At 41.5% G+C, this 72,089-nt stretch overlaps 4 protein-coding genes across 9 annotated transcripts in view; all 4 read right to left on the bottom strand.

Annotated features, from left to right (window-relative positions):
* Window positions 1-3,145, bottom strand: part of pla1a (phospholipase A1 member A) — a 16,706-nt gene extending 13,561 nt beyond the window's left edge. For 2 of the 4 annotated variants that reach the window (XM_084084963.1, XM_084084965.1), the window contains exons 1-3: window positions 2,797-3,145; window positions 1,128-1,350; window positions 133-310 (exon numbers count right to left, since the gene is read on the bottom strand). In XM_084084963.1, the coding sequence (XP_083941089.1) occupies window positions 133-310; window positions 1,128-1,350; window positions 2,797-2,860 (465 nt within the window). In that variant the 5' untranslated portion in view covers window positions 2,861-3,145. The remainder of the gene's footprint in view (window positions 1-132; window positions 311-1,127; window positions 1,351-2,796) is intronic. The other 2 variants (XM_084084964.1, XM_084084966.1) reach the window with 2 other exon arrangements.
* Window positions 3,146-8,773: 5,628 nt separating this feature from the next.
* Window positions 8,774-16,267, bottom strand: hsd3b1 (hydroxy-delta-5-steroid dehydrogenase, 3 beta- and steroid delta-isomerase 1; the record flags this gene model as incomplete). The annotated part of the gene is made up of 3 exons (XM_084084022.1): window positions 16,106-16,267; window positions 15,513-15,677; window positions 8,774-9,585 (listed from the first exon to the last, which is right to left on the bottom strand). Exons 1-3 carry the CDS (start codon window positions 16,254-16,256, stop codon window positions 8,774-8,776), a joined length of 1,128 nt encoding a protein of 375 aa, XP_083940148.1. The 5' UTR covers window positions 16,257-16,267.
* Window positions 16,268-24,051: 7,784 nt separating this feature from the next.
* On the bottom strand, window positions 24,052-42,238 carry LOC311065260 (kelch-like protein 9). 3 transcript variants are annotated; one of them, XM_084085507.1, is made up of 12 exons: window positions 41,778-42,238; window positions 38,343-38,399; window positions 37,550-37,701; window positions 35,773-35,954; window positions 34,438-34,580; window positions 30,928-31,010; window positions 29,618-29,814; window positions 28,927-29,002; window positions 28,221-28,778; window positions 27,720-27,899; window positions 27,490-27,603; window positions 24,052-25,162 (listed from the first exon to the last, which is right to left on the bottom strand). In XM_084085507.1, exons 1-12 carry the CDS (start codon window positions 41,795-41,797, stop codon window positions 24,666-24,668), a joined length of 2,259 nt encoding a protein of 752 aa, XP_083941633.1. In that variant the 5' UTR covers window positions 41,798-42,238; the 3' UTR covers window positions 24,052-24,665. The 3 variants fall into 3 exon arrangements, with proteins under 3 accessions (XP_083941633.1, XP_083941634.1, XP_083941635.1); XM_084085508.1 differs by lacking the exon at window positions 38,343-38,399 and having other exon boundaries at window positions 41,778-42,233; XM_084085509.1 differs by lacking the exon at window positions 30,928-31,010 and having other exon boundaries at window positions 34,448-34,580; window positions 41,778-42,231.
* A 1,241-nt stretch (window positions 42,239-43,479) lies between these two features.
* Window positions 43,480-50,933, bottom strand: hao2 (hydroxyacid oxidase 2 (long chain); the record flags this gene model as incomplete). The annotated part of the gene is made up of 7 exons (XM_084083845.1): window positions 43,480-44,053; window positions 44,727-44,796; window positions 46,381-46,539; window positions 47,586-47,807; window positions 48,279-48,562; window positions 49,296-49,447; window positions 50,803-50,933. 7 exons carry the CDS (start codon window positions 50,931-50,933, stop codon window positions 43,998-44,000), a joined length of 1,074 nt encoding a protein of 357 aa, XP_083939971.1. The 3' UTR covers window positions 43,480-43,997.
* Window positions 50,934-72,089: the final 21,156 nt, after the last annotated feature.

The following is a 72,089-nucleotide window of genomic DNA, read 5'->3' as shown; positions in this document are numbered from 1 at the left end:
GTCCTTCCTTTTTAAGTTTGTGCAAATCCACTCATAACTGCTCGAGATATCCTGCTAACCACAGACTGGCAGGCAGACAGGGTTGACAAAATGACCTCCTTGTCCGGAGGTCATGATGAGTGTGAGTCTTACCTGGAGCTGGTTTATGAGGACGGAGATTTGGAGGGCCACCTCCTTGTAGTTCTCCACCACCAGGTTGTAGGCGAACGAGGCACCGTAGATCCAGTCCACCACCACCACGTTCACATCTGTGGCCCTGAGCAGGGCTTGAGCCAGCTCCTTCACCCAGGACGGCTTACTGCCCAAGGCCCTAACACACAGGGAGAGATGGGTGAGGGAGGCACTCGATGGATGGATGGATGAAATGGAGAGGGTCACGTAGAGGGAGAAAGCAAGGGATGAAGGGGGAATTTAGGAGTGGAATGGGAGATATTGAAATGACGGATGGATTAATGGAGGAAAGGAGGAAGAGAGAAAGCGATGGTCAGATGGACAGGTAAAGATACATAGGTATGGAGGAAGGTAGGATGGTATATACTGTAGATCAGTGGTTCTCAAACCTTTTCATGTCAAGGACCCCCAAATGGACACTTATTAGCCCGCAGACCCCCATTTGAAAAGATATGCCAGGGACCCCCATAAGAGAAGATTGCTACGGCTCTAGCAGTGATTCTCAACCATTTTAATTTCATATAAATCCTTCAAGGATTTATATCTCTGGGACCCCAATTCATATGGTAAAATCAATGTTAATTTAACTCTGAGAGTGTACAAATGGAACCAAATGGACCCGTTAGGGTCCATTTGGTTCCATTTGTACACTCTCAGAGTTGCAGACCCATAAGGGTCCACTTGGTTCCTATCTATCATTTAGCTGGGGGACCCCCTGGAACCCCCTCAAGTACCCCCACTTTGAGAACCAATGCTGTAGATATATTGAAGATGTTGATATGTAGATGTAATGTATTTTATGTATTTATGTAAAAATCTCCCTCCCTGTTCTCCTTATACCTAATCTATGCTCCGTCATATGACGCTGACAATAGCAGAAGTACAAGCTCAACGCGTCGCGGAAGCGACGCGTTGTGAGCTTATACGTCTGCTATTGTAAGTATTGAAAGTTTTACCTGTATCCATGGATGATGATCTTGGTGGGGAGGGAGGAGTTGAACAGCGAGGGCTCCTGGGTGTTGTTGAGACTCTCCTGGCTGAACACGCTGGCACAGTCCATGTTCTTGCGCGTCAGGAGAAGGTACTGGATCTGCAGCTTGGCCCCCTGATTGCGGTACTCCTGCCAAACAGTGTTGTTGAAGTCGCCGCAGTCGTCCGCAGGCTGGTCCCCTTCTCCTGCTGAGGGTACGGTATGCCTTCATACATGCAGGTTTCTTTGTGGTTTGTACCAGTGTAGTTTGGAAATATTCATTAGATTTAGTTTTTGATCTAATGTGAGCGTTTGATTTAGGTTTGCTTGTCTTTGCCAGGCCTACAGGCTGGGGGGCAAAGACTGTGTGTGTGTGTGTGTGTGTGTGTGTGTGTGTGTGTGTGTGTGTGTGTGTGTGTGTGTGTGTGTGTGTGTGTGTGTGTGTGTGTGTGTGTGTGTGTGTGTGTGTGTGTGTGTGTGTGTGTGTGTGTGTGTGTGTGTGTGTGTGTGTGTGTGTGTGTGTGTGTGTGTGTGTGTGTGTGAGAGAGAGAGAAACTGTGCTGCTCATATCGGACACTGCTGGACCGATTGATGTCAAACTTTGCATGCACAATCCTAATAAGCAAAGGAAGGACACTCCACACACTTTTTTATAATCGGCCTCATGATGGTGCTATACAAGGCCGCTTTACGATTTGGCTCCCTGTAGCTTACTTTTCCTGTATGGTATACACACAGTATTGTGATTTATTTGTGTGTCTTCATTCACAAACTGCACATGTGGAAACTAAAGAGTGAATAAGGGAGGCTATACTTTCTTCTAACATCTACATATATGTATAAATATGTGCTTATCCTCAAAAGCTCAGTAGATAGTTACACATCCTAGGCATTGGTAGTTGTGAGGAAAATGGAAATTTAAAGCCATCTATCTGGTGATGACAGATAAGGGACAACTTCAGATATTTACATACTAATTATCTTGACAAGAATTTCAGTTACTTCTTCCACTCCTGACAGAACATTATTCACTGGATGTTTTCTGAATGTTGGCACAGGAGGATTTAGCTGGTCAAACAAACACTGATTTCCAAAATGTATATAACGTGTTGTTTATGAGAATTATAACGTATAGGTACTCTTTTTCACATTATTTGAATTTCCAGCATTTAAAATGATGTCTTTAAGAGGTTAAATAGATATTATACTATTCTTCTTCACTGGCATGAGTGTTTTATTTGTCATGTCTGCCACAAGGTTATTAGAGTTCATTAAAACTAAACTAAATCTAAAACTAAGAGTGAAAGTGAAGTGTAGTTAGTGTTTAGCTAATAAAAACGAAACTGAAACGAAACATTTTGAAACACAGAAAAGTAAACCAAAACTAGCAAACCCATTCTGAATCAAAGTGAAACTAAACTGATTCAAAAACAAACATTTAAATACAAATAAAAACAACAGGAAAAAAAGAACAACCTATAACCTAGGTCTGCCCATTTCATTTGCCACAAATGCTATTACTCTGTGTCACTGAGACTTCTCCCTTTACATTAATTTACTTAAAGGCTCTCAATGGACAGTAATCATAAACCGAAGCAAGAAAGCAAAATACCTGCTTTTAAGTCTTTACCAGGGTGAGGATTAAGGCTACTTACCCACCACTGATGTGATGTAGATGGTCAGAAGGCTAAGGAGAATCATTCTCAGTTCCCAGGACATGGTCTTAGACGGGCAGAATGCTGAATGGAGGAGAGCCGCTGGCTGAGTGAGGTTTCAGCAGTGCTTAGCGGTGCTTAGCTGCTCAGTGTTAACTGCTTAGTACTGGACTGGTGAACGGACCTCTTGGCTGGGGCAAATCCCAGCTCTATGTAACATTGTGGTACTTCTGAGAAAGATTATTCAGTCCTATTACCCTGGCCAACAGTTGGCACTAGCAGGTTAGGAATCCTTGTAAAGCCATTAAGTAAATAACAGCGGGAAGTTATTTTCACACGCAGCTTTGTGGCAGCTCCTGTTTGTAATGACTAGAAGCTCGCCCCCGCTACGCGGGGGCTCGCGTCTAGCCCGCGGCCACGCCCACGTAGCGCCCGCGGCCACTTGGCAACTCATATAAGTGGCGTAGCGTCATGAGGGCCAGTGGGGCCGTGGCTCGGTCAGTGAAGACCCTGTAGTGCGGATGATATGTGGCATAGAGGGGCAGATTGTAAATCCCCAGAGGAAACATCCGTGGGCTCCCATTGGTTCAGCGATGTGTGCGGTCGCCCTGCGGCCCCTCCTCCTCCACCAATGTGCAGTATTGAGAGCCCTGACGTCACAACAATTGGAGCGATGGGCACTGCACTGTGGTTGGTTAGGGTACACCTAGGGCCCAGGTAGAACCCAGTTAAAGCCTGCATGGGCAAACCCAGGTAGGACCCGCCTTGGTCCCACATAAACATGGGTAGTTGGGGCCCACCTAAGGGCCAGGTAGAAGCTACTTATAGCCTGCATGGGCATCGCAGTTGGGACTGAAGTGGATGCCGCTGACATTGCTGACATGGGGTCCATATGGTTTAGCCCACCTTGAAACCATATGGGAACTACGCTGGCATGCTGGCTGTAATGCAAACGCTGCATCATACCTGCAGTGTGTAGTTTGATGTTGTGTGTGTAGCAGATATACCTGCAGTGTGTAGATCAATGTCCATATGAAAGTCAATGCCCAGCAGTGTTTTTTTCCCCCAGCAGAGTTTCTAGTGTCTCTGTCTCTCTCTGGAAGAGGTTGCACATGAACAGCCGCTTTGTGTTGGCGCTCCAACACAAACACTCTGACATTAAGCTGCTTCACACAACAAACATCAGCACGACGCTGCTGTTTGTCCAAAAGACACAATATCTCCTCTCCCACCGACGTCATGTGTTCATTTATCGACAGCCGTACAGACTCCTTTTGACACATTTTACCTCGTTTATCCAGCTCTCACTGACTCATCGGGCTGTTATTTTGCTGCGATCAAGTCAACGATGTGAGAGATTAGCTATCACAGACGGACGGACAGGGGGTGAAACATAGTCTTGCGCCATGCCTTTCGGCCTGGCGGAGACAATAAAAAAAGGAAAGTAAAGGAAATGAGCATTTCTGCAACAAAAGTAGTCAACAAACTATACTATGAAAACATGGGCCACATTGTCAAAGAATGTAAGAAAGAGGCAGTCATGTAGAAAATAGCCGATCTACAAGCTTACAAAGCCTCTCAACGTGAGGCGTTTTGAGCTTGTAGATCGGCTATTTTCACAATATGTACTTGTGGAACGGAGTCAAACAGAATGGGGGGGTCCCCAGATCAAGTACGTTTATTTGGGGGAGGGGGGGGGCGGCGTGAAAGGGTTGATAAGCACTGCTGTAATCGGAGCGAAATTATCTGAAATTACTACATGACCATAATGCAGCCTAACATGCGTTGCACGGGGCGGTCCTGCCATTACGTTAGTTACTGTAGTTGCTGTGGAGCTACATAGTTCTCCAGAAGACACACACAAACATACACCATCTACAATGGACTAACTGAGCAGCAATATTGACATTCACCACACGAACGTGCATTGTTGACAAAGTGATTGCACAGCCGCTGCAGGCATGACAACCACGTTAGCGTTAGCGACATGGCAGCTATCACAGCGCCCTGTCCGTCGTCGCTGGGACTAACTGTGATGGCTACAGCAGTAACAGCAAGCTGTCTGCGATGCCATTGTCTGGAGACTGCTCTTAGCGTGACACGACCAATGAGAGTGAGCGCTGTAGTTGTTGCTAAGATACGGTGGCGTCTCTGCCCCATAGCTTGTAGATCTCTCACGCATGATTGGCGTAGGCTGCGTTGCCAGGTCTGACTGTTTGTATAAGCGATTTTGGGCTTATTTGGGTGCACTTTTGGGCTCGTTTCCATAGACCACGGCAGCGCTTATTTCTTTCCCGTGACCGATGTGGCAAAAAAAGTGCAAAACGAACCATCCGGAAGTAAATTGCGAGATGAAATATATAGCACTTTTTGATTATTAGAGAAGGAGACACATGTGAAGGTTGAAAATGAAAGGTAGGAGATTATATAGTTTTTCATGAGGGATTTTTGTAGCAAGTTGTGAGAGAATTGGGCCACTCCTGTGGGCGGGGGGCTGATTAGAACCATTGGGGTTTGAAAGGAGACGCTCTCTGTTTGAGTGGAAAGATGTTGGCTGGGTTGGGTGCATTTACTTTCCTGTAAAGCCACACAACAGCACAGCATTCCTTTTCAAGCTTCAGCCTGTCCTTTGCTATTTAGCCAGTCTGGGGTTTAGTTGGTGTCTGTATGGCCACGCACAATTCGTCTGGAGCTCTTCAACTGGTATGACCTCACTGGTGTTCAATGGCTGTTTGTCTGCTGGACTCTGGACTTACTGTCAACTGGCCCCTTTCTTTCTGTTTTTGTGTATACAGTACAGTGTGTGTGTGTGTGTGTGTGTGTGTGTGTGTGTGTGTGTGTGTGTGTGTGTGTGTGTGTGTGTGTGTGTGTGTGTGTGTGTGTGTGTGTGTGTGTGTGTGTGTGTGTGTGTGTGTGTGTGTGTGTGTGTGTGTGTGTGTGTGTGTGTGTGTGTTGTTTAGGAGCTCACCATGTTGTGTCTGATGAAGATTAATCATGAACTTAAGTATGTATTTATTAGTGGTCTAAAATCTTAACTCCAATGGCTAATCATGTTAATTGAAGGCAAATACAGTATGTTTCAGTTGTATTGGAGGGTGCTGAATTCAAATTTGCTGTATATACCCAGCTCAAAAATGGTCGATAATACATCAAAATTAAGATATCAAGAGGCCCACCACTACCGCCTGCCCAAGATATGTGACATTTTTGCAATACATATTTCAAGTTTCTTGACCTAATATTTAAAAATCACACCCTGTGTGAAGTAAGCGGCGCCTTTGATGAGTCCCGTAGGACATCATGTCTTATGGCACAAGATTGATGTCTTAGACTGCCCTATGCCTCAAACATACATACTGTTTGTCATCAATATGTGTCACGTGAAGCTTGACCAATCACTTTGTTGCCGTACGCACACGGATAAAGTCAGATATAGAGCAAAGTTTGTCATCAATATGTGTCACGTGAAGCTTGACCAATCACTATGTTGACGGACCTGACCAATCACAACGTCGACGGTGAACACGGACAAAGTCAGGTATAGCGCCGCTAAAAACTGAACACGTCATTGTATTCCCCATATAAGGGGTTACCGATTAACCCTAAAGGCAAATGGTGTTAGTTGATGGCATACAATTTTGTAGGGGTATTGAACACAACTCTGCTTTATGCAAATACATATTTGAACAACAAAGTAGGGAAATTATGCACAAGGATGTGTGTGTGTGTGTGTGTGTGTGTGTGTGTGTGTGTGTGTGTGTGTGTGTGTGTGTGTGTGTGTGTGTGTGTGTGTGTGTGTGTGTGTGTGTGTGTGTGTGTGTGTGTGTGTGTGTGTGTGTGTGTGTGTGTGTGTGTGTGTGTGACCAGAAATGTAAGTGTTTCATGTTCTTTGTTGTATCTCTTTGTTGTATCTCTGTACGAGCCGTTTCTCTGTGTGTTTGGGAGGGGTGTTGGCACCAGCTTCCTTGATTGGCTAACCCGATCTGACAGCTTCACGGATTGGCCAGGTGATGCAGCACAAAGTGACTCGAAGCTCCTGGTGTCTTAGGGAAGCCGGTGTGGGCATCGGCTTCCCAGATTGGCTAACCCGACCCGTCGGCTTCACTTTTGTACCGCTTTGCCCATATTATTGGTGGCTTTTCAAAATGTGAGATAAGCTTGAGCCTCCAACATGTCAGAGAACATCAGGTAAAGGTACTTCAGGTAAAGGTGTATTGCTCAAACGGTTGGGCCTGTATTCCCAACTTGAATTGTGCCCGAGCAGGCCGGCGGCCGCGCCCTTCTAGTTTCCTATCTAGTGACTTAGATTTGTTTGTTTGTCAATAATGTTTCTGTAAAATGTTTTGGTTCACTGTACACTTGCGCCAGGTGGATTTACAATTGAATTGAAATGTATTCATTTTCTAAAGAGAAAGAAATACAATTTTGTTCTCCACACAGTTTAATATATTTTATTCTTGAATATGTGTTTTCATCAATGTTTGGATGAATCATCAATCATTTTACACAAAGGAACATTCAACAGAGCAAAATACATCAGTTGTTATAACCCTAGAGTCTAGTATAATTAAAATTAAAATCACTACAGCACAACATTTCCCCTACGCCTCCTCAACCACTCCTTACATACGTTAGAAAAAGATTACAACAACTATTCCCTCAAGAGATAATCTTTGGCCAATCTGTTAATCATGGTCTGCATAAACATTAATTAATAAGAAAGCCCTGCACTCTGCTCTTACATCCACTGGACCAAAATCAGGCTAGCCTACTGATTAAAAATGGTCCCATTACAGAAAGGTTCATCCCAACTACAGCTATAAATCCAGACACTAAAACCTCTTGCTGTTTTTAGGGCTGTCACGATTACAAATTTAAGTTAACGATTAATTGTCACATAAATAATTGCGATTGACAATTTAATTGTGTGTTTGGCATTGAATATTTGGAACATATGAATAACAATTTTATTTGCCTTTGTTTGCCTTTTAGGCTTCGTAATCAAAAATTGCACAGGGCAGATGACAAATAACTTAAATATATAAAAATAAATGATTGACATTTAATCATTTTATACATGTAAAAATAACAGAAATAGCTGATCTACAAGCTTTTAAGCGTTTTAAGCGTTTTAAGCGTTGTAAGCGATGTAAGCGTTTTTTTAACATGGAAACGATTATGCAAAAATAATTGTGATTATCTCAAATAATTGCGATTAGACGATTATGTGATAATTGTGACAAGCCTAGCTGTTTGCTGTCTTTTCATTAGGGAATCAGCTAAAAGACCAGAGATATAGATGAGAATCTTGCATCTTGTGGATTTGTAATTGCTAAAGCTTAAAGGGATAGTTCAGCCAAAAAATGACTTTTTTTTATCGATTAGTCACCCCATGGAGACTTGAATTCATGGATATTGTTTTTTTCTCTCGCATTCCTAAGCCAATAATTTGATGACCAGCGAACCAGGCAGCGCTTCCGGTAGGAGACACAAAGGAGACTCCTGTGTCACCACTGCTGGTCATCAAATTATTAGCCTCGATCTCCGGGCTTTTATTGTTTAGTTTTGCTAAAAAATAAAAGCCTGTACCAGCGCGTCGGTTTACCCGGTATAGGAAGTGTTTCATTTCCCCAACCAACCAGAGTGCAGTGAGCGTCGCTCGTAATGTTGTGTTGACGGGGCGGGGCTGACGGACAGATCGGTGAACCAATGGGATCAGGCGCATTCTCTCCGCGCTGATTTTAAACCCGCCCCTCTATACACGAAAGCAGGAAGGCTAGTGCAGCCTATCAAATTATTGGCTTAGGAATGCGACAAAAACTAAAAAAAATATTCAAGTCTCCATGGGGTGACTTATCGATTTTTTAAATGAAATACCCCATAGCATGACAGTGTTGCTTGCCCCAAAGAGCAGATCTACAAGCTTGTAGATCTGCTCTTTGAGGCAGGGGACACTGCTGCTACTACGGAACATAAATCAGGCTTTAGCCCATATTTTTTCCCTCTCCTTGGGTAACTCGGAGGCGAGCCAATCCATGGTGCGCCTGTGGGCCTCCTCCCAGGTGAATTTGGGGGCGTAGCCCAGGTCCCTCCGAGCCTTCTGATAGGAGAAGCTGAAGGGGGTGTTCAGCATGACGAGGAGTTGACGATTCAGGGGCGGGGCGAAGCGCACAACGGGGCTGAGCAGCACGCGCAGCGCCTCCATAAGGAAGCAGATCAGGTAGAGGAGTGGGAGGGGCAGCATGTGCTTGTCTTGGATGCGGAATCCCAGCGGCGCCATCATGACGTGATTGAAGTCGCAGTAGCTGACCGGCGGCGTGTCGTCGGCGACGTAGTAAAAATTACCCCCTATCCTGGATCTCTTCTGGGCGTCTCTGAGCCCACGGGCCGCCTGGAGGTGCGCCGACGCCACGTTGCCCACGTACACCGGATTGACGCGGGCCTCGGGGGCCGACGTCCTGTACAGGACGTGTTGGTTTCGGATGCCCTTATTCATGTGGCCGAGGAGGAAGCGGCAGCCCTCTCCGTAGATGTACATGGGCCTGAGGGCGCAGGTGGCCAGCCGGCCTCCGTTCTGGAGAACCTCGCCGTGGGCCTGCAGGGTGAGCTGCTCCGCCTCCTTCTTGGTCTTGCTGTAGGGGAACTTCAGGGAGCACGTGTAGGCCGTGTCCTCGTCGCCGCCGATGACGGGGTCGCCGTTGGGGTTGGGCCCCGCCACCTCGATGCTGCTGGTGTAGATGAAGGAGACGACGTTCTCCTGGATGCAGGCCTCCAGCAGGAGCTGTGTCCCTGGAGGAACATGAGGGACATGAAAAATACTCTCTGTTGTCTTTGGAACACACACTTTACCCAATGTTCATACACACTCACACGTACTGTAGGTAGGGAGGCAAAATGCTCATGGGGTAATCTGGCCTTATGTTGAAGACAGTCTTACACACTGTGTGTGTGTGTGTGTGTGTGTGCGTGTGCGTGTGTGTGTGCGCGCGCGTGTGTGAGAACAGTTCATTTGGTATAGCCCTATTAACGGGCCATGAATAAGATATTACTGTAGATCCCCCTTTCTTTTTGTTTTAAGATTTCTTTTTTGGCTTTATTGATAGGATAGGATAGTAGGCTGACATGAAATGGGGAGAGAGATTGGGGGTGACAAAGAGTTGCAGCAAAGAACACCGGGATTGGGACTCGAACCCGCGACCCGCCGTCAGGCTACTCTAGAACCTAGGTGCCTGGACCGCTACACCATATAATACTGATATGAAAGCTTTCGAAACATGTAATTCAATAAAATGAATATCCTGAAGATGAAAATGGAACTTTAATAATTATATTCACCATTTAACTTTTTCATGTGGATTTCTATTATTTATTTATTGAGCTGTGCTCATTTGATGTTATTGTAATGAACCAGTGGGTAACATGTGTAAGTAGTGAGTATATATATGCTTGCTCATAACAACATTCTAGTACTTCATATATGCATCAGAACGGTGGTAAAGCCTCAATTTGCATGAAAATATTTGGAAGCCTCTGCTTTTCCAAGATAGTAGAATGTAATGCTCTCACGCGTACAATGCTTTTCACAGCTATTCATACTAGAGAGACATCCTTTATATCACCATGGCCAGCTGCTTTTACTGAACTGGCAAGAGTGGAACACATTGATATCAGTGGAGGAAGAAGCACTCCGATGTTAGTAAAAGTAGCAATACCACAATGTAGAAATACTGCATCGCAGTAATGAATGTCCGGCATTGCTTTTAGACCTTGCTTCAAGGAATCCTTCTGTTTTTTAACCCTGATTTCATTCTACTGTAGCTGGAGAGATCTAACTTGGGAGTCCAAATACAGTATACTGTATGTCCTGGTATTTAAAAAAAATGTTGAGCAAAAGTACAAAAGTATTGGCATCAAAATGTATTTACAGTACAAAATAAAACATTTTTTTCTAAATCTGTCAAACTTTTTGAAAATAGCCGATCTAACAGCTTCTAACTCTTTGCTTAATCGGTTAATTAGTCTTTGGCTTAATCGGTTAATTAGTTAATGTGGAGTAAAAAGGACATGTCATGCAGTTTGATAAACGTATCAAGTATTAAAAAAATGGCTCAGGTAAAGTAAAAGTACCAGAACATTTTACTTAAGTAGAGTACTTGAGTAAATGTACTTAGCTTGTTATTGACATCAGCCAACAACAACACACCAATAATCTCCTTGAACGTCTGATCCCTTGCTGCTCTCATAAAAGCTCATTATAATATAATAACTCATGTCTGCACAGCTCCTTCTGTTAACCCATTGAGACCTGAGGCCGATTATACAAATGTCTTCTAAATCCTAACAGTTTTATGAAAAATGTACAGTATGTCAAGGACCCCCAAAATTATATGAATTTTGACGCGGACCCCCATCGGACAAACCTTCCACACACTGTAACACACACTGTGTGTGTGTGTGTGTGTGTGTGTGTGTGTGTGTGTGTGCGTGTGCGTGTGCGTGCAAAAAAATGGGTCATTCATTAGTACCGTACTAGCATTGGGACAGTATGCATTAGTAGATCATTTTTTCCCTTAATCTCCCTCTCTCTGCCCCCCTCCTATTTCTATTTTTCCTGGAAAACAAAAACAAATTTCACCCACTGATTTACACCTGTAAACCTGTGGTGTGACAATAAAACTCATTCTGATCCGGATTTTGGGTCTAGACGCCCTTCACTGCCAAGGTGAAAAGGTCTGACATGTTATTATCGCGTGCAAGCACGCACGCACACACAGTTGTGTCCGATTTCCTCACATAAATAGAACACTGTGCACTGTGGATCATTACTCTACATATTTTATTAGTAATAAAATATGTAGATAGACAGTGATGGCAAGTACAGGAAAGATACTGTTTCAAATGCTGATGCTGACAGGGACAAGATTCATGTACTGAGGGGTCTAATTCAGGAGTTTGAAAGCAGATATGAATCCCCACATTTTTTATCCCACAGGATATGAAAGACCTCCACAGTTTTGGCAACACAACACTTAGTAGCGTCCGTCCTTCAGAATTATGCATGTCTGTTGACAGAGACCAGTAAATGTATTTACTTAAGTAAATGTATTAATACTGCAATGTAGAAATACTCTGTTACAAGAAAAAGTAAAAGTAAAAGTAAAAGTGCAAGTATTGGTATCAATGTTTTTTTTTTTCAAATACCCAAACTATAAAGTACTTATGATAAATAATGTCCAATTTCTATGTATAAATGTATGTATTTCAAATGTATAAATTGTATACAAATCTTTTGAAAATATCAGATCTACTTTGAGCTTGTAGATCGACTATTTTCAAATGGCCAAAATATATATAGGGTTGGTTAATGTATGTTTTGTAATAATAATCAAAATCAACAAAGTAACTAGTAGCTAAAGTTTTCAAATAATTGTAGAGGAGTAAAAATTACAATATTTGCCTCTGAGATGTAGTGGAGTAGAAGTAAAAGTACTGAAAACTGGAAATACTCCAGTAAAGTAAAAAAAAAAAAAAAGTACAGTACTTGAGTAAATGTATTTAGTTACTTTACACCTCTGACAGAGACTCCACTCTAAGAGGATGGGTGTGTTTAGCAAAACGTTCATCAGCCTCCTCCTCTGTGTATGACTTGGTCAACATAGTGAAGACAAGCAATCCAGAGACTTACTCCAACATTCAGAAAGACCTTCTGTTGTCCCTTACACACTGCCCTTGAGCAGTGCTGCATGTGAGAGAAGATTTTCACACCTCAATATAATAGAAAACAAGTACAGATCCTGTCTGTCAGACTCTCGCCTCTCTCGACACTCTACAGCAGTGGTTCTCAACCAGTGGTCCGGGGACCACCAGTGGTCCTTGAGGGGGGTTCCATGTGGTCCCCAGCTAAATGATGGAGAGTTGGTAACCAAATGGACCCTTTATAGAACTCTTGAGAGTGTAAAATGAAACCAAATGGACCCTTACGGGTCCATTTGGTTTCATTTTACGCTCACAAGAGTTAAATTATTGTTAAACATCTGCATTACTTAATTTTAAGAATTGTTATTTTGATCAACGTTTGCCTGTCCTCTCTCCTATGGTACCAACATCAATACAACATGGAATTGTGGACCAAATCTTATCCAACGATAACAAAATATTCTAAGTCTTGGATCTGAGAGGCTAAATCTCATCAAACGGTGGTCCGTGGCTCAAATGCCAAATAAATGATGGACCTTGATATGAAAAGGGTTGAAAACCACTGCTCTACAGTAACTGTATTAGGATTTACAGTATCTGCGCAACAGTGGTTCTCAGCATTTTTAATGTCAAGGACCCCCAAATTGATATGTATTTGGCCCCCAGCTGATTTTTTTTTGAACCAGGGACCTCCATACGAGATTAATGTCGTTAAATAAAAAACATAACTACATATTTCACATTTTCTTGCGACGCGTTTTGAGCTTGTAGATCGCCTACAAGCTGGACATCGTCATCACTGCTCTCTTGACTGCTCTCATCACTGTTCTCAATTTCCACCATGATAGATGATGATAATGTAGGCCTACTCTTACTCTCCCCCCTGGTTGAGCCTATATGATCAGTTGTTTGCATCCACAAGTCAACAGCTGCAGGCTTTGGGTCAAAAGTCTCTTCTGTCATCTTAGACAGCTAGGTGGATGTGCATCAGGGATGAGAGGCGAGAGTCTGACAGACAGGATCTGTACTTGTTTATTTATTATATTGAGGTGTGAAAATCCTCTCTCAAATGCAGCACTGCTCAAGGGCAGTGTGTAAGGGACAACAGAAGGACGTTCTGAATGTTGGAGTGAGTCTCTGGATTGTAAGTCTCTGTATTACTGTATTACAGGGGTAATGAACTGTGAACTTACAGTTCATTACCCCTAAACACCACAAGAGGGCCTGGGACTCATGACCTCAATATTCTATACTCTGTTTACTCCCTCCGAGCTATCATTCACAACAACTGTTTACTCCCTCAGAGCTATCATTCACAACCAATCACAACAAAGGCAAAGGGAACCATTGAGCAGAAATGTAATATGCCTGGAAAAGCAGTTCCTTTTAAAGTGCTGCATTTTAAACTAGAATTTGATCATGAAGAGGTCTCTTGATGCCAGTGTGCGTTTAGGAAATGTTGTCTACATTTTGCAGGTCATTTCTGTAATGTTTGAATAAATGGTAAATGGTGCATTCATATAGCAACTTCAGCCAAAGCGCTTTACAATTACAGTGCATTCACCCATTCACACACACATTCACACACCGACGGCGGAGGAAACCATGCAAGGCACCAACCTGCTCAATTGGGGGTTCAGTGGGGACTATGTGGGAGCAATTGGGGGTTCAGTGTCTTACTCAAGGACACTTCGATACTAACTCAAGGGGAGCCCAGGATCGAACTGCGACCTTCCGCTGAATCCCCATGAATACGGAGCAAATGTAAACAAACGAGAGATAAAAAAAAAAGAGTAAAAAAAGAAAGCAATCTAGGGAAAAACCCAAAGTGTCTCACTCCCCTTCAACCCATTAAAACTGGGAAAGCATCTGTCATTTTAGATTTTTGAGTTGGCCATTCAAAAATAGAAGATACAAGCTCACAACATGTCTCAAAATCAAAGCAACAGGACTGTCACCATCATGGCATTTTAGTTGATGATTAATTGTCATTCAAATAACTGTGATTAATTATTTAATTGTGTTTTTGGCATTGGACATTGGAGGATATAAATAAAATGAATATGCTTCTGTTTGCCTTTTAGGCTTTGTAAACAACAATTGCACAGGGCGGATATGACAAAGAACACAATACAAAAATATGCAAAGAAAAACATGACAGTATCCGGTACCAAAAATCGAAATAAATAAAAAAGGATGATGAAAATTATCTATTTTCATTATCTCTGAAAATGTTTGACATTTTTAACATGTTTTGCACTAAATTCCCAAATTAGTAACGCCAGGTTGAAAGTGGTTGTAATGTGGGAATAAAGATGGAGATAATGACATTTCTGTTAATTTCATACAGCTGTGTTAATACAGATGAATGGAAACGACTGTTAACGGTTATGTAACATTTTCAGACAGGCCTAAAGCAGTGGTTCTCAAACTTTTTCATGTCAAGGACCCCCAAATGTGTTTAGCCGTGGACCCCCATCTCAAAAATAGTTTGCGAGGGACCCCCAGAAGCAAAGACTTGAGTTAAAAATGTTCGCTTTAAAATATGTATATATTCAAACATTTGCACACATTTTCACAATTTATCAAAAATTGTAGATCTGCTATTTTTTAATAGCCAAAGTATAAAATATGGTTAAAGTGGTTAAAATGATTGTGATGCTATATTAGCTCATTTTGTTGGGGACCCCAGGTACTGACGTACCAGGGGGCTACAGGAAAACAATAATTCATTTGATGTTCTTCTCCTGAGCTTGTTGGTGCTAAAACATATCTCATCTGCACGGCCATAAAACAAAGGGGCCACTGACTTACTGGCAGCTGTGACCTGCCGACCTGAACTCCCTATTCCGGCCTTATTTTATCAGCAAAGAGGTTCTGGTTCTCAGCTCTCAAACTCAAACTTTAGCAACACAAACTAATCAATCAAACCATCACCCCCCCCCCCCCTCTCCAAGGACCCCTGGGGGTCCGGACCCCACTTAGAACCCCACTTAGAACTAATGGCCTAAAAGTATTACCTTTTACGTTGACCCCGTAGAGCTCGCTGTAGTCCACAGCCCCGGTGACGTCGATGAGAGACGCGATGTGGAAGACGATGGACGCTCCCCGACATGCTCTCCTCAGTACATCACTGTCTCTGATGTCTCCTTCAAACACGTTCACCTTGGTCTCCATCATACAGTCTGACAAACACATCAAATCACCACTATTAGTACTCCAGTGGTTTCAAGGATCCCCATAACTCTTAGAGTGACCAAATGGACCTGAGGTTAAGGCTAGTTAAGTTAACCCATTAAGACCTGAGGCCGATTCTACAAAACAGTTTTCTGTAAATCATATGTTGCTATATCAGTGGTACTCAAACTTTTTCATGTCAAGAACCCTCAAAATGATGTATTTGGCCGCCGATCCCCAGCTCAGCATATTTTGTTCCAGGGACCCCCAGAAGCAATGATTTGAGATAAAAAAAAGTTTACTTTAAAAAAATTACATATTCAAATATTTCGAAAATGACACTGATGCTTTCCCGGTCTTATAATGGTAAGTTAGTTCTACGGTTGGTGAATGATGATTGTTTTATGAAATATCATTATTTATGACATTTATTTACCTTCCAGAGTCTTGACATGTTCAGGTGTCACTTGTCTGTCCAGTAGACGGATCTCTGCCAGTCTCTCCTCCTCCAGCAGGAGCTTGACAAGCCTCTGTCCCAGGAATCCACAGGCCCCCGTCACCAGGCACACTTCGCCACTCAGAGACATGGCTGGCTAAACAGTTTAATATGGCTCACAACCTCCCTCAGTTTCTTCAGTGTTCTTGTCCTTCTCTGTCTCTGCCTGCTCCTTTTTTCCCACTGTCGCTTTAGCTATGAAAGTCTGCGTCTGAAAAAAGAAATACAAAAATCACCTTGAGCTTGAAATGTTCAATGTACGACCCGTAATGGAACACCTGGCGATAACGTGTAAGTGCACCCAAATGCAGCTTTTTCCCGAATAGCAAAGAAACTGCTTTTGAAGCAGTCGATGGCTAAGCTTCAGTGCGTCTGTGGGACTGCGATTGGCACCTTAAACCCTCTTCATTCTCTTCAAGTCACAGATTACTTTGGAAAGAAAACAAAACAACCCTTACAGCTCTGAGGGAAAGTGTGAATGACAGGACGGCCTCTGCCACGCCAAGATGGAATGTGATGCATTTAGGAGTCAGACACCACAGGGGAGGGGAGGGGAAACATTTAAATTCTGCTATCTCCCAAGGACAGCCAGCATTGGAATACGTACACAGAGCCTTTGCCCTTTACCCATGAAATACAGTGAGATAACAGCATGCTTGTAAATGGAACAGCAGCACAATGATACACTTGAGCTGGATCTACTTTTGCACAATACTTTAGCTGATGACACAAAATGAAAAGCACTTATGGTAATGTTTGATTTTCAAAACCCTGAAGAAGACCCTGTCGAAACGTTGGTTTCATTTTAAAACTAGAAATATATTTGTATAGACTGAATCTTCTAAAATGATGGGGAAAAAATGAATCATGAATGGTGACTTCATACTTAAGCGATCTCTTGGCCTTGAACGAAATATTGAAAATATAGAATTTAACTACCCTGATTTATAGGTTTAACGAAAGACACCAACAGTTTTGGCTTCCTGTCTATTGCTTATTATGAACAGATTGTATGCTTCAACCCTTTTTCTTCAAAGTGGCTCGTAACTGCCAATAGAAGATAAAAGTACTGAAGGATAAAAAGAGGATAGTGGCTTTGAAATGTAGCATAGTGTCTTTACAAGGATGGAGATATTTTACAACTTTGTTTTGAAATCTGGTGGAGGCGTTTTATAGTGTGAGTAACTCAAAACTGTACTTGATTACAGATCGATTATAAATCATAAATTAATCAATTAACCACAGGAACCCTAGTGTCCCTATATTTTGGGGCAAACATTTGGCTAAACTAGTAGTTCTACAAGCTCTAAACGAGTGAGCTTGTAGATTGGCTATTTTCGAGTTTTGGTTATGGAGGGAAAAAAGATTCCGGTGAAGGAAGTATACAGGGTTGATAGATTTTTGGGGAAAATTTGTTATGAGCTTGTAGATCGACTATTATAGCAATAATTGAAGTTTAAAAGTTGGCTTAAGTGGTTAATCAGATCAATATAATCTAAAAAAATCTGGCCCGTACGGCTGGAGTAGCAGTCCGGGCACCAGCGTGTCGCTGGTTTGAATCCCGTTCCCGATGACCTGTGCTGGGTGTCACTCCCCATCTCTCTCTCCCCGTTTCCTGTCAGTCTACTGTATTCTATCAAATAAAGGCAGAAAAAGCCCCAAAAATATATTTAAAAATATATCTATTTTTCGCATTAATTCGTTCATACTTTGATTCAAGATTATTTGATTGATCGGAAAAGTAAACAATACAGTAACCGCAAAGACAAATAATGGATTGCAGCCCTACGCTCCTGAGGATCGCACAAGGCTGGTGACGCCAGAGCAGCCAACAAAAAAATAACTATCCGCCAAAGATGTGACGTGTCAAGGTTAAGTGTGTTTCCCCTCCCCTTAGTGATGATGAAACACAGTTGGTCATGGTCATTGTCCCGATGATCAAAATTAATGACTGACATGTTTATCCCAAACACAAATTAAACCTGGACCTGGACCTAAATGTTAGCATAGAGTTGTGCTGACCTAGTTCCTGCTTCACCAGATCAGCAGCCCTAGTCTGAAATGCTTGATACAATTAAATCAATGGGATATAAAAATAATAAAGTAATTCATTGAGACATACGGTAAACCTAATGAACCACAGGTTTATTTTAGTCAAATGTTTTTGAACATCACACCGAGAGGAGAGGAAAGAAACCACACAGTCTGTGCGCGCGCGCACGCAAGCAAAACAACCACCCAAAGGCCCTGAATGACTGCAGTTCGAGCAAGCTCTCTTTTTCAAGGACGCCCTGATAACAGCATATAAAACACATACATAATGAAAAACAATAACAAACATTTGAATCACATTACAATGTCACAGATGCAAATAAATATAGTGTTACATGAAACAGGTGCAGTCACTATGTAGTGTGGCCTCAAGAAGCACCCTAAATGTCTTTATTGAGAACAATAGCATCCGTTTCATAGAGTCCTGACGTTTGTTCCATTTGTGTGGAGCATAATAAATGAAAGTCTTTTCCTTGTTCAGTAACCTTTGGTTCTAAAAGCGAGGATAGCTACAAAGGAAGTTTACCACACAAGGCCTTATAAATAAATACAATACAATGTTGCTCTCTATGAACTGCGAGAGATGGCCAACCCACTTTATCATATAAAATACAGTGATGGGTGAGATAATCATCGCCAGTAATAAAACGTAGGGCACTGTAATAGTTCAGTTGCCCTATCCCTCATCATGAAGTCCTTTGAGAAACTGATAAAACAGTGCCTGGACAAAACCCAACATATTGGTGATCCGTTTCAGTTTGCATATAGGCCTACAGTAGTGCTTGGCACAGGATGATATATTGCATCCTTGCTTGACTTTTTATCCAAACATCTTGAGGGCAGTAAAACTTTAATATTTTTCATCAGCTTTCACCATTCAACCACACCTGCTTGTGCATAAATTACTTTGGTGTTGACTCTACTTTGGCCGGTTAGATACTTGACTTCCTCTCCAACAGAACTGTTACCCAGGGTGTAGGTTAATGAGTGCATGTCAGGTGATCTCACAATTTGCTTTGTATTTACTGTGAACTATTATTATCTAATCAAATATAGCAGACACTTTATCACACTATAAACACTGGCAAATGAAAGCGCTAGTAGAGACTTCATGTTATGATCTGGTATCAGTTAATGAAGTGCTCATCAGATATTGTGGGTCCAAGGACATCGTTGCATCACTTGCTGCTGCAGCTGTCTGCAGTACATGTCTGTGTTTGTGCACCTTGGTTTTCAGCACATTCTTTTGTCTTATCTGGAAGGATGGCAGCCCAAGGCTTCATTCTGCATTAGCTTATTTTTATGTCTTTTCAGACTACATTCTGCACACTTTCCCCCTCTCCAAAATAAGATTTGGGGGCCGTGTCCACCGAGATCTTTTTTTCCTGAGCGCAGTGCATGTTTTTAATTATTTAACCCCAGCAGCGTGGTGTGGCGCTGGGGATTTATCTTGGACGCGTGCATCGTTTTTCTCCGCTAGCTGAGAGCTAAAATATTTTCAACTCGGGCGTCTGGAAGCGCTTTTAGGCGAGCGCCCTAGCTTTCATTGAGATGGGACGCACACACACACACACACGGTTTCATTCTAGATTCACTACACATAGTGAAATATTTCAATACTTTTTAGTTTTAATCTTGATGAATACAGCATACAGCTCATACAAATTTAAAAAATCCAGTATATATTCTTTTGAATATTACATAAAACCAGACAAAAAAAAATATATAATACAGAAATGTGAACCTTCTGAAAATGATGTTCATTTACTATGTACTCCGTACTTGGTCGGGGTTCCTTTTGAACGAAGCCCAGGTGGCTTTGATTGCAGCCTTCAGCTCATTTGTATTGTTGGGTCTGGCGTCTGTCATCTTCCTCTCGACAATACCCTATTCTCTACCCAATACATTCTCTATGGGGTTCAGGTCAGGCCAGTTCAAGCCAATGAAGCACCGTAATACCATGGTCAGCAAACCAGTTACCAGTAGTTTTGTCACTGTAGGCACAGCCAAGTCCTGCTGGAAAAGGAAATCAGCATCTCCATCAGCTTGTCAGCAGATGCCTGCAGTGAAGTTTCCACAGTCTGTGATGATGTGGGGTGCCATGTCATCTGCTGTTGTTGGGCCACTGTGTTTTATCAAGACCAGACTCAATGCAGCCGCCTACCCGCAGATTTTAGAGCACTTCATGCTTCCGTCTGCCGACAAGTCTCATTGAACCGTATGCATTGAGGGAGAGAGTTTGTATGTATTATACAGTCTGACGGCAGTTGGCATAAAAGAGTCTGTACCCCTCTGTATGCATATTCGGGGGGAAAGTGAGCCTCTGGCTGAAGGTGCTCACCCTATCCTGCATCTCGCCATTGAGTGGATGGGAGGGGTTAACCAGGATGGAGTTTAGTTTGTCCCTAATCCTCCTCTCTGCGACTGACTGCAGCCCTTCCATTTGGAGGCCAGAGCTTCTTTATGATTTTATTGAGCTTGTTCAGCTCCCAGGCCTTGATGCCACCTTCTCAGTATACCACTGCATAAAACAGAATGCTGGCTACAACAGACTGGTAAAACATTTTCAATATCCTGCAATAGCCTTGATATGATACTGACCATGATACTGACCATGATACTGACCATGATATTGATATGATACTGACCATGACTAACCACGATGATAATGGCTCATAATGTCATAACAATTCATAATGTAATAAACTAAATGTAATCAAAGCTCATAATGTAATAATTTGCTCATAATGTAATAAAATCATGAGCACATTAAAGGCACCTATTTAAAGGCATCTATTTTGAACATAGCCTAAGAGGTCAATAAATAATAGTGTAAAGAAAACAATTGAATGCTACAAAGTACAGTAATAGGACACAAGATAAACATCAAACCTAGCATCAAAGCAAAATAACAAACTTAGCATAAATAGATCAGCAAACAGCATACATCTATCTAAACCAATACATGACTGTGAATATCTGCTGATTAGAGGTAGGTATATACAGTGCATTTATTGTAATTAATAACCAGATCCTTCTATTTTGGATCATGGGCCTCCAACTGAATCCCCCCCCAGCTATTTATAAGGTAATGAGCCAGCACTTATAGTCAACAACATGAGGACCCGAAGGGTGTGTACTGTCTGTCATATCATATAATATGATAGATAGAGTATTATTCTATCTGTTAGCATGCTGAAATGGATATATGAAATACAATTTCTTCTTGGAACTTTTAGTGTGTGTGTGTGTGTGTGTGTGTGTGTGTGTGTGTGTGTGTGTGTGTGTGTGTGTGTGTGTGTGTCAGTCAGACTCTCCAGTCCAAACACAAATCCTTTCCCAAATATATGAACCATTTCACCGTATGTTTTGTAATGGACTCACGCCGCCACAAGAAATGTCAGTCCGGTGCGTATACAGAAGATGAACAAAATGGAATTAAGACAAACAAGCAAATGTATTTCACAACAGAAAATTACTGTTAAAGTACATAGTGGTACTTTGGCGACTTGGCAGCCAAATCTTAACAAAACAAAAATCCATAATTATTTAGATGAAAATGTTTTGTTGTTTTACCCGTCCTCCAAATAATATATATATATATATACTGATATCCAGTTTATTTGAACGCAGTGGATCGTCACCTCAACTGACTCACCTGTTTAGACCTGTTGGAAGAATAACTCAAGTTGACCGCAGATCCTCTGGGCATTGTTTGACTCTACTGGGAAAATAAAGACGTTTACCATTTGCCAATTTTAATGAATAATTAAATTATTTGGCACAATGTGTGAGTACACATGCCCTGGGTGTTTTCTACGAAAACACACTAACTTTACACACACACACACACACGCACGCGCGCGCGCACGTGCGCGCACACACAGGGAAAATGATATTCCGATGAATCATCTATACTTACAGTATTTCATTTTCCACAGAACATATAATCCTCATAAATTCATTCAAATTTCAGATTTTGATGAATATTATTGAGAAAATGTATATACTAATATGATATGGATTACGATCGCAGCGAAACTCTCCCACTCCCTGGATGCCAGAGCAGAATCTCTGCCCCAAACTTTTCAGATCGGCCTGTTATAGCGCCACCAGGAGGCCGATTTTTGCTAAAACATTTTTTTAAATATTATTCCTACAGATTTTGTCTGTAGGAATAACACTAAATACATTTAGTTCATTACATTATGAACCGATATTACTGTTATTATATTATGAGTTGCTACACACGCTCATGATTTTATTCCATTATGAGCTGATTATAACATTATGAGTTTCGATTACGTTTAGTTTTTTTACATTATGAACCGTTATTACATTATGAGCCATTATTACATTATGAGTTGCTACAGGCAGCTAAGTGAGCTGTGAAAATGGACGATCTACAAGCTCACAACGTGCCATGATGCGACCTTTTGTGAGCTTGTAGTTCTGATATTTTCAAAAGAAAATATTTTTTTGAATAACACAAATCTGGTATGGGGGTCTCTGGCAAAAAAATATTTTCAGATGGGGGCTCGTGGACAACTACATATTCATTTGGGTCCTTGATTTGAAAATATTTGAGAACCACTGGTTTAAACAACATTAGGAAACAAGCCCAAATAAGCAACTACACTTTAGAAACGAGGCAGGCACAGCGACAGAAGTGGGCTTGAGCCCCATGGGCCACGGCCGAGCAAGGCGGCAGCTAAGTGAGCACCCTTGCTGAGCAGGGCGATGTTTTTTTGGGGGTCCGAGCCCCAAAAAAACGTAACCCGCAACTATCGATATTTACAGGTGACTATACAGAAAACCAAGCCCAAAGACGCTTATAATAAGCAGACATGGCAACACTGCGTTCAAGTTGCATACAGATATCAAATCAAACTTTATTTATAAAGCACATTTAAAACAACAGAAGCTGACCAAAGTGCTGTACAAGGTGGAGACAAACAAAGCACCAATAAGCGCCCATTGGCGCACAGACAAATACAGTGCATTATTGGGACACAATAGCAGCAGATCAAGGACAATTAAAAGCCAAAGAGAATAGGTAGGTTTTTAGGAGGGATCTGAATCCCCCAATGGACTGGGCAGAACGGATGGGGAGAGGGAGGTCGTTCCAAAGCGTGGGGGCGGCAGCAGCAAAAGCGCGGCCAACCCCGGTCCTTTTATTGGTCTTTGGGACGATCAGTAGGGACTGATCAGCAGACCTTAGGGCCCTGGCTGGAGTGTATGGATCTATGAGCTCAGCGAGGTATAGTGGAGCAAGCCCGTTTAGAGATAAAAGGACCTTAAAATGAATTCTAAAATTGACAGGGAGCCAGTGAAGTGAGGCCAGGACAGGACTGATGTGCTCACGTCTTTTTGTGCCAGTGAGAAGGCGAGCCGCAGCATTTTGGACCAGCTGTAGGCGCCTGACAGATGACTGCTCTAAGCTGGTGTAGAGGGAATTTGTAGAGGGAACAGATATGATCTATTACAAAAATGGACATACGTACTCCAAAATGAAAGTAAAAGAGACTACAGCCAGCTCCAGATTCTGGATATAAAAGCGAGGCGGAAGTGGAAAAAGAACAGAGCATTTCTCACAAGCTTTAGAATTTCCCTGAAAACGTGTCAACACGCCTTCTTGTGTCGATACGCACACTGGCGTTGACAGACACGACCGTGTTCCTGCTCCATGTTTGTCTGCAGCTACCCATTACTTGGGAACAAAGAGATGAGGGAAGAAAAGCACCAGAAGAAGAAGAAAGGACAACATTAGGAAATGTATTAATGCTTTTTGCCAGAAAAGCAAGTGTGGTCCATTTCACAGCTGTGAGCAAAAGTGGGACTTTTTTGCTGATTTTATTGTAGCCTGTTCATTTATTTCATATTCATCTTGTCATACAGTATGTCAGTACATTTTCAAGGTGTCAGCAAGAAGACTAATATTCTTTTTTTATAAAAAATAAAATACAAATAAAAAGACTATTCCAATATTATTTACAGCGTTACATTGTGACATGTTGTGAATTTGTAGATCTGCTATTTTCGCTATTTTTGAAGCTTTTATCTATAATGAATGACCAAAATAGGGACGCCAGTTTGAAAATGGTTAAATCTGTTTGTGGGTTTTATAAATATCTGAAAACAATCTAAACAATGAAAAGTACAGTATTAAAGAGAGAAAACTCACGGGCCCCTCACGCATTAGAAGGACATTCTAATGCATGAGGGGCCGTGATTTCTCCATAACTTTTTTCATTTATTTTTTATATATTATTTTAATGTTTATTTTATTTGAAAGTGAAATATCCCTTTAACAAGAACTTGCGACGAAATAATAACTACCATGGATCCATTGAAACATGTTATTTGTTTTTACATTTCCTGAATAGTAAAATTGTTTTGGACGGTATATGAAATTTGCGTCGGGCGTTGTCTCTCCCTCCATGTTCTCTCAGTCCTTGGACGAGGGCAGCGGGCACTCCGGTATCTGGGCGTCGTCCACCGAGCCCTCGGGCACGTGCACGGTCATCGTGCACGCTCGGATCCCTCCCAGGGGCTCCAGGACGTTAAAGACCCTGTCCCACGTGTCCTCCTCGGGGTCGTACCTCTGCACGCAGTCCACCATGCACCTGCTGTTCCACGAGTAGCCCCCCACCACGTAGACCATGCCCTCGAACACGGTGATGCCCACGTCGCTCTGGCCCCGCGGCATGGGGGCCACCACCGTCCACTGGTCCGTCTCGGGGCTGTAGTACTCGCAGCCCAGGACGTCGTCGTAGTCGGTGCTGCCGCGGAAGTGGTTGCCGCCCATGACGTAGAGGCGGTCGCCCACCGTGCACATGCAGTGGAGGCCGCGGAGCTCCACCATGTCCGCCAGCTGGCTCCACGCGTCGTCCACGGGGTCGTAGCACCACAGCTCCTTCTGGAAGGTGTCCCTGGTGATGCCACCTATGGGAGGCAGACACATCGTTACATGTTTTGTACAGTGTTAAGGGTCAGTAAGCTCATGTTTGCGATGTATAATAGTCGGGGTTAGAATTGTGAAAATAAAGCAGAGGGGCCGACATTTTCTTAACCACCTAAGCATCGCAACACATGCTATTTTTGCTACGTTTGAAAGAATTAATCCAAAATATCTGTGTCATGTAAAACATATCGGACAGTCTACCAAATGTAGAGAAGCTGTAGAAATGGGGTGGGGGGGATATTAAAAGCAGAGACATGGAATTGTGACTGTGAACAGTCTGCCGTCCTCAGCTTGGGAGGAGTAAAACACAGTTCTGTTGGAACTGTGTTTTCACAAACATCTGTACTGTACTTTACTGTATACTGTACTGTACATAATTATTTATTTTTCCGAGTCAAAAGTACAATATTTGTCTTTAAAATGTATTATAGTCAAAGTCATACATATCCAAAGATACAAATGCTCATGTAAAGGACGACACTGAAGAAATGACAGTGCTCATCAAGTAAATGTACTTAGTTACTGTCCACCACTGACCGAATTGGAACTTTGCTGTGACAGTAAAAATACACAAGCAAACAAAACAAAAGAAATGTAGAAATGGAAGTGAATAGAGGAAAAAGTGAGTGTATGTCTGTCTGTCTGTGGGAGGCTCTCACTCTGAGACAGTGACCCAGAAACAGTTCTTACTCTCTGCGACTCTCTGACAAAAAACACAGAGGGTGGGTTTGGTTTTAAAGAGGAAGGAAGTGGTCAGGTGTTGCAAGCTGCAAGCTGAACACAGCTTTGCTTTGGCTATTGTAACATCCATCTCCATGATCTGCTCTTTTGTTTTATTTGTGCTCTTCTCAACCGATCAGCTCCTGTTTATCAAACTGAAGCCCACTACCGCAACAAATGCAAATGATTTGGGGTTTTGGTTCATTATATACTAACTAGTTGGTATTTGTTCAGAATCAGTTTATTTGTCTCAACAATTTGACAGGTTCACTCACTAATAACTAAATAACAAATCATATCATTACGAGGTTGTCACTGTCAACCTCGTACTGTATGTCCAAAACCATTACTTTTCAAGAAATAGAAGAAAGAACCTGTGTTCCAATGGATCCAATGTAGTTATTATTTAGTCACAAGCTCTTGTTTCATTGGTTAAATATTTATAGAACCCACAGACACACTTAGAGTAACCACTTACATTTTTACTTTATTATTATTATTATTATTATTATTATTATTATTATTATTATTATTATTATTATTATTCAGAAATAGCTAAAATAGTCAGGATCTGAGGTGTTGTGAGGTTGTAGATCTTCTATTTTCACTACTTTTGGTGACAATCTTGTGTTAAGAAAGGGCATTAATATACAAAAAAAGTTGAAATAATGGAGATACAAGGTTTCTGACAGACAGCAACGATATGTATGAAAGCTATTCTTTCTACGCAGACTCAATTTAAACAGTGGCTAAGGGAATGAATATTTGATCATGTAATAATGTTCTCATGGCATACCATGCAAGCGAAACGAAACCTATAACCACACTTCTGAGAGCTGTGGTTTTGCATTGTTTGAAAGGTCTCTGTCTCTGACCCACTTTGACCGCAGATCTTTGCGTTTCCTGGGTCTTGGTCTTCGCACGGCAAAGAAACCCTTGTGACGAGCTAGTTTCTCATCCATGGTTGCTAAGAAACAACTCGAGATTAGAATTTGAACAAGCTAAAAGAGACAACGTGCGAGAGCCTGCAGCTGAACAGGAAGTGGGTTTGAAGTAGGTCAACAACAGGCTCTATGTGGTGTAAGTCACTACCTTAAGGCCTGAACGTTATCACGATCTGCCCATGCTGCTCTCTAAACTGTCAGCTGGGAATAGCTTACGTATCGACAAAACATTTACGGGACTTTCCTTAGACCAGTGGTTCTCAAACTTTTTTCATGTCAAGGACCCCCAAATTAATATGTATTTTTATTTGGCTGTGGACCCCCATCTTAAAATGGGAGGGACCCGAACACAGTCTTTTGTGTCTTTGAAATTTTGATTTCAGATCTACAAGCTTGCGAGTCACGCCATGTGAGCTTGTAGATCAGCTATTTTCAAATATCCTACGTATATAGGTTTAAAGTGGTTAAACTGATTTTGATGCTATATTAAATCATTTTCCTTGGAACCCAATTTGGAGAACCACTGGTGTGAGTCATTACATTTTTACATATTTACAGGACTTTCCTTAGACCATTTTGTGGAATTCCTTTAAAATAAAGAAGGCGGTTTCAGTGTTATCCCCCAAAAAAAGGTCTTACAGTACCTGAGACATACATAAGCTCCCCGTGGACTGTCCCCGCATGGCCGTAATGCGGCTCCACCATGTTCGTCACAAATGTCCACTCATTCCTCCTCAGGTTGTAGCACTCTACCGTGTCTGAAAGCATTGAGAAAGACACAACGTAATGTATTTAATTGTATAGTACACTGCAAAGAAATGCTGGATGAACAAAACATCCTAGCTTATTTATAGAGGCAGTAAATCATCCTCACCGATCTCTCCCGAGGCGTTCCTCCCCCCGACTGCGTAGAGCTTCCCTTTCAGAGCACTGAGGTGGAAGAAGGTCCTCTTCTCGTTGAGGGGGGCAATCTGAAGCCACTTGTCAAAGCGAGGGTCATAGCGGTAGGCGGTGTCCACTGCTGTCTTACCTTTGGTGTCATAGGTGATCTGGCCTATGAAGGGATAAACACACAAACAAATCTGTTATAAAAACACTAATTTCTCCTCTCGTCGCTATTAGCTCTTTTCTCATAGCACGCCATTCGTGCAGCTTATGAGCTTGTAGATCTGCTATTTTTTAAAGATTGTGAAAATGTGTACAAATCTTTTTAAGCAAACATTTTTAAATCAGGTCCTCCCGGTGGGGGCTCCTCATTGGCGGGTGAGCCAGGGTACAACAGCAGTGGCAAGTAGAGGAATTAATTGGCATTATAACAATTAAATTGGCAAGAAAAATTGGTAAAAAATATATAATAATAAAAAGATTCACTGACCTCCAACAATGTAGAGGAATCCGCCCAGCAGAGCCACACCGTGCTGATATCGTGGCAGATCCATGGTCTTCAGGGCCCTCCAGTGACCCCCGTCCTCATCGTACAGCCTCAGCTCCCGACTGACCACCAGCTGCTGCCTCATCACCCCTCCCAGCGCCAGCAGGTGGGTGGAGTCCGAGCGGATTCGCGTGCGCTCCGTCTGCAGCGCCGGCTGGAGGAATGGCATCATCTGGTAGTTGCTGGCCTCCAGCAGCAGGTTCACGCAGGCCGTGTCCGATCGCATCACGGATTTGCTTCCCTCCTCGTCCTCCTGGGAGATCTGGATGAGCTCCGTGGGGCTCATGAGGGGGAACCGGACGTGGCGCATCAGGGCGTAGACGCTCGAGCGCCGCTTGGGAGCGTCTTGGTCCAGCCAGACTCTGGCGATGCGGTACAGTTCCATCTCGGAGAAGCCCCTCAGAGAGTTGCTGGACAACGCGCTCGCCAAAGAGGTCTCAGACAGCTGCAAGTAGCGCCCGTTCTGCACCAATCCGGCAAGATTCTGGCTCACAAACTCACCTGGACATAGAGTTCAAATGAGGACAACGATGGTTGAAGTCAGACTTTAATAAATGCATGAAACAACATTTTCCCGGTTTGTTCAATAATCAGTATCAAATGTGTTTTTCTTGCCAGGAATGAATTTGGGTGGTCAAATTTTTCTCACCTATATTCTCCTTGAGATCGTCCAGTTGCAAATCAGCAGCCATGCGCTCCACCTCCACACAGTTCTCAATCGTGATCTTCACCATAAAACAACAATGGGGGACATTTAGTACATCAAGCACAAATTTGGGTCCAAGGTTGCAACTATTGATTATTTTCTTAGCGATTATTCTATTGATTAGCATATTTGTATTTTTTTTATTTGTTTTATTCTTTATATAAGAACAATGTGTATAGATTTTAAAAACATTTATTGACTAAATTGAGTTTGATTAACCACTTAAAGCGGCACTATGTAACTTTTTTTTAAATGAATATTTTTTTATTTTGTCCAATCTGTAGGGTAGAGTATGTTAATACAATATACCTTATACAGTTGGGGTGGTTGTATTTTGTCTCCCTGCTCTTCTATTGAGACATTTAGATCCTGTGTCTAGGTGAGACATGACCTTTGACACGATCCTGTTTCTAGTTTGACATGACTTTTGACCTGAAGGTCAAGATTCAATTCATCCCCTGAGCAAGCAAGGAACCCTGACGGTCCCTGGACCCCACTTTGAGAACCACTGTCCTAGATCTTTCTTTAAATTACACACTGGTATCAGTGCTCGTTATCGACCGATACGCAAGTTATGGGTCGGAATCGGTATATCGGGAAGGAAAATATGGTGTCGGTACATCTGTAGTCTCACCTCACTGCTGAGCAGTTGGTTGCAGAAGGCCAGGACGGGCAGAACCTGCAGGAAGTTGGCCGCTTCCAGGGTGTCCTGGAGGTTGGCCATGTTCAGGTTTACCCTGGATGTGTAGATGAAGTCTATGATGTTCTTCAGACCTGTCTTAGTGACCCCATGCAGCTTGATCTCTCTCATCTCCTGCTCTCTCATGCCACCTAGTAGTTGGAAGGAAACGAGACAAAAGCATAACTAGTAAGGTGCGCTCAGCACGCCCTTTCCCTCCACCCTTTTCTGTGTGTGCTGCTTGCATGTGTTGACATGATAAAGGATGCTGATTGATAATGCCTTGTGTCACTTATGTGTTGCAGGGGCGGATCGAGAACACGGACTTGCAGTTTTGAACTCTACGGCTGGAATTGGTCCGGAGGACAAAACGATTACAAAGAATATGTAAGTGACTGTAACAGACATATTTTATGATCAACTTCATGGTCAAATGATTATTCAAAGTAATAGTGCATAGCAATTAAGTAAATTGAGGATTTGTAATTAAAGTGCACAATGCAAGGAAAACCCCTAAAATGCTGACATAGGCTAATTCACAATGTTCTGCTTGTGCAGAGATAACAGGGACCACTTTAGTCACATAATTCCATAGGGCACCAATTCTGGTGTAACTGGCGATCAACACAAAAGTAGACAAATTACACTTATTACTCATAGGCTGCGATGTGAAATGCAATGTGTCAGGTTGTTGCTGGGCCTCACCCCTTGGTGAATATCTAACAAGAGGAAGTAAGTTGGCACCAGTCACCACGCCCTAAATTAACACATTTGCAACACCACTGGTCTCTGTCTTCTTCACACTTCAACCTGTCACCATAATTTTCTCTGACTTTAGACCGGTTGGGCCGAGTTTAATGTCTGTGGACATTAAGTCGTGAGTAATTTGGGGGGTTTAGGGGTATGTTAATATGTGTTGGTGTTAATCAAATGCAAGGCTTGCACCAGACTGCATGTCTGTCTCTCTCATTCCCTCTGTCTTCCTCTCTCCCTTACTCTCTCCCTCGCTTTCTCTCTCTGTATATGTGTGCACGTCAGCAGGCATGGAAGAGAGGCAACTCAAGCCCTTGCACACTATGCTTGTGTCTACAGTACACATCCATAGCAACGTTTAGAAATGTCACCAATAAGAACAAAACTACTTTACAAGATCAATGTTGGCGTAACTAAGAGATTCGCTGAAAGTATATTATAAAATATATTTTTAGAGTTGTCCGCCAGCAGCCGACAGGAGTGAACTGTAGTGTGTAGTGCAGATCCCATACCGGACGGATAGCTTGCAGCTGACTGGCTAGTTCCACTCATAGCCTCGTGGACACATGCCCCGTCATCTGGAGGGACGGTGGGTCTGAGATTATGAATTCACAAAAATAACATAGTGGTCGTTGGCCGATTTAAAAAATATTCAGGAATCGAGCATGGACACGAAATATGGCTATAATTGATTGATCAAGTAGTTTGGGAGGGTTAGCCGTGGAGAGAGAGAGAGAGAGAGAGACACACACACACACCTGCGGCCTGGAGATAAAGATCACAGCAGTGATTTGTTCATTTCAAGATCTTTATCTTGTGCTGGCATATGAAGTATCTTCACAGCGATAATAACAGTCAATAACAACAAGTGCAGCATCAGTACTATAGACATATAGTGACTTTATCTCGGGTCACACGCTCCACGCAGATGCTGTTGAGGGAAATGGGTCAAACCCACTGGCCAACCACTGTAGCAACACCTCAGCAGAGTTGTGATTCCACACCTCACATTTCAACAACACATGCATGTTCTAGAACACTGTTTCTCAACCAGTGGTCCACGGACCACTAGTGGTTCATGGCATAATTACAGGTGGTCCAAGGGAACCACAAAAAAAGATGTAACTAGAAAAAGTGCTCCTCGGAGCACAGGTCTCCGCCAGGTCAGGTAGGCTATTGTGGCCTCCTGGTGGCGCTATAATAAGCCAACGTGAAAAGGTTGCCATTTCTTCTTAGGCCTTGCACGACGATCGGACACTGACTGCATTCATGATTTGAGGCATTTTGTTAAAAACATGTTTCGCTAAATTAGACCTGTTGGTGGCGCTATAACAGGCCAATGTTAAAAGGGTGGCATTTGTTCCTCAACATAGTGTGAATGTGCGTGCAAAGTTTGAGCGCAATTGGACGGTGCGTTCATGATTTGCGGAATTTTGTTCAAAACAAGCCAATAATGCTAACTTTAGATGCTAATCTTAGCCAATCAGTATGGCATATGAAAAATCAAACACATCCGTCGTGATCACATGACTATAGAGATCATGTGTACCGATTTGCGTGAAATTTGGATAACATTGGAAGGAGTAGTATAAAATAATGTGTTTTACATAAGTCGGCCTGCTGGTGGCGCTATAAAAGCAAGATGTGAAAAATGCAGGGCAAAGGTTTTTCCTTGACCTCTAGGGAGTGTGCATACAAAGTTTTACACAGAACGGTGCAATTATAGGTAAAAACACGAACCGGCCTGTTATAGCGCCACCATGAGGCTGATTTGAAAATTTTCAAATGGTAGTTCTTCCTCGGCCTAATGGGAATGTGTGTGCAAATTTTCACGGATATTGCATGCTGTGTTCATGATTTGAGGCATTTTGTTCAAAACGGAGCACTCCTGCAAACTTTGGAAGACATTTTTAGCCAATCAGGATGGAATATGAGAAATCTGAAAGACCCGTTTCGTTGAATGACTACAGAGATACTGTATACCGACTTGCGTGATTTTTGGACAAAATCTGTAGGAGTGCTGTCAAAAAATATGTTTTGCACAAATCGGCCTCCTGGTGGCGCTATGAAAGGCCCATGAGAAAAATTTGGGGCAAAGGTTCTGAATTGGCATCCAGGGAGTGTGTGTGCACAGTTTCGCTACGATCAAGACAACGGTGCCGGAGATTAGCTGGTCACAGACGGACACACACACGGACACACACACGGACGGACGGACGGGGTGGAAAACATACTCTCTCGCCATGCCTTTCGGCCTGGCGGAGACAATAATAATAATAATAATAATAATAGCAATTAATTGTTAACGTATACATAGATAATATTTAATAAAGAAATTTAACAGTGTAGGGGGGAAAAAAACTTGAAATATAATATTGACTGTAAAGGGCCAGTGTCATGCACAGGTATGATCTTTAATGTAAAATATTAATACAAATATAACAGAGATAGCTGTGGCATCACTCTATGACTGTGACGTTGCGTCGCGTGCAGATTAAACCACAACGTTAATCACATAGATAGATGTTCATGTTATACGGTTCCATCCCGTAAAACGTTACCACGTGAATCGAAAAGCTCTATGAGGAGACTGTACAAGATCTCTGCAAAAATGTTAGCTTTTTTTTCGGCCGGACAGCTTAGCCAATCAACATTATGAAGGATTATTCTGAACTACAAGTGCCTATTTTAGTGCAGTGCCCTTTGAGTTATTTTTATTCTGAAGAAAATGTGTTCTAATAGACTGGTGATACATTAGGCCATGTTGAGAAATCATTACGCACGCAGCCACGGACACAAAATGTGCTATTTGTAATGTGGCTAATTAATCTACTTGTGGGAAAGAGGAAGCTGTTAGGCTATATTAGGCCTACTTCTTTATGATCAAATAGTTTTCAATCCAATATATAATGCTGTAGCTTTTGTTAGGCTACATTTATGCACCCGCTTGTCATTCATGCATAAAAAAATAGCGTCAAACTGTAATCATTCCTGACGTTGTGGCCGTCAGTTTAAAATCCCTGAGGATTGTTTGAAACATGAGAGCCCACAAAAGGTTGACATTGAGAACCACTGTTTTTGAACAAATGTTGCTGGAATAAAGCCAAGCAGAGTTCAAATAAACAGCTTGTTTATGTGGGAAATGGGGGGGGGGGGGAAACACAGTATTCCAGTGGATGATTACATAACGAAGTGCAAGCTGCTGCTACCCCCCAAAACAGGAAGTTTATTGCCGCCCGTAGTCAGATGGTGAAGTCTCAACAGTCTTGCTGCTTCTTGTCTTTTACTGTATATTTATGTTGATGTTAAGTGAATGTAAAAATAGCAGTGTCTTGTGACACTATATGATGACTGTACAGTGAAATGAGTTTAAACTACAGTGTGGCTATGGAAATGTTTCTTTTATTTTATCTAACTGCTGACCTCAACCTAATGACCAAATCTAGCTTTAAAATATTGTAGGCATGGAACATTTAATGAAGTATAAATTAGGGCTCATGGTTAATCAGACTTTATGATATATTTGATTTAAAAAAGCAATTCGATTTTCTTGTGTCTATTTGTTGATATGCCCTTTTATTAATATATTTAAAAAAACACTTTTAGATTTTAGATTAATCGAAATCATCTGTGTCATTTTAGCTATATTTAGCACACTGGTTGGCTATTCAAAAATAGCAGATCTACAAGCTCATAGCGCGGCACGAAGTGCACATTTTCATGATTTTTCATGAAAAATCATGAAAATGTATGCAAATCTTTGTATATAGTTGTATATAATATGTTTTTTAAAGCGAACATTTTTAACTCAAATCTTTGCTTCTGGAGGTCCCTGGAACAACATTTTGAGATGGGGGTCCATGGCCATGGCCAAGGCCAAATACATATCCTTTTGGGGGTCCTTGACATGAACATCTTTGAGCACCACTCATATTACAGCAACATACGTTTTTCAGGAAACTGTTATAGGATTTAGAAGACATTTGTAGAATGGGCCTCAGGTCTTAATGGGTTAAGGATACTGTGACTCACCAGTGAACATGGCCTTGAAGTAATCGCTGGCTGAGGCCATGATGACTCTGTGTACTGGAAACTTCTCAGTGCTGTCCCCAGGCACCAAGATGACGTCACACAGAGTCTCATCTACTCGAAATGTAGCAAAGCCCTTTTGAAAGAGGAGCAATATTGTGACAATTAGTTTGTTATCAGTAGCTGCACACAAATCTTGTTTAAAATTGAGTTTAGGCATTACATTTTGTTTGACTTGGTTCCACATGTGAAAAAAATCATGTGGGGAGTGGGGACCCCCCTGGGGATCCCGACCCACATGTTGAGAACCACTGCCTTAAAGTACCATAGCAGCGTTACAGTACAGTATGTCATTGTCCATTGTTTAACATTGGCCAGTTAGTTTAGTAAACCTCCACCATTTCCCCAGCGCGTTGTTTAAACAGATGCTAGGTTTGCTGTTTCCCTGGTACCCTAGTTTCTCTGTTCTCTCTGCACTCTACTTATGTGACTATTTACCCTGTTGTTTGTTGACTGTAGGGTTCATGCTTATTCTGCGTATTCTGATCTCGCACATCTAAGTTGCTCTGGATAAGAGCATCTGTTAAATCACAAACGGGTTAGGGTCCCCCAGGGGGGTCCCCAAATTATTTTTGGGGGGTGCAACATTGTTTTCTCACTCAACAGTAAACAAACCAACATACAGTAGAAGTGTATGCAGGGTGTCTGCACATTTCTGACTTTTAAGACCTTTTTAATTGTCAAATACTGTATTACGAAATATATGTAAAATATATATTTATATATAAATATATATAATACTGTTATAAATGGTAAATGGTGCATTTATATAGTGCTTTTATCCAAAGCGCTTTACATTGATTGTGCCATTCACCCATTCACACACACATTCATACACCGATGGCGGAGGAAACCATGCAAGGCACCAACCTGCTCATCGGGAGCAATTAGGGGTCCAGCATCTTGCTCAAGGACACTTCGACAGTAACTCTGGGGGAGCGCCCCAGCCCGGGACCTTGCGGTTTCCAGTTCACTCTACCCGGCCACTCTACCCCTGAGCCACTGCCATCCCCTGTGTTATATACAGTATTATAAGAAAGAGGCAAACATTGTGAAAACATTTATCTGTGGAACCGAGTCAAACTAAATGTAATGCCTACAATTCCAAGTGCTTGTCAGGGTGGGGGGACCCCAGTTGAGATATAATTATTTTTGGGGGTTGCGGCCTAAAAAGTTTGGGAACCCTTGTGCTAAATGCCTAAATTGTAATTGGAAGTTGAGGATTTTACTGAGTAAATGTACAGTATATACATCCTGTGCTGCTTTACCTGCAGGACATCTGCGCCGTGTTCACTGCTACAGAACACCCTGGCCAGCGGTCTCGGGGGTAGATGTGGCTTCATGTAGGCTGCTGGAGGTTTTGGGGGCACCGCCACGGGGGCGTGGGCGGCCGAGGGCTGTTGAGGCGGGGCTCCAGCAGGAGCAGAGCTTGGAGGAAGTTGTCTGTCTTCTGCAGGATTACAATATTAAAGCAAAATTACACTTTGTAAGAGGTTTGGGTTGTATAGTTACCTTTATTCAAAAGGAATCGTTAGGCACATCCATGTAAGTGTAAGGTGCAGGACAAAAAGATGTATGCATCTAAGAATAAAATAAGTCTGCACAGGCAGCTGCTGCTCCGAGTGAGTACAAACAGGCAGCTGCTGCTCATTTTGACCAGCGAATGACTATTTTGACCATTTTCTGGTCGAAACATTGTACTTTCATTTAATTTAATTTTATTACGCATGTAGCACCCCGGTACCGTGTTGAATGGAATAAACGGGCCGCTTGAGTTCGTTACCTTTTACTTTTTAACCCTGTAGTTATAGAATAAACCACAAGGCTGATGAACTTGACAGTAGACTTATTTTCAATAATTATCTCAGACAACACTTTAAATGTAAATCAAATTTACTAAGGGTTGTTGTTTTTACAAAATGTGTTACCCTTTTTAAAGTTTAGATGAAATAAAAACATGAAATAGACAACAAAAATACATACAGAAGGTAAACCTTTGTAGAATAGACCTGTAGGCCTCAGGCCTTTTGAACTGATGAAATCAAATGAACCTCTACCTAATGTAGAGTGAGAACCTTAATTGTCTTCACGCTTCAAAGTCAAAACCGGTTAAATCAAAATACCAAAAACCCAACTCTCTTTATTAAAGGCATACATTTGTAACTTAGTCAACTGTTTTAGAATGACTTATAATCTATGTATTAGAATAAGGCTAAGGGCATGAACTAATCACTGGGCTACACACACATGGCAGTGTATTACAGTACATACAATCCCTATCAGAGGATAATAATTCATTTAATTCATTTAATCTAACACACCCTTGAGCGAAAAGGAGCAGGAAGAAGAATATATTCTTATTAATACCTGCCCCTTTGCACATCAAAGATGACTTGGCCCTGACCAGCAGACTATGCAGACTTCTTTTATTCTTGTGTATTTACCTTGCCATGATGTACAGTAACTCCAAGTATAGGTACGATGTCTTCAATAGTTGCTCCATTGATTAGAAAGTGATCATTAAAAATGATCTCCCCATTGACTTGACTGTATATTGCATGGTGAAACAGGTCTTAAAGTCACTCTTTTAGGACATCTAAATTCTGGATTCAGATCTTCAAGTATTAAAATCAACAGGAAGTTGACATTTTCATTTGAAAAAATTAAATGAAATAAAATGCAGTGTCTGGTTTGATGCGATGCTATACATTGTCAGAATCCACTTTGTGTTTGTATGTGTGCTAGAAGAGTGGCTTTGAGAGCTGTTTCAACATGCAATGTAAGTCATCGGGGAGAATATTTTCACTTCATTCATTTTTAATCAACAGAGCAGCTATTGAAGAAATCTCACCAGGTTATGAAGTTACATCATGGCAAGGTAACACAACCCAAACGTCATTTAGTTTTAATGTTGTCAGATGTTATATGATTCTGCTCTACTGCTGCCAAAATGTCACTTCATTATTTATTCATTAAAAAATTTAAATTTTATAATTCTACTTGTACATACAGTTCTATAGACTGAGATCTCAGTTAGAGACAGACCTTGGGGAGCCGGTCTGTCGGCTGGTTGATTTGGGGGTCTTTGGGGGTCAGGCTGGGGAGGAGGTCTAGCGGCCTCCCGGTTCTGATGCCTGCTCCCCAGGCGGGACAGTCTCCGGTGGAGCCTGCCTGGACCACTGTCATCCCCACTGCCCCTAGACAGGACAAACAATCATGGAAATGGAAAATATCATGGTTTCTGATTGTACCATTTGGCATTCCAGATAAAGAGAATAGTTGATCAAAGGAAATGCAATATTGTATCCCCAAAAAAGACATTGGCAGCTGTTACAGTACATAAGCAGAAAACATGTGCATGCAGTCAGTTAACCACAGGAAATCTCAATTACATCTTGCAAACATTTTCACTTCTCGAAAGCACATTCATACTCTTTTTTTAATGACTCAAGCCGTACAATATGTACATTTTATTATGACAAACCGCAAAAATAACCGATATACAAGCCCACAGCGCATCGGGATGCAATGTGTTTCTGAAGAGTTTGAAGGGTTTTCACCTATAGTGACAAGCCCAAAACACGGACACCAGGTTTAAATGAGTTAAAAGGGACAAATAAGCTAACATAACATTGCTTATAATTTCCTTAAGCCTGATTCATATTTATTACTGTAGTTGTGCATTGTGTCTCACCAAAAATAGCCAACCTACAAGCTCACAATACATTGCAACGCAAAGCTTGAGCTATTTTTTGGTGCGAGACACCAGCGTGCAGGTAGTAATAAATGAGGTGTATAATCCAAAACATAACATGAGCTGTATTAATAACCACTTTACCCCATGCGATTGGCCTCGTGTGGCTGCTGTCCACTGTCTTCACGTCGGAAAGAATTCCTGAGTGGAGACATGTTTTTTATGTATTTTACTTTTATCACATATATGTTTTACTAATTTACTTGAGACTCAGAGTTTTGTATGAGTTGTAGGCTGTCTATGGCTTGTTTTGGTAGTCCTGTGAGTAGAGCATTACAGTAATCTAGACGGCTGGTGATGAAGGCATGGATATTTATTTCTGCATCTGGTTGTGACCGAAAGGGTCGTACATTTGCTATATTGCTGAGATGAAATAATTATATTTTGGTTACTTTTTGTGAGATGTAAAATTGAGATCCAGTATGAGTCAGAGACTGGTTACATGTGGTTTAACCCACACAGCTAGATGTCCCAGGGAGTTCAACAGTTCATCCTTTTTCGGTTTTGGACCTACCAGTAGCACCTCTGTTTTATTTTCGTTTAGTTTTAGAAGGTTTGCGTTCATCCAGTCAGTTATGTCAGTGAGTCAGGAGGTGAGGGGGGTTACTAATTAACATTGTGTTTCCTAATGATGTCTCCTAGAGGGAGCGTGTAGAGAGGAAAGAGTAGGGGAGCAAGGTTACTTCTTTAAGCGACACCAAAGGGGATAGTATGTTTGCCAGACAAACAAAGAATCTACCTGTAATGTAGGTGCGTAGCCAATTCAGGACTTTACCACACTAACTGTGTGTTGAGCCGATGGAGTAAAATGTTGTGGTCTATTGTGTCGAATTCCGCCCTTAAGTCCAGTAGGACTAGCACAGACAGCTTACCAGCATCCATATTCATGCTGAAGTCATTTATTATTTTTGCCAGGGCTGTCTCCGTCCTGTGATTGGCCCTGAAACCTAATTGAAGAGGGTCTAAGATGTTGTTTTCTGTGATGAATTGATGTAATTGGAGAAAGACTGCTTTTTCGAGAATTTTGCTCATAAATGGAAGGTTTTATATGGGTCTGTAATTGTCTCCGCCAGGCCGAAAGGCATGGCGAGAGAGTATGTTTTCCACCCCGTCCGTCCGTCCGTCCGTACACATTTTTTTACATTACTCCTACAGATTTTATCCAAACGTCATGCAAATCGGTACACAGTATCTCTATAGTCATGTGATCAACACGGATCTGTCCGATTTCCCATATTCCATCCTCATTGCCTATGGTTGGCTTCCAAAGTTTGCAGGATTGGTCCGTTTTGAACAAAAAGCCTCAAACTATGCACGCAGCTTGCGATTTCCGTGGAATTTCACACGCACATTCCCACTACGCCGAGGAAGAACTGCCACCCTTTTCACATTGGCCTGTTATAGCGCCACCAGCAGGTCTAATTTAGCAAAACATTTTTGGAACAAAATGCCTCAAATCATGAATGCAGTGTCTGATTGCCGTGAAAGTCCTAAGAATAAATGGCACCCTTTTCACATAAGCCTATTATAGCGCCACCAGAAGGCCAGAATAACGTACCTGACCTGGCGGAGACCTGTGCTCCGAGGAGCACTTTTTCTAGTTATCTATGTTATTGCTATCTAGGTTGGTTTTTTTTTCAGTAAGGGTTTTATGAAGACTTTTGAATGCCTCTGCACAGACTCTATTAGGGATGTATTAAGGATCTGCAGGACAGGAATATATACTGTTAAAAACAATCTTAAAAAGAGTGGGAGGAATTGGATCAAGAATGTATGACGATGGCATGATTTTACTGTCAATCTTGCTGAGCTCCTCTTTTGAGATGCTGTCAAAATTGTTCATGGTGTTCTGCCTGTCTGACTGTGGGCTGAGATGGCCCTTTGTTCATGTAGCGATGTTGTTCCTGATGGATTATTATTTTATTGCTAAAAAAGAGTGCAAACTCCTCAAATTTCTGTGGGGAGGCTGGGGGTTCTGAGGTATAGGACGAGGGTTAAGTAATCTGTCTATAGTACTGTCTATCTTCGAGCATCTCTTGCTGTTGTTGTAGGTGATCATGGTTTCTTTAAGAATATTGCGATACGTTTCCAGTCTGTTTTTTCTCCATTTTCTTTCAGCTGCTCTACATGCTCTCTTTAGGTCATGCATATGATTATTTTCCCATAGTGTTTTCTTTCTTCTGTGCTTTCTTTTTTTTTTCTTTTTTAATTGGGATTTTTAATTTTTAATGTTGAGAGTGCAGCTGAGTTTTTCATTGAAATTGTTTATCACGTCCTCCAATGTTCCATCCTCATCAGAGGCGGTGGGACACATTGAGTTAATGATTTCAGCAAATTTGATTTCTGCTGCTGTATTTATTTTTCTCTTTTTAATTAGTAGGTGCTCCTCTGCAATCCTAGCTACTGGTACGACACGATCAAACAGTATACAGTGGTGATCGGATAATGGATTTCTGATACTGAGATATTAGCACATGGAGCTAATGAAAACATAATGTATTATCACTGGTGTGGGAATGCATTTGTCACAGTCCCTTGACATTTTTCAGTGACAACCAAGAGTGAAGATTTGGAATATTTTAGTGCTGCAATGACATTCTAGACAATTGTGTGCAGAACAGTTTGCAGGAAGCCATTGCGTTGCAACATGTTGTGAGATTGTACACTTTACTTTATATGTTCATTTAGACGGGACACTGCATAGTAATGTACAATACATATCAATGTAATGTAAATACACCGGATTTAGCAAACATGCTAATTTACATCCGCAGTCCCCACTAAAAACACAAACACAAACTAAAACAGGCAGATAGTGGAGAACATTACATTACACTTACTAGTGTCATTCAATGTTTGCCTGTTTTTGTAGTATGTTCACCTATTATGACATGCCCAGAATAGGGACACTAGGGTTGTGGTTAATGCTCTTGTGGCTGAATGGAATAAATGGACCATAAAGTCGAGTAACAGTTACTCACAGTAATCTTTTTAAATGTATTTGTTGCTATTTTAAAAAAATATTTATCAAAAACATGCTTCTCCATTATTTGATTAACTGAATGTCAGATTTCCCCTCTGCATTTACCCATCCTAATCATTAGGAGTATTTAGGGGTTGAATGGCCATTCAAACTATAAGCACTATAACTATAATGAAAACTATAACTACACCATTGTCTTTTTTATAGTTCTGGTGCTGTATCTGCCATACACTTGGGTTAGAAATATTTTAAAAACTATATCTTCAGTTACAGTTATAATTATAGTGCTCGTCGTTATAATTATAGTGTCTTGCTCAGGGACTCTTTGACACCTATAGGCCAGGGGGTAAACCGTGGAACCTCTTGATTCCCAGACGGCCTCTCTTATAGAAAGGGCGTCCACTGACTTTTGGTCATGTAGTGTGTTTACACCTTCATTACGCAGGACACAAAAGAACTTTGGTATTATAACTTAAAGGTTCAATACCATGGCAGCGAAAAGCACCATTAACACAATGTCCAGCACTGTAGCTCACCTTGAAGAGATCCTCCTCATGAGACTGCTCCTGAGACCTCCCTCCAGCCTGAGGACCGTAGTAGCCCAGAGCTCTCAGAAGAATATGTAGCTATGGTAGATGTCTCCTGCGGCCCAGACCTCTCAGAAGAATATGAAGCTACTCTAGATACCACCTGAAGACTAGACCAATTAGAAGAAAATGAAGCTACACTAGATGCCACTTGCAGTCCAAACCTCTCAGAAGAATATGAAGCTACTCTAGATACCACCTGAAGACTAGACCAATTAGAAGAATAAATATGAAGCTTCAAGCTACTCCAGATACCACCGGCAGACTAGACCAATTAGAAGTATATATGAAGCTACAGTAGATGTATCCTGCAGTGCAACAGCAACTGGTTCGGGAGCAACTATTACCACGTCAGGGTGTTTCACTCTGTCTTAACCAACACCTCACTCTCACTTCCTGCGTTACACTTCTCCTTCCTTGCTCTCTCGCCTCTATCTTCATGCATCTCGGAGCTCTCCCCTCACATGCCCTCAACTGTGTGATGAGTTAAGAATATGTACAGCATTGTTGTTTATGCTGTTTGTATTGCATTGTATTTTCTTTATTGTTTTGACTACCTCGAACACACGTCAAGACAAACTCCAATTATTGACTCTTGAACATTGGCAATGTAAATTCTAATTGGGTTTTTTATGTTTGTTTTTTTGCATGTATTATGCTCTGTTTCAGGTCAGTATAGTATAGTATATACAGGAAATCTAGGGCAGATAGAGGAGAGACCTGCAAGACGAGATGGGGGTCTGATTCAAATCCCAGGGTCGTCGCGCTCACAAGCGGTGCATAAAAGGTCTGTGCAGTGTGCACTGGCTGAGGCACCAGGCACCCTCACAAAAGCATTGTTAATAAAAGAAAACTGAAGTGAAGACTGCAGGCTGGTTTGGCCTTTCGCTGTGGGGGTTTCACTATAAAAGGAAGTGGCAGTTGAATTAGTCAAATTGGCTGTGTGCACACACACTTGTCATCTCATTTTGGCAGTGATGACTTGCAGTGGGCTCATTTTGGCTGCCGAATGAATACAAAAAACTCACTTTGTATTCATTGGTAGGTCAAAAGGAGCTGATTACATCGCAATGAAACACGCTGTGAGCTTATACTGTAGATTGCCTATTTTCTCTATTTGTTTGACAATGCTTGACAACTTTGGAACAGTTTCAAAATGGGGACGCCAAGTTGATAGTGTTTAAGATTCATTATCCTTCAAGTTGAAGGATTTCAACATTTTAAAAACTGTTTCCTTAAATATGTTGCCGGATGTTTAAAAAAATACATACAAGTTGGTATATTCTGATATTGACTGCTAATTTCCCAAATGGTGATATCACATTTTGTTCAAATGTCAATATCAAATATGGTCCCTGAGTGTACATGTAGTGGTAACAATTGAAGAAGTCCTCACTGTGTCTGTCCTGCACTAATATCGCTAATGGTAACATTTATTTAATTTGTCGAATTTTGTATTGATATTGTATCAAATAGCAGCCAGTGCAGGAATCCTGCCAGGTCTTCATCTGCTCTGCATTAAGATCTTTCAAATAAATTCCTCTCAGGGCCAGAGAAAACACTGTAACAGCGCTGCAGCGAGTATTATTTACAGTATGAGGCATTGACTCCAGAAACATTAGGGAGCGCTAGAACAACACTTTATGTCAGCAGGCATTTATTCAAACACTCTCATTGCAGCAGTCATTTTGGAAAGGCTGTAAGTCACCAACCATTACAGCCTTTACAATCAAATAAAAATGTTCCACAGATTTAATGATAGATATACATTTTCTCTGATCAAAATGCCCAAAAAGTCAAAAATAAATCCATCATTGTTCACTTACTTAGTTTGCCACCAAAATCACCCCTCCCCTCCACCTCACAGACAGAACGTCAGCCCTCTATTCACTCTCACACTCGTGCACTCTTAGATAGATAGTGGATTATTAGCTACAAAGACTTGCACGTGTAGTGTCCATCTTATGAGCTTTTCATCCAAGGAACTCAGCTCAATGATAAAACAAAAAAAGCTGAAAGATTTTAATGATTTTAAGCTGAATAGCTCTTAATGTTTTGTAGATGAGTGTCTCTGTAGTATTGGACCGGGTCATCAGTAGACACAGGCCTGGCCAGTCATCCCTGTAGTTGTACTGTACTTCTCACTCAATGTCGCCCTCTACTGGTGCCTCAGAGTTTAGAGAACTGAATGAGGTTCCTGTTGATCTCAGCCACGTTCCTGCAACCTGTTTGAAAATGGTACAGATAGAGACATCATCACTTAAAACATAAGCAACAGGGTGACCTGCTGGTGCAGTGCAGTGGTGTTTTTTGGGGGGGTCCTGTTTATTTATTTATTTTTTACCTTCCCTACACATGTCTTAAAAACAAAATCCCTGATTTTTTTTTTTTAAATGCGACGCGTTGTCGCATTGTGAGGTTGTAGATGAAATGGGGCATAATGTATTTTTGTAAGTTTGGATCCAAGGGGAGACACCACATTTCTCCCTGTACACCTGATCCCTTTTCCATGTTATGATGTCCTTGGAAATTAAACTGACTCCCTACATGGCAAAATCTAAAGTGTAACCTCCAGAAAAAGGCCATTTTCATGTACCTGTTCACTTACTGTAGACTCACAAGAGTGTGGCATGCATTTAGAAGTGTGTCGTGTGTGTTTTGATATTATTATAGCATCATTGTTTGCGGAAATAGCTTGAACAGCCCTGTGACGGCTGTAAAAGCCCATTGTCATTTCTCAAATCACTTCTTGCCTTATATCTTTCAAATTCTATTCTTTCGAATAGAATTTCCTTGTAATTTGCAGGAATTGATGAACCACAGACTCTCCAGTCCCCAGCCTGCAGGCCACAGCATGGTTGCGTGTTGTGCAGAGTGTTTGTATTTAACGTGACTCACCAGACAGAGCCATGCACAGGCGGAACTCATCATTTAAGATCTGCAACACCTCTCGCACTCCCTCTTCACCCTGGAACGAGAAGGAGACAAACGCTCATTTCACTTGAAATGTGTGATGCAATCATATGAGGTGAAATCAGACTTCTTTTTACACCAAATTCTCACAAGGTTTAATGTTCAAGGTGGTCTTTAGTGTTATGTCTTTTGTTCGGCTCCTCAGACATTGTAGCAGCATTGTTAATAGTAATAATAAAAAATTAAAAAAACAAGCAAATAAAAAAGAGGAGGGGGAATTAAGAGAACAGTTTTGTTCTAGCACTTAAGGTGCTCGAAGGTGTTTTTACGCCAAGTTTGTTTCTACTCCTAGGTAATCAACATCTAATGTAAACATAATATGTGAGCATGCAGATGCCGTAAAGTGCCAGCGAGATTTGATGACACATGCGGCCATCATATAAGTCTTGGATGGCGGGAAGGTCACATCAGCTGGTGCGCTCGGCTGTCTGCACCATGACTGGTATTCCGTTTCTGCGTTCTGAGAAAGGGGTATGGTTCCATGCATTGTCTGTGGCAAGGTTGCGACCTCACTGCGACACAAGGGCAGAGCCAGTGAAATGCGGTGTGGAAAAAGTTGAGTAAAGTTCAACTTTATCGCTGAGGTTTGCGGCGAGACAAAGCGGCAACCTATCAGAAGTGGCATACAGTATACACAAGAAGGTGACGTGGATGTTTTGTACTTTGTGTACGCACCCATTGAACCCATGAAAACGCTTGCTGTTGATGTGAATTCAGCGTTGCTGACCTTTGTCTGTGACAAAGAAATATCTACCAACAGTGAAGACAATCTTTAACCAATTAATGATATACTTCGTTGACCGTAGTCCTCCAGGGGTCCATACTAGACTAGGCAAGTAGGCCCCCTCCTTTTTTCCCCTCTATACCAAATATCTTCACAGAAAATTGCCTATCTACAAGCTCACAGGCCATCGCAACGCAATGCAATGTGTTGTGAGCTTGTAGATAGGATATTTTTGGTGATTGTTTGCCCAAGAATTGGGACACTAGGGTTTACTTTAGGCTGTTCATTCTCTGTGATCTCGCAATCAGTAATTAGTAGACAAGACGGCCCACATCACACACTCCCTGTGGTTTCATTAAAGAGATAAGAGAGGCAGGCTCTGTTGAGGTCTTCATACGACACTTAAAAACACATGTATATAACCTAGTCTTTCTATCTATCTATCTATATCTATATTTATATTCTTTCTAGTACTATTTCTCACAAGTTTAAGTAATGTATTGATTTATTATGTGCTTTACTAAAGGATTTTAGCCGTGTTTTTCTTTCTTTGTTATTGCAAAGCACTTTGTTTTTCTTATTTGCTTACTCTCAATCTGTTTTCAGTTTTTCTTAGCTCTTTAATCTAGCAGACTTTGACCAGCATCATTTGTATGAAAGGTGCTGTTATTATTATTATTATTAATATTGTAAGTCATATCTGACCGTTTCTACATTTTGTAGTTGTCTAGTTAGTTGAATATGATTAGTGACAGAAATACTATTAGACTGTTTTAAACTCTAACTAAAATCATCACACACGCATGCACGCGCACGCGCACACACGCACATGCACACGCACACTGGCTGTGTTACCTTGTAGGCCAGACCCCATACGGCTGGTCTGCCAATGAACACACACTTGGCTCCCAAGGCCAGGGCCTTCAGCACGTCACTGCCTGTCCTGATGCCTCCGTCCAGATACACCTCGATCCGGCCCTGTACCGTGTCCACGATCTCAGACAGAGCATCTATCTGTAGAGAGAGAGAGAGAGAGAGACAGAGACAGAGAGAGAGATTTTTTTTTTTCATTATAAAAAATTAACCACTTAAACCCCATATGGTTGACCAGAGTTCCTCAGGGCTCTATAGCGTCTTTTCTGTTTTCTGTTATTGTATACACAGCAAGGCCAATATCTTCAGACACTGACTGTACAGCTGATGTATATCGGTGCATCCCTATCACCCGCAGTATCATAACCAGACGATGTAATCCAACATTATTTAACTCGACCTTTACCTAACCAAACCAAACCAAAATGAACCTAACATATCACCATGACAGCCAAATGTACAATCAATAGACTGTATGTTATCCTGTCTCTGTCTGTCCGTCTATTTAGGATCCCCACTAGCTGTTACACCACCTTCTTCCTGGGGTCCACAGAACAATATACAGTACAAACAACAAAGCTTAAGTGGTTAATCTGATTAATTGATTTTGTCCAAATCAATAAACAAATTATGTTTTTTTTTTTACATTTTAGATATAGCTGCTTAGGGTCTCAGTTTAAACTCCACGGACACAATGGCACATTGTCCCGCCGCAGCGATTGCATTTGTGACTATATCTACACCAGTGGCTCTCAAAGTGGGCCCCCGGGACCACAGGGGTCCTTGAGGGGATTCCATTGAAATATATGGCCCTATGCCATATTGGTTCCATTTGCAATCTACAATCTACTAGAAATATGTGCTCCTTGGAGCACATACCAGGACAGGTAGCTTATTGTGGGCCAGCAATGTTTCTTGGCATTCGGATGATGATTGCCGTGATTGTAATGATTTGAGGCATTTTGTTCAAAATGGGCCACTATTTTGGACAAAATCTGTAGGGGTAATATTTAAAAAATGCAATAAGCCGGCCTCCTGGTGGCCTCCTGGCGGCCTCCTGGTGCCACCATCAGGCCGATTTGGAAAAAAATTAGGGTGGCATTTCTTGCTTGAGACAATTAACACCAAAGCTTTGTCTGTTTAGACGCAAGAAAGAGTATAGTGCTACTGCAAGGGGGTTATCTGACCGTGGCGGGTCCTCCGTCCAGCTGCCGGCCTCCGTGGTTGGACACGATGATCCCCTGGACGCCGTGCTCCACGGCCAGCTCGGCGTCCTCCTTGGTGAGGATGCCCTTGATGATGATGGGCAGACGGGTGAGAGACTGCAGCCAGTAGACGTCCTTCCAGCTGATGGAGGGGTCCAGGGTGTTGGCAGGGATCCCGTACTCCTCGGCGTTCGTTGCCTCTTGCTTTTACAGGGACAGGCAGGACACATGGAATGCTGAGAAATGCAGTTTTACTAAGATTTCTTTACTTAACCACTTGGACCCTAAAGCATCCCTAGCATAGATTTGCTAGACTGCTATTTTCAGTTAAAGGAATAGTTCACCCCCAAAATGACTCCTACCGGAACCACTGCCTACCAGTCCGCTTGGTCATCAAATTATTTGCTTAGAAATGCAAAAAAACAAAAAAATATCCACGAATTCAAGTCACCATGGGGTGACTAATCGATAGGAAAAAAAGGTTGTTTTTTTTTGGGGTGAACTATCCCTTTAAGATATTTAGTATCGCACGAAAATAGGAGAGTGCATAGTACGGAGCCCGGTGGTACTTCGGCCAACTAGGGCTTAAGTGGTTAAGTAAAAGTAGAAATACTTCTACATCGGTAATAAAAAAAGAAAACGTAAAACGCTTAGTGCTCCACTACAGTATAATACCTGGAACATGCCGTCAAAGTTCTTGACCTTGAGGTGCGGCGGCAGCTTGAACTGGTTGCGGATGTCGTTGCGGCGCTTCCCGGTGTAGGGCACGTCCACGGTGAGCACCAGGGCCTTGTAGCCCAGCGCCTCCACGCGGTGCACGATCTGCTCCGACAGCTTCCGGTCGCGGTACACGTACAGCTGGAACCAGCGGTAGCCGTTGGGCGCCGCCGCCACGATCTCCTCCACCGAGCAGGTGGAGTAGGTGCTGCTGATGTAGCAGGTGTTCACCGCCTCTGAGGCTGTTTTTTTGGGGGGGAGGAAAAGGAGATGGAGGGTGTGTGTTGGGGCGGGGGGTTAAGGATAGGGTAAGTGGAAGAGATTTGTTTTTGGTGAGGGTTACTGTCATACTGTGCAACGTTCATTTTAGTAGTCTTTTGGCGCATTCCTCTGGTAGCTCCGTTGTCATTACAACGTCTTCCTATGGTCCGTTAGGAGCTGTGGTGTAAAAGTACAAGTACTCAAGTACTGTACTTAATTAGAATGTTGAGGTATTTTTACTTTACTAGAGTATATCCAATTTTCAGTACTTTTACTTCTGCTCCACTACATCTGAGAAGCAAATATTATACTTTTACTCCACTACAATTATTTGAAAACTTACAAAACATACATTAACCACTTCAGCCCTATATATATTTCGGCCTTTTTTAAATAGCCGATCTACAAGTGTAGATCTGCTATTTTCAAAAGTTTGTTATACATTTTATACATTAGAAAACTTGTGAAATGGGACATTCTGTACTTAATACTTTTGGCACTTTAAGTACATTTTGATACCAATACTTTTGTACTTTTACTCATGCAAATTTTTGCAGTATTGATACTTTTACTTAAGTAAAACATTTGAGTACTTTTTCCACCACTGGTAGGAGTGCTAACAGACCATAGACAGCATGCACTCAGTTAAACAAAGTACAGTACTGTACAAGTGAACACAAATGCTCGCTCTCGTTCTCTCTCTCACTCTCTCACCCCTGGCTGTGGCCACCTCTCCTTCATGCCAGGCCAGACAGTGGAAGGCGGTTGGCGCAATGCCGACTGGGAAGCTGATCTCTGTTCCCTGCACTGTGGTCCTGGTGTCACTCACCGACACGTCCCGCAGGATGCGTGGCCTCAGACGGATCCTGAACCAGGGAGGGAAACAGATATAGCATGAAGTAGTAGAGCAGTGGATCTAAACGTTTTCAGGCCACAACCCTCCAAAATAATCATATTTGAACTGAGGACCCCCCACCCTGACAAGCACTTGGAATTGTAGGAGTTGAGGCATTCAATTTAGTTTGACTCGGTTCCACAGATGAATATTGTTAGCTTGTAGATCATCTATTTTCAAAACTTTTGCTTTGTTCTAATATTATTTGACAATTGGGCAATGTTTGACCAGTTTTTATCGTATAGTTTGTTGATTACTTTTGATGTAGTCTTTGTCTTTTTCTTTTCCCTCTTTTTTTTTGTTGAGCTATTAAAAGGTCTTAAAGTCCTTAAATTGTCACTTCACTGTCATCAGGGGACCCCCCAAAATCATGTTGGGACCCTCCTAGAGGTTCCGACTCACAGGTTGAGAACCACTGTAGTAGAGTACCAAACCATGTAAGAACAAAACACTTGCAATAGCTGACCTACAAGCTCACAACGTGACGCGATGTGAGTGTGTAGATCAGCTATTTTCAGAGAAGAGATCTACCAGACCTAGTATTGAGCCCAGGGGGACCCCGGTCAACTGAGTATATAGGGTTTAAGGGGATACGTGCTAGTACCACATTTTAGTGCAAAAAGGTTACTATACAATAGTTCTAAATGGATAAATTAGCACAGAACGTCACTGTGTATTAAGTTATTGTTCTTGGCTGAGGTAATATTATATAATATATAGTTTTATAAATGTGAAAACTCTACCCATTTTCAGCCATGAGAGTCATTTTTACTCACACTGAGTTAAATGAACACTTGATTTGTTCACCTTTCAAAGTTTGGTTTTGGTCAGTTTGTAGGGCAGTGAACACTTATTATGGGGTGTATATAAATGGTTAAATAATGAATGTGTTTAGTAATCTTGAAGCCCTTGAATAACGCAGTGAGAGTATCCCTGAACTTGTGTATCTCTAATTGTTTTCATGTCCTTGGGTGTGCACCTGTTCCTCACCATTTTGTTTATCAGCAGACAGACGCTGCTGCTAAGATGTGTTCTGTTGAGGGTCATTCAACCGCTCCACACAACGTTCTAATGCTTAAATCTATGCTCCGTCATATGATGGCAGCATGCAATGGAAATGGCAGACCTAAGAGCTCACATCACGTTGCCGATGCGGCATGTTGTGAGCTGCTTGTCAGCTATTTTCAGCGTGAGACACTGCCATAACATTATAAATTGGGTCTTATTTTTATCTTGTCAAAACAATTTGGTCTTTTGTATGTTATTGCTATATGAATCTTTACGTCTTTACTGTACCTTCTTAAATACTGTAAATGTTTACCTTACCGTTTGTAAGCCACCAGATTATCATCCCTGGTGCAGCACTCGTCTGCTCCCGCGGCATAGTAATCCCAGGTTGCCTTGGACAGATGTGACTTTGCGTACTCTTCAAAGTCTGTGAGGCATACCATAGACATCTCTGCACAGCGACCACCCTCTCTGTAGACGCAGAACACAGAGCTTTTAGTACAGACTGCCAGTGATTGCAAAAGTACTAATTTTTTTTTACTTAAAAGTATCAATACCGCAATCTAGAAATTACTCTGTAAAAGTCCGGTTACAAGTAAAAGTCCGGAATTCAAAATTTACTTGAGAAGAGTAAAAGTACAAAAGTATTGGCATGAAAATGTATTTAAAGTACCAAAAGTAGAAAGCACTCCTTATGCAGAATGTCCCATTTCACAAGTTTTCAAATGTATTAAAATCTTTTGAAAATAGCAGATCTACAAGCTCACAATGCGTCGCACCGCAACGCATTGTGAGCTTGTAGATTTTTCAAATGGCTATTTTCAAATGGCCGAAATGTACAGTATATAGGGCGGAAGTGGTTAGTGTATGTTTTGTGATAATAATCAAAATCTACAAAGTTGCTAGTATCTAAAGTTTTCAAATAATTGTAGTGGAGTAAAAGTACAATATTTGCCTCTGAGATGTAGTGGAGTAGAAGTTAAAGTACAGAAAATTGGAAATACTCCAGTAAAGTAAAAATACCTCAACATTACTCTTAAGTACAGTACTTGAGTAAATGTACTTAGTTACTTTAAACCACTGCAAACTGCTGTCAGGAATGCAGTTAAGCTCAGCCCAATAGTGCAGGAATGAGCAGGCATGAATTGTATGGCAAAACAGGTTCACTAGATCAATGGTTCTCAAACATTTTCACGTCAAGGGCCCCAAAACTTTTAGGTATTTGGCCACAACCCCCCTTTTGAAAAGATGTTGTGCCAGGCACCCCCATAAGAGAAACTGTGTCAATTTGTTTAAAAAATATCCAATAAATACAATTGAGCTTAAGTGGTTAAACTGTTCCTCAATTTGCTGGGGACCCCTTGGAACCACCTCAAGGACCACTGGGGGTCCCCGTACCCTACTTTGAGAAGCACTACACTACATAACAGGCTGAGCGTATGAACACGACACACAGGCACAGATACAGGCAGGATTCAGACAATAATTGTCAGAACAACAGGCTACATAAACACACTGACAGAAACAGATGATCAGACAAACACTCTACATAGTATAGCTTTAAGAAAGTAACAGCCATAGAACTGTATCTCTGACCAATGTTGAGAAACTTCGTCAGTTGAATTATTACACTGTTGAGAAGAGAGCACAATAATATCTCTTTTCGGTGTTAGACATCATAAACACTATCGATGTTAGTTCACAAACTCCTCAACGATTAAGGATTAACCTATGTAACCCTGTACAACAAAGCTGTACATTTGAAGAATAAATCAATAAATGAATAAACAACAAGTCCTTCTAGATGGTTTGGTGCACAGCAGTATTACCAAAGCAAGGCAAATTTATTTGTATAGCACATTTCACAAGGCAATGCAAAGTGCTTTAGATTAAACATTAAGCTTTAAGACATAAAGACACAGAGCAAAATAAACACATTATGAAAGGACATTTGAAAACAATAAAATTAGTAAATAAATAACCCTCAATAAAAGGCAGGAAGGTTTTTAGCTTTGATTTAAAAGAACTGAGAGTTGTAGCAGACCTGCAGTTTTCTGGGAGAGTTTATTCCAGAAACTGAAGAGTACCAAAGAGTTTCCCAAACTTAAAACTTGAAGAAGTTGTGGAATGTAGACCAATATACAACTTAGATCTGGTTTAAGTTTTTAAAACATTTTAAAATGCCTCTTTACTACTCTTTGTATGATCCCCTAAAATAATGTGGTAGAGCAGCTTTGTGAATGACGTAGTCAGCCTGGGCCATAAGTTCATCTGCTGTGTTGGAAGAATGTACTCTGAACTCCATTATTGATTAACATTAAATCAGCTAAAACCTACCACATCCAGAATGGAGAAGAAAAATAGGTGGTAAAAGCCCCATAACAACACTAGATCAACTGGTTTCAGACACATTTCAGGATGTTTGGGAATAAAAAAGAGGTTTTGTTTTAAGCGACTCACCAGTTAGGCATCCACACTTTTGCGTTTTTTCCCCACCCCTAATTATTATTTTTAACAGAAATAAACCCTTGTGTCCATGGCAATCTACGTGTTCCCCGTTTTAGCTTTTGTGTGGGTCAGAATCAAACCTTCAGAGAGATGGGTGCTAACTGTGTGTGTGTGTGTGTGTGTGTGTGTGTGTGTGTGTGTGTGTGTGTGTGTGTGTGTGTGTGTGTGTGTGTGTGTGTGTGTGTGTGTGTGTGTGTGTGTGTGTGTGTGTGTGTGTGTGTGTGTGTGTGTGTGTGCGCGTGTGCATGTGCGTGCGTGCGTGCATGTGACCTGTGCATGAACCCTACTCTTATTGTGTTTACACCGGCTGGAAAGTGCTGATGGGGATGACAGCCATGAGCACAAGAGGCACACATGTACAAGAGACCATAGTATGTTATACTATGACAATACTGTACTGTATATACATGTATATACAAGGGACCATAGTATGACATGTTATATTATGTCAATATACTGTATTTATGTATATTCAAGAGACCATACATAGTATGACATGTTATACTATGACAATATACTGTATATACATGTACTGTATGTACAGTACAAGAGACCAAAGGATGACATGTTACACTATGCCAATGTATAGTATGTATGACATACTGACTATTTGTATGATTTCAAAACTCTACTTCTTCTCCGATCTATTTCTACTATTATATTTTATAATGGTAAAAAATATATGTAATGGTAAGAGACTGACCAAGGTCGACAGTACGGTACATTCAGTACAGTATACTACTATTACTATTACTATTAATAATACTATAACACTCTAGTGTACTCACCGATTACAACTTGTAATGCTCATTCTCTTTCAACAGAACTTCACTCCTGGTAGAGTCATAACCTGAAGAAAGAACAAAAAGGTAGACCACTTTTATTACTATCACATTACTTGTACTATTATTACTGTACTTATATTGTTACTATATTATAAGAGCTACTTCAGTCAGAAGAGCTTTTAGGATACCGCTGCTGCTGCAAGAAAGATTACAAAAGAGGTCAATCAGTTTGATTTCCTTTGATAATACTATTACTGTACCTTCCACTTACTTATTACTAACAGGCCTACTACTACTGTTGTTGTTATTATTATTATTACTACTGTTGCTGTTACAACAACTATACTTCTACTACTACATTTACATTTACATTTACATTTACATTACTGTAGTACTTCCTATACTACTACCATTTGCAGTACATTAGTACAGTACCTCTACTGCTACACTACTACTGCTACTACTGGCTACTCATGACTACTTCTACTACTATTTCTACTGCTAAGAATAAACCCAAGGTCACTTGAGGACCCATGGCCCTATCGCCTTGAATGAACCATAATTCATAACCCCTTTCCTTGGCAGCAGCACAACATGAAACGGGAAACTATTTCTAATGATATACTTTGGATATTAATAAAGAGGCGTTTGAGCCAGGGGATTATCTTGGAATATTATCAAAGTTAATATTCCAAAACACGCTCTCCCCTTTTAGAACTTCAAACCCAGAACGGTTGTATTATATTCTCCCGCTGAACTGGTGAAAATGAGTTTGGGCTGTGGTGCTGTATGTATGCCAAAGCTGTTGAACTCTGAACACTTGAGGGCAGTACAATACCAAAGGAAAGTTCCCTTTTCAAATGGAACTTCACCTGCAGTGTCTCCAGAAGTAGGTACAATGTAAGCCTAAACCTGTGTGTGTGTGTGTGTGTGTGTGTGTGTGTGTGTGTGTGTGTGTGTGTGTGTGTGTGTGTGTGTGTGTGTGTGTGTGTGTGTGTGTGTGTGTGTGTGTGTGTGTGTGTGTGTGTGTGTGTGTGTGTGTGTGTGTGTGGTGAATGTGTAGGCCTACTGCAGAAAAAAAAAACATCCATACGTATGACCACTGAGGGAAGTTCTGGTACACATAGATGATAGCACATACAAATACGCATATGGACTTATGTGAGCATTGCTAAATAAATGCATAGCATTTTTCAGAAATAGCATTATTATGTAAATATATTGTATAATTATTTCAAGATAGATTTCTAATATATTATTTTAATGGGAGGTACAAGAGCATAGGCAAAATGTTTCCTAATGTTGTCCTATCAGCATGAAAAATCACCAGATAAATATACACAAAACTATAAGATTGTTTTGTATTGTGACTGTTAGCCCCCTGCATTCATGTATACAAAGGATATCTTAATCTAATTATTGTGTTTATTGTCGAACACGATATTGACTCAGTAGATTAAGTCAGAATATTTTGGTTTATTTTATTGTGATTAATAACTAATTGTTTTGCAATCGACCTACTGATTCACATGTTTCTTTAGATACAAAAATGGAACTAACAAAATAAAAAGTTGTTAAACAACTCTTAGTTTAACTTTTAGTTGTTTAACTAAAATTGTCATTAAATATTTCAGTAGCCAATTAGATTTCAGAGTTGTACTTGTGTTCCCACCTTGTTGCCATGACAACAAAGTAAAAGCCATATATGACTATTACTAAACTAGATATCTGCTCCAGAGATAAATTGTGATTAAAGATGCCAACAGACAATAATTTAAGGCCTTTTTGACTTGTGTGTGTATAAAAGCATTAAAACAACAACCCTTTATATTTGTTATTGATAATAATTGTGTGTATGTTATGAAGGATTCGGGTTAGTTAGTCTACAGAAGCAAATATAAAAAGAATTCTAATTTGACAAACTGACAAAAAAAAAAAAAACATTATTTTTGCCTGTAGTACGTGGCCAGATATAAAATGTATTTTATATCTGGTAAAAAAAAAAAAAACCTGGTACCTCTTACATTTTATGTTTACCGTCCTTTTTTAGGGTTAAAATGTAATGCTGTTTTGAATAAATCATAAATAATTTCATATGAATTAATATGAATTAATATAAAATGAATATACCATAATATATTATGTAATATAATATTTGTGGGTGAAAAAAACAAACTAAACCTTAAATGTCGTTTTTGTGGCAATTACACTGTTTAAAAATGGAAAACTAAACGACATTCATGTACAGGGTTTAGTGTAGTCAGTGAAGCAGTACAGTCATGAATTGATTTCTCCAATCAAAAATGTAATATTTTAAACACATAATCAAAGTAAGTACTTGTCTAGGCTGTGATCGTATGGTTGTAAGTCATTTGGACGGCTCAATTTCAATGGCTGCTGAGAGCACATTGTCCAACTCTGAACTTCTAGAATAACTGCTGCATGTTATTTATCCAAGAAAATATCTATGTTTGTGTATCTTTCTCAAGAGTTCAGTATTGAACACAATCATTTCAGCAACATTGAAAATATTCTTGATCACTCTTTGTCGAACTGGAAGCAATTATATCGTCTCTGTGGGGTGGAAACCTCATATGTCCCGTCCAAAACCTTTCAGGATTCAAAAAAAAAAATAGCAGATCGACAAACTCAAAGCGGGTCGCTTCGCACTGCGTTTCAAGCTTGTAGATCTGCTATTTTTGATACTTTTGTATGACGCCTGTAGTATGATCAAGTTGGGTGTTAATTTACAAAAAAAACACAAAAAGCATGGAGATGAGAGGTTTCTGCCCGACAGCAACGTTATACTGTAGATGTACTTTTTTAACAGCGATATCGTCATGACATGGCTGCCGTTTAAACTGGTAGAAAAAAAGAAAAAAGACAGCTGAGCAACACACACTGTCGCTGTATTCACTCACACACACACTCACACTCACACTCACACACACACACACACACACACACACACACACACACACACACACACACACACACACACACACACACACGCACACGCACACACGCACACACACACACGCCGACCTCAGTGGAATCGAGCAACGGTTATGACCGTTTGGAATGAAATCAATCAGGGGGGGGGGGTTGATTCTTACCTTGACCGGTCGTAGTTTCGTTGGCCTACGTGGGCTGTAGGACCCTCCTCTGAAATGACACGCGTTTAGCACGCATGGGAACCGTGTCAGGGAGGGCTGCCTGGGCCCTGCGACCCTCCCATTGGGACATAGCCTTTTTGGTTGCAAAAACCTTTTGATCCGCCCACAGACAGTGGCTGAACACAAGCTATAAGCTAAGCCTCTCTGTCAGCACTCTGGGCCCCCTGCCCTTCTCTTTGTGATAAAAGCATGGGGTGGGGGGGGTGGCATAGTAACACCGCGCTCGCATCAATTGTTTGTTGTGCGAGTGTACACAGTAAAAATCCTCAGTGTTAATTTAACCCAGAGAGTGTACAAAATGTAAGCTGATGGGGTCCATTTGTAGCTACCAATGAAATGAGTAAATGAAACGCTGAGGGTTTTACTGTGTACAGGGGCAGGCAATGCACGGTACAGACAGGGTGTGTGTCTCGTGTGCGATCGACTGTAGGTGTGTCTGTATTTTGTGAGCGAGCCTGTGTGTGTGTGTGTGTGTGTGTGTGTGTGTGTGTGTTTGTATTATGTATGTATACTTGTGAGGACCAAGTATAGTAGAATTTGAAGAAACATACATTGTGAGGACCGTTTTCCTGGTCCTCACAAGACAAATGGTTGTTTTATAGTTAAAAAAAACATTTTCAGAGATACGTTTACAATTAGAAAAACATTCAGGTTAGGATTAGACATTTAGAGGTTAGGTTTAGGGATTGGAATTAGAGTTAAACATGATTTATACTTAGTTGCGCGCCATGTGTCATGCATCGAAAAACAGCCGATCTATAAGCTCACAACGCGTCGCAGCGCGACGCGTTGTGGGCTTGTAGATCTGCTGTTTCGGCTTTAGGCTTGCGGTTAAAATGGCAATTATTATTTTTAAATGGCATTCATAACATGGCTGTCCTAAAGTGTTGATGTCCTCACAAGTAGAGTAATACAAACGTGTGTGTGTGTGTGTGTGTGTGTGTGTGTGTGTGTGTGTGTGTGTGTGTGTGTGTGTGTGTGTGTGTGTGTGTGTGTGTGTGTGTGTGTGTGTGTGTGTGTGTGTGTGTGTGTGTGTGTGTGTGTGTGTGTGTGTGTGTTTGTGTGTGTGCTGGCTCTCAACAGATGAGGTCTACTCCGGGGTGTAGATATTAATATCTCCCGTCCACAGTTTCATACTTAAAACTTTGTTCTGTAAGTTTCTGTGACGCCTGAACGTAACTGAATAAACACAAGCTCTTAATCATGATAAATGATCACCCTCTGGGTTTTTTCTTTTCTTTACTCTTTTTTTTTCAAGAGAGCCCAGCAAAATCCGTAGTATTAGTTTAACCCTGAGAATGCAAAAATGGACACCAAGGTCTCAGCAAGTACGTTTGGCCTCAGACCAATGTTTTTCCTATCCCATTAGATGGCGGGCGAGACCATCATCTATAGGTAATTTAATTGTGACAGACAAACCGTCTTATATAGAATGATTACTATCGCTATTAAAGTTAATAAATAAAGATTTCTATGGCATAACTGCTTACTGATAGAAATGTGCGTGTAATCACATTTCACAGGTGCAGATAGAAATGCTTGTGTAAGCAAGTTTGTGCTGACCACATCCTTGAATGTTGCACTTAGAGGGCATTTTAGGCAAGGCAACGCAAGTTTATTTGTATAGCAGATTTCAACAGCAAGGCAATTTAAAGTGCTTTACATAAAACATGAAGGATTTAGACTGAGTGTAAAAGAGACAAATAGTCTTTTGCAAGTGTAAAATAACATTTTATATGGAGACAGTCTTCCTTTTCAAACAGAGAAGAACACAAGCTCTTTCATGGAACAGGAGATCTTTGGTTGTTCAACCCAAGGGGCAAGGCTGAGATATTTACTATGAGGCCAACCCGGATGTTTAGTAAATGTCCAGCGAGAGGCGCTGTTTCACCCGTGCCGACCTGTGAGTTCAGAAAGAATTTATTTTAACGCAAGCCGATGGGTTTTTACCAACTTTCAGACTCGATTTTCTTACTGTAATAAAAATTGTCATAAATTCTATATGCTTCCAGTCGCTAGTTTAAAGTCTCCTTTCAATCATCAGGATATGCATTTTGCTAAATTATGGTTCTATTTATTATAAAATTGACGATAAAGTAGGCTATTCTCTAGGAGGGGCGGGATGATTTGATTGACACGCTACACAACCAATAGCATTCATTCCCCGCCCCCCGCTCTTGATTGACAAGTTACCCAACCAATAATGGTCTGAACTCATTCTGACGCGTAGTGAAAGATGGCGGACCAACAGTCTGCAGCAAAGGATTCATTTTCGGTCTGTAGAAAGCAGCGGAGGGGGTTTGTCCATCTCATTTATACAGTCTATGGTTCAACCTCTCTTACAGAAAGATATGGAGAGAAGCAGTGAAACACGTTTAACGTGAAACATTTATTTAAACGCATGATGATGACTACTCATTCTGTGTGCTCAGCTTTGTCAATCTTGACTTGACGTTTGGATAACATACATACAGTATCATCCAGGAATTATAACTGCATATCTGTACATGAAAATCAATACATAAATAAAATAAAAATGAGAATTTACTCATTTAATTGAAAGGTATATATTTATAATTTATTTATAGTTTGTTTTTAGTTTTTTTCCCCCATTTTTCTCCCCAATTTTGCCGTTATGCCAATTAATTCCTCCCCACACACATTTCTGTGTTGTCACTGCTGTTGTGAGGAGCCCCCACCTGGAGGACATAGAGCCTTCGTCCCACTCCTCCCGCCCAACACTCCCTGCTGACAGGTGCCGCCCCAGTCCGTAGGAGTACGTGCAATGACAATTCTCACCATCCCCGCCCGGCTTCCCTCCCCCGAACACAGGCCACTTGAGTTTGTGTCGACAAAGCATGCACCACAGTGGTATTTTTTAAATAGATTATATAGAATAAGCATATTATTTTTATTATAGAGTAGTACAGACTGTTTTACCAAAAACAAAAGAAAAGAAAGCCATGTAAGCAATATATATAACAAATGGCACGGTTTTGAATTGAACATGAGCTCTTATTTGAGCCCAGGCGTACTTCCATGGTGTTAATATGAACCGCAGCAAGGGCCCGTTCTGCATCTCTTCTCCGACCCAACACATGGCTGGAGGGCCCACCGTCCCCATGGGCCCCCCACCCCCAAAGGGGTCCTTGAGGGGGTTCCAGGGGGTCCCCAGCTACATTTGTTAATACATTTCAACCCCTTTATCCATATTTTATACATTAGCTATTCAAAAAATAGCAGCTGTTAGCTCACAGCTTGTCACTTCAAAAAAAATGCATTTTTTACACAAATCTTCTCTTCTGGGGGTCCCTGGGACAAAACATTTTCAGATGTGGGTCCACGCACGGCCACATATAATATCAATAAATATCTTGGCATGAAAAAGTTTGAGAACCACTGACCTGTGTAACCTTATCGCCTGCACCATACTCATGCCCCTGGAGCAGCCTATAAGTTAGCTAAACTTTATCCACTTAAACCCTGTATACTTTATTGACCGGAGTCCCCCAAGGGTCCATAGGCCCCCTGCTTTTTTCACCTCTACAGCAAATGCATTTGGGGAAAATAGCATATCTACGAGCTCTTTGTAGATCGCACGTTGTTTCCATCAGAATAAGGGCGCTAAGATTAATGTTAGCAAGAGAAAAATGTCATCCAAATTTCTAAAGAGGAAAGTTGACAGTAGGGCTGCAACCATCGATTAATTTATTAGTGAATATTCTATCGATTACTTTATTTACACATTATATTTTATATGTTTGTCACACAATGGTGTAGTGTGAAAATAGCTGTCTACAAGTTCAGAACGTTGTGAGCTTCTCATATTTTCACTATTTTAGATTTTTTTTTACTCATGGCCTATAATGACTTGACCAAAAATAGGGATTGATTATTAATCGATTAAATCGCTTAGCTCGATTAACTTTTGCACCCCTAGTTGACAGTGAAAACAGGGCAGTCAAAAAGAATGTGTTCATCTTACCCAGTTTCATCAATCCAACACTGAGCCCTATCTATTGATTCCACTGTGAGGGGATCAGGCCCACAGTGCCTCCTGCTGCCTGATTCATGTGCCTGTCATTCACTCTTAACATGGATACACGTATATCATTGCTGTCGGGCAGAAACCTCTTATCTTCATATTTTAACTTTGGTGTTTTTCTTAAATTAATGCCCTACTTGATCATACTACAGCGTCACACAAAATTATCAAAAGTAGCAGATCTGCAAGCTTGAAACGCAGCGCGAAGCGAACACATTCTTAATTCGTAACAGGGCTGTCCCCTTGACCAGCTCTTTAGTAAAAAGAAAAAAGAAAAAGAAAATACATTTTCAGTTTAGGGTTACCAATTTCGGACAGAGAACTAATACAGGATAGAGGATGAATACATGAAATTGGAAGTGATGACAAAAAAACAACAAGCAGATCAAATTGGAACTGGAACACTATAAAACTGCAGCTGATCTTAATGATCTCTGTGGGTTTCTCTCTCCCGATTAGATAAAATTGGTATATCCACCTGAAAATGTATTCTCTGTTTTTTAGAGAGCTGTAATGATGGGGAGACCCCTGTTGCTGAACAAACACACAGTGATTACTATCAGAATATAGAGCTTTAACTTTTTAACCAACAAAAAATAAATCATCTCTGTCGGGTGGAAATCATATGTCCAAAACTGTTACTTTTCAGGATTCAAATTGAAAAACAAGCTTGAAATGTGGTGCAAAGCGACGCATTTTGAGCTTATTTTTCAATTTGAATCCTGAAAAGTTACAGTTTTGTAGATCTGCTACTTTTGATGCTTTTGTGTGACGCTGTAGTATGATCAAGTAGGGGTGTTCATTTCATGAAAGAAATATGGAGATAAGAGGTCTCTGACCCAACAGCAGTGAAATAATATCACTTACCCCCCCTGCCTGATGTACAGTAGGCCTACATAGAGCCCAGAGTGGTGCAGATAACCAACATGCACCAAGCACTGTTGCCAGGTCTGCTTATTATAAGTGACTTTGGGCTTGTTTGTCTATAAAAGTTGCTTGAAAATATTGGTAGTTGCTAGCTTATTTGGGCCTGCTTCCTAAATGTTATTTAAACCAATGGTTCTCAAACATTTTCATGTCAAGGACCCCCCAAATTAATATGTATTTGTCTGCGGACCCCCCCATCTACAAAAAGTTTATGCCAGGGACCCCCATACCAGATTTGTGTTGTTAAAAACTTTGGGAAAATAGCCAATGTATATAAATTATATTATTAATATATATATATTATAATTGTATATTTAAAGTGCTCGTGTTGCCTGTAGTTGCTTATTTTGGGCTTGTTTTCATAGACCTGATTTCTCGCAAAATCTGGCAACACTGCCAACCACGGCTCTCCTCTGGAAGTGTCAAACGTGTCAAAGATGGTGTGCAATGCACTGACAGGTGTTATGACGGCTCTATCTGTATAAAAGACAGATGTCCCTATACCTTTCATATCATAACTCTGTTTTCAGCTTGTTATGCTTGGTCCCCTGGCCCAAAAAAAAAAAATTACGGATAGACGTAGAGCGAGAGTGCAAGAGAAAATAAAGAGAGAGGGGGGGGGGGGGGGGGGGGGGGGGGGCAAGGGGGACTGTGTCAGTGCCACAGTTGTGTGAACTCGCCACGAACGTAACAAAACGCCCCGAGAAGTTGTTCAAGCATTTTAAAACAGCAGGTTGGGCGCAGTGATGTTAAATTAGATTCCCGTCTCTCTTATTTCATTAGGGCATTCTGAATTGAATTTACTCTTTGTAAATGTAATGTTTTCAGTAACAAAACCGGACTCCTCAAGACGTGTGTGTGTGTGCGGCTATGAGTGTGTGCGTATCTGTGTGTCTGTGTGTCTGTGTGTGTGTGTGTGTGTGTGTGTGTGTGTGTGTGTGTGTGTGTGTGTGTGTGTGTGCTCGTGCGCGTGTGTGTGTGCGTGTGTGCGTGCACGTGTGTGTTTTATTTGTCCTCTAACTGAAAAGCCTGTGATGGTGAAGGCTGGGAATAAGTCTGTCTAGGGTCCAAGTCTCACACGTTGGCAAGGGCCCCACCTCCTCTGCTGGGGGGGGTGGGGCGGGGGGGGGGGGGCTCCTCTGTTACCTACACCGAGAGGGGAGGTGCAAATTGTGTTAATCCACTCCTGGACCCGATGCCTAATATCAGAGAGTTAGATCTCGCTCCCGGGCCGCTCCAAGGCGAGGTTTTCTGGAGGGTGGGCCTTCATTGAGCTGAGTGGAAAACCTCTTCCACATGCCGGGCTAAAGAGCCCTTCGCCTGGGGGTGCTACGGCACGGCTAGCGCGGCTAGCAACATGTGTGTTGAATTGCCAAGGTGTTATCGTGCCCTGGCAAGAGGGGGCCCGCTCTCTGACTCTACCTCTGTCTCTGCTCGGTTTATTATCAGACTAAATACTGCTGATATATACGCAGTGTGTCAGTGCGTTCAGACATTTAGGTTTTTATTCCACTCTCTGAGCCTGGCCGACGGTCGGCTGTCCGTCATGATTTGAACGGGAGGCCGGGCTCTGCCAGCCCAGCCGGTCTGTCATAAAGCCATTGATGTGCCTCAGTGTGGTCTGGGGACCCCTAGGGGGTCCTCAGAGTTACTGCAGGGGGGCCGCCAAATCATTGTGTGATTTGAACTTTTTTGAACCACTTGAACACTATTCTGAAGGAAACATGAGCCAAACATGTTTAAAAATGTTTAAAATGAGTGAAAATAGCATATCCACAAGCCAATCTACAGTACGAGTGAGCTTGTAGAACGGCTATTATAGCTGCACGTCATCCGGCGAGGTATAAAAAAGGACTTAAGTGGTTAATTACCTTGAGAATTAAATAAATAAAATACTAAATGATGGTAGCTAACTAGGGTTTGCCGGCTGTGTACTGTAACTGTACATACACAGTATAAAAATTATAAAGTTTAGTGTTATATTACATTTACATTTTGAGTAATAGCCTCTGTTATCCACATACTTAAATTAAAGTATTTTGTTTTGTGTTTTAGTTTTTTTGTTCAAGACAGACAAAAGTCTTTTTAGGTCTGACTTTTGATTTGATTTATTCAATTAATCAATTTAATTTAGACATACCATTTATATTTTGGTCAGATTTACAGTATGTACAGTAAGTAAATGTAATGTCAGTTCAGTTTGCATAACATGTAGATTTTGCTTGTCGTATGATAGTAGTATCATCATATTAATATGAAATTAATACATATATATATATATATATATATATATATATGTATATATATATATACATATATATATATATACATATATATTGTTAAATGTAATGGATTGTATAGACCCCTTAACAGACGACGTCATACTGGCTGCGTGCAGCCAGTATGCGCGCAACGAAACCCATTATATCAGGTCTCGTTAGGACGCGTCTCACTAGCCAACACACACAAGAGGGGGTTGGGGTGTGCTGAAACCAGTGCACCCCGAAACAGGTTGGGAATTGATTGCGTGAAACAATCACCTGTGCGTCCAGGCTCAATGTTAGTAAACAAATAATTGGTCTATTTAATTCTGTCGTCCATAATTAGGCCCTACTAAGGCCTTTATAGACCCACATTTTACAGAAGAAACCCCCCCCTCATTATTAGACCAAAACCAGGTGAGGAAAAAGCCAATGTATGCAAAGAAGCACACATTTGCTCCAACTTGACAAAGTGAAGCTCTTGACTTTAATAAATATATGTGTTGTTCCTGTGTGAAGGAGCTGCCGGTTCGCAGTCCTCCTCGTACGGAACATGACTAACATGTCTTGTCCTGAATGTGTGTAAGTGTTGTATCCTCTGGTGTCAGTGGAAGCCATTGTTCCCGGAGCCAAAAAGCATGAGGGAAGCGAAACACATCAATGGCTGTAAAATGTTGTGTAGTGCCTGACTGATGGACGTCCAGCGTGTTTGATGTCTGGGAGAGATCTGAGCATAACTCACGGCCCGCAGTCACGCCATTTTAGGCCTCTCATGATTCAATCCATACACGCAGCCAGCGGTCGGTTTGTTTCACGTTTAACAATGGATGGAGGGGATGGTGTTGTGGAAAAGTCAAATCCCCCCCCCACACCAAACAAGGAGGGACGGGTGGTGTAATTCGTGTCAACAACGGGGGGATGTTGTTTCCTTGTGCTCCTCCGTCAAGTGCCCCCAGCAAACACACACAGACACACACACACACACACACACAGACACACACTCACACACGCACACGCACACACACACCCACACACACACACTGTGACAGGCGTGTACAACTTATGGTCGTAGATGTCATGAACGAGCCTTTCTACCAATGCCAGGAGTTGTGAGGTGTGAGGTCGTGTTAGTCCGTCAGTGTGCTGAGCATTAGTATTCTGTTCGGCCCTGTAAGCGCTTTTGAACTTTTTGCAGTTTTTTTGTTTTTGTTTTTTACCTTTCATTTCATTCACCAGGGAAAGTCAACTGAGCTGTGATGCGCTCTTCCCTCTGCCTTTGCTCTCTTTCACACCGGGGAGCCGCCCAAGGCGACCGCAGCGTTCGTATAGCAAGAGTAACAGCTCAATCCAATGCATGACGTTAACCACTGACACCCTATATCTGTGGACTGTGTTGACCAGGGTGCCCCAGGGACCCATACTTCCTTTTTTCCCACGACATTACATGTAAATCTCTTCACCGAATATAGCCGATCTACTATTTTTGCTTAAAGGGATAGTTCACCCCCAAAATGTTTTTTTCCTATCGATTACTCACCCCATGGAGACTTGAATTCATGGATATTCTTTTTTGTGCAGCGGTTCCGGTAGGAGACACAAAGAGTCTCCTTTGTGTCTCCTACCAGAACCCCTACTCGTCATCAAATAATTGGCTTAGGAATGCGGCAAAAACATTTTCATGAATTCAAGTCTCCATGGGGTGAGTACCGGTAATCGATAGAAAATAAATATTTTTTGGGGTGAACTAGCCCTTTAATGTTTTGCCCCAGAATAGGAATGCTAGGGGTCCACAATCCTGAACGTAAACACACTAAATAGCAAGTGATACACAATAAAACCCTCTGTGTTATTAATTTAAATGCTACCAAATGGACCAGAGTTTTCATTTGTACTTTCAAGAGGTACCAAATTAATGAATGAACAGGATTTTACTGTAATAGGTGAGCCTCATTATAGGGACTCGTGGCTCGTTCAAGAACTCAGAACACTTTATTTACTTGGATTCTTGCCGCTTTGCCCCGCGTGTGGATCCTTTCCTTCAGCGCATTATTGTTTGCATGTGTGTGAGTGGGCGTGCAGGGCAAGCATGTGTGATTGTTTGCGCGCATGGCGTCCTCATATTGGGTTGTGTGTCCCAGGCCCGGGCATTCCCCTGGCATGTGTTGGGCTGGTTAACCCATTCAGTCCGGGAATGCATCTCTGTCATTTTAGATTTCTTTGGATATTCAAAAATAGCAGATCAAAAATAGCAGATCTACAAGCTCATGAGATGCTCATGAGCTTGTAGATCTGCGATTTAATTGTGATCATTTTTTCCAAATCTTTGAATATATACATGTATATTTTGAAAGCAAACGTTTGTAACTCAAATATTTGCTTCTGGGGGTCCCTGGAACAAAATATTTGACAAATGTTTGCTTTAAAAAATATATATTCAAAGATTTGCAAAACTTTTCATGATTTTTCAAAAAATAGCAGATCTACAAGCTCATAGAGCGGCACTCGGTGCAACTCCAGGGCCTCTTCAAGCTCTTTGAAGTTGTGTGCCAGCTTCTAGACCATTGGTTCTCAAAGTGTGGGGGGGGGGGGGGCTCCAGGGGGTCCCCAGCAAAGGTAGTTAACATAGCATCCCAATCATCTTAACCCCTTTACGAAAAGTTTGAGAACTATTAGACATGACACATCCACCTGTTTTGCTGTCCCAGCCTGTGTTCTCTATGTTCTCGTATAAGTCAGTGGTTCTCAACCTTTTTCTGGATCAGGGACCACTTCATCTCAAAGCGTTTGCGGCCCACCCATCTGAGCGCATTAACACTTTATGTGGTCAGATGGGTGGGCCGCGTGCATTTTCAGAGCGTGTTTATTTTAATGATCAGTCAATCGATTGTGTTCTACTGTAGCTTGGATCAATGGAAGCAATACTTTAAGTTCCTAAAAAAACTGAATGAATGCTGGCTTTATTCTAGTGTGTTAAAAGCCGCAAACCGTAACTTGTGTGAGTACTCACATTATGCAGAATGACCCTTTTCAAGTTTTCAAATGTACAATCTTTTTTTGAAAATAGCAGATCTACAAGCTCACAATGCATTGCATCGCGACGTATATTTACAGTGTATGGGGCTGAAGTGGGTAATGTATGTTTTGTAATAAAACATTTTTTTTAAAGTAACTAGTAACTAAAGTTTACAAATAAATGTAGAGGAGTAAAAGGACAATATTTGGATCCGAGATGTAGTGGAGTAGAAGTAAAAGTATTGGAAATTGGAAATACTCAAGTAAAGTACAAATACCTCAAAATTGTACTTAAGTACAGTGCTTGAGTAAATGTACTTTACTTTAAAAGTTACTTTACACCACTGTTTAACGTGCGCATCAAATGACAGAGCTGCCTCGGTCAATGTAGTGTGGAGCGAAAAAGAAGGATTATCATCACACATTAAGACGCTTACGTAATGCCAAGGAGGTTAGCATATGTGTCTTTTACGATATATTTTTTTTACCAAGGGCAGAGAGAGAGAGAGAGAGACGAGACGGGCGTCGGATTCGAACCCTGGTCCTTGCGCTGACACGGAGCATATGGTCTGTGTGTGCACTGACACCCAGTCACCCCCGGCATAATGTGTCTCTGTCATTCCCTCTCACGCACTCGTTTTCGGCATCGTGTGCTGCTTTGTTGTTCAGCACACTGGTGCTTAACCCAGTAAAACCGGGGAACGCATCTGTGTGTAACCACGTAAAACTATTATCGTATACTTTGGGCTATTCAAAAATAGCAGATATACAAGCTCATAGCGCGGAACCGGGTGCCGCACTATGAGCTTGTAGATCTGCTATTTTTGAAAAAATCTTGAAAATATGTGCAAATCTTTGAATATATATATTTTTTAAACGAACATTTGTAACTCAAATCTTTGCTTCTGGGGTTTCCTGGAACAAAATATTTTGAGATGGGGATCCGCGGTCAAATACATATCATTTTGGGAGTCCTTGACATGAAAAGGTTTGTCTTTCAGAAAACTGGTTAGACGACATTCGTAGAATCGGCCTCGGGTCTAAATGGGTTAAACGGAGAGAAATTGCACAATAAGAGAATGAGATTTCCGTCAGGGAAAAGGGGGAAAAAAAACATCTTTTGACGTGTTTAACAAGCCGCCTTAAACTCTGTGTCCTCTTGGCTGGCTAAATAAAACCCCTTTTTATTGGGGTGAATATTTGAACCTGCCTCAGGACAACTCAGAAGACATCAAAAACTGTATGAAGAAAAAAGACTTGAAAGGCATGTGTCGTGTGACTCTTCTTATTCGGAGGGTTCTATAAATGCTCTGGAATGATGCTTTCACAACGCTGAGAAGACAGAGCGTTTTTATTTAATGCCTCCATGAAATAAGACCGTGATAACAATGAAAACAGGGCACTCCTTCCCTCTTCTTCTCTCTCTCTCTCCCTCTCTCTCTCCCTCTCCGCTCCCATATTTTCTCTCTTTCTGCTTAAGGAGAAGAGCTTTCGTTCTGTCATCTATTTATGCTCATCATCCAAAGACATTTCATCTTGTCCTGAAGGGGGGGGGGCTCATTTGCGAGGCTTCACCACCAATCACTTGACAGTGAAATGAGAATCCATCGTGACATCGTCTCCAATCAAGTCCTCCCCGGGCCTCGCCGTCCTCTGACAAATTATGCAAATTATGCACTACTTCGGCCAATTAGAATCAAACCAAACCGCTTACTCACTGCCCGTTGATTTCTTTCTTTTTTTTCTCTCCAGTTTTTGGAGTGTAAGGAAAGGACACGGCCAGCACGCATCACTGAGGGATGTGCATAGTCGTGCCACTGCAGAAAGCCCCCATCCCGCACTTCAAACGCTTTCTCTCCTGAATACAGTCATACAGTAGGTCCAAATTAGTCCTGTATACGCTAACTCAAACCACTCGTGTCTCTCAAAACAGCTAGTTCCCAGGATCATTCCGCCGTAACTCCGGACAGCTGTAAAGAAAGCGAATTGCGCTCTTCTCCAAAGAATTCCTCTCGGGGAACGGGGGCCAAGGGCGGTTGTTCGGCATCTAGAGAGTGAGAAGTGAGACCTGCGCGATGGCTACGTAACCGCATCGATTGCACAGCGCTCCGCGTATAAACAATACATATCACAATCTGGCAAGAGGCTGTCTGGCTGACATTCGACTCGCTCGTGTTTGTCTACATCTGCCGATAGTGTGCAGCCTTTGACCTTAACTTACATGCGGCCAACTTTTCTTGCGTCTGTCTGCCAAGGTTTGGGGCTGGGACGCCGTTGGACGCAAACAGGCAGCCCATGCTGGTTTGTGGGTGAACGCGCGCATGCGGCATGCACAGTGCTAGGGTGCAAAAATACTCATGCCAACACACATGCACACAAGCGCACAACCCACATACACATAAAGACACTGTTTATAAAGAGTCACTCACCCGCAAACATACTTCAACAGGCACACACACACACACACACACACACACACACACACACACACACACACACACACACACACACAACACAGACACAACGCACAAAGAACAAAACACCCACCCACACCAAGATCAACCATCAACCACCAGGCGATTTGGCGAGGCCATCGTGCCCGCTGGGCTGTGAGCATTTCCAATTTAAAATTTGGAGGCGCCAGTGCCAGAGATTCAACTGTGATGTGAGCACGTCTCACATTTTTACTGCCTACCTCAGAGAACGCTCTCATCTGGGATTTAACAGGCCAGCTTCAGCTCTGTTTTTATTTCACAGGCTAAACCAGAGGTCAGAGCTCAAAGATATGGAACGGGCCACTTTCAACATCCCCGGCGTCAAAGTTTTGGGGCAAACACACATTTTTTTCCTGCAACTTCTCAATGCAACGTGCGCCCGTTTTCAACACATTGGTACAACATGCTACCATATTAGCATGCAGTACACTTTATAGCCAAGTATGATGCACATATGAGGAATTTGTTTTGACATGTTTTGATAGGGTGGCGCGACAATCAAACTTTAAACGATTAAGTAGGAAAAGCTTGCCACTTAATGCTGAGGAATTGGCTGACTTTGTAAAAATGTGTGTTATTCTAAATTGGAACCATCAGTGTCTTGAATCAACACATGCTTTTGAAGAGTGTAACGTCTCTCTCCCATAGGCTGGATTTTGCGAGTGTTGCGATATTATAGACTTAAGTATTTTTCACATGTGGAGTAATGTATGTATATGGTGGAATTTAATGTAATACATTAATAATTATTCTATTAATACATTAACCACTTGGCGTCCCTATTTTGGGCATGCTGTTACTACTGTGTAGGTGTGAAAGTGTGGAAAAAAAGAAAACATTTCAAAAGTAGCTATAATAGCCAACAAGCTCATGCGTCGTGATGCGACGCAATTGTGAGCTTGGAGATCAGCTTTAATTTTGGTCTTTTTGAAATACGGCCATAACCTCTTAAACCCCTGCGTCCGTATTCTGGGGCAAACCTTCTGCAAAAATAGCTGATCTGCAAGCATACGCGTTCGCAACTGTAATTCTATTCAAACGTTGTATTTCGAACAGAAGGATGAATACATAGATCAAACACACTTTACTCCGCGTGCGAGAAATAGGTTTGAGCTTCCATTGAGATGTTTCCTAAGTAGTTATCGGTTACATTGCTGTAGAGGTGCACGTCTCAGTCAATTAAGCGAAAGTCATGCTCTGTCGCAGGTAGAAAATAGCGCAACGCCGCCGTGTGATGAAGTATAAATGGGGTCTTGTAGACCAGTGGTTCTCAAAGTGGGGTCCGGGGACCCCCAGGGGTTCTTGGGCGGGTTCCAGGGGGTCTCCAGCTAAATTTGTTAATACAGCATCACAGTCATTTGAACCTCTTCATCCATGTTTTATAAGTTGGCTATATAAAAATAGCAGATAGACAAGCTCACAGCGCGTCACTTGTACATCTGCTATTTTTGAGCATTTTTTTCTTTTTTAATCCAAAAGTGTTTGGACATTTTAAATATCTTTTCTTTCTTTCTTTCTTTTTTTTACATAAATCTTCTCTTCTGGGGGTCCTTGGCACAAAACATTTTCAGAGGGGGGTCCGCGGCCAAATACATGTCAATCTGGGGGGCTGCTCGCAACCTCATGAGCTTGACTCAGCTCTTTTACCCTGCACTGTTCTGTCCAATGAAAACTCTGAAATGCCTTTAACCACAAAAATATATAATAGTACATAAGTTTATATATATATATATATATATATATATATATACGTTTTTCTAAAACAGTACTGTACATCTACTAATTCACACGATACATTGTGAGCTTGTACATAGCCTATTTTCACTATTTGTTGTATGACGACGTATATAGGGGCTTAAAAATATATGTGTAACGACATGAACCTTAACGTCCATATTCTGGGACAAACATTTGGATGAAATAGCAGATCTAATGCATTGTGCCGTGTTGCAACTTATTGTGAGCTTGTAGATCGGGTATTTTCGACAAAGACATTTATTGTAGAGGGAAAGAAGGAGGGGGCCTAGTATACGTGCTTGGGAGACTCCACTCAACTACTGTAATTATATAGGGTTTAAGTTGTTAAAAAGTTTTCGTAAATCATTATTAATGTCTCTGAAATTAATGGAAGATAATAATAAAAGTGTTCTCCAGAACTGTCCTTACTGAAATGTAATTAATAGGCCTATCCGTTCTCTTTTGATTAGTGGTTTGTTAGATTTCCTTTCCTTTAACCCAAAGTTATGTTTAGAAAACGCTGAATGTAATACTGTCACCGTGTTTTCATTTATTTGAAGGAAAACCATAGAGCGGCAGCAGCTGTGAATTCATTTAGTTTAATCTATTCTTTGTGGAAATAGACCAACAATTGGTGTGCATTGGAAATGCATTCACAT

The sequence above is a fragment of the Gymnoscopelus microlampas genome (assembly GCF_963454915.1).
Source record: "Gymnoscopelus microlampas genome assembly, chromosome: 17".
In the NCBI taxonomy this organism is placed as follows: Eukaryota; Metazoa; Chordata; class Actinopteri; order Myctophiformes; family Myctophidae; genus Gymnoscopelus; species Gymnoscopelus microlampas.
The sequence above is the reverse complement of the archived record's forward strand: the minus strand, read 5'-3'. Positions and strand labels throughout refer to the sequence as shown.

Excerpts from the sequence above, each read along its gene's own strand:
- LOC311065260 (XM_084085507.1), bottom strand. The coding sequence starts at position 41,797 with ATGAGGAGGATCTCTTCAAG. Across the intron at positions 31,011-34,437 it reads ATGTTCACTGGTGAGTCACA|ACCCACCGTCCCTCCAGATG; the intron begins GTATCCTTAACC and ends TCATAATCTCAG. Across the intron at positions 25,163-27,489 it reads GGAGCTTATGTATGTCTCAG|GTGGCATCACCAGGGACACC; the intron begins GTACTGTAAGAC and ends TGCCTCCCATAG.